This window comes from Dipteris shenzhenensis, chromosome 18, assembly GCF_047967505.1.
Source record: "Dipteris shenzhenensis isolate YYH24624 ecotype China chromosome 18, Dip_SZ_1.0, whole genome shotgun sequence".
NCBI lineage: Eukaryota > Viridiplantae > Streptophyta > Polypodiopsida > Gleicheniales > Dipteridaceae > Dipteris > Dipteris shenzhenensis.
This window is the reverse complement of record NC_141613.1, coordinates 52,947,361-53,019,449: the sequence shown is the minus strand read 5'-3', so window position 1 is coordinate 53,019,449 and position 72,089 is coordinate 52,947,361. Positions and strand designations below refer to the sequence as shown.

General features: G+C 43.1%; 1 protein-coding gene and 1 pseudogene across 5 annotated transcripts; both read right to left on the bottom strand.

Moving 5' to 3' along the window:
* Nucleotides 1-28,625: 28,625 nt before the first annotated feature.
* Nucleotides 28,626-60,388, bottom strand: LOC147891412 (Aldolase superfamily protein). 5 transcript variants are annotated; one of them, XM_087389366.1, is made up of 10 exons: nucleotides 60,278-60,388; nucleotides 58,573-58,661; nucleotides 57,910-58,342; nucleotides 48,229-48,424; nucleotides 47,952-48,131; nucleotides 38,370-38,450; nucleotides 38,009-38,172; nucleotides 33,415-33,551; nucleotides 30,116-30,231; nucleotides 28,626-29,093 (listed from the first exon to the last, which is right to left on the bottom strand). In XM_087389366.1, exons 3-10 carry the CDS (start codon nucleotides 58,266-58,268, stop codon nucleotides 28,842-28,844), a joined length of 1,485 nt encoding a protein of 494 aa, XP_087245492.1. In that variant the 5' UTR covers nucleotides 58,269-58,342; nucleotides 58,573-58,661; nucleotides 60,278-60,388; the 3' UTR covers nucleotides 28,626-28,841. The 5 variants fall into 5 exon arrangements, with proteins under 5 accessions (XP_087245492.1, XP_087245496.1, XP_087245495.1 ...); XM_087389370.1 differs by having other exon boundaries at nucleotides 58,573-58,622; nucleotides 60,278-60,317; XM_087389369.1 differs by lacking the exon at nucleotides 60,278-60,388 and adding an exon at nucleotides 60,150-60,234.
* Nucleotides 38,636-41,559, bottom strand: LOC147891413 (uncharacterized; annotated as a pseudogene).
* Nucleotides 60,389-72,089: the final 11,701 nt, after the last annotated feature.

Here is a 72,089-nt window from a genome sequence, read left to right as displayed (position 1 = left end):
ATTATATTAGGTGGAAAGTGCATGAAATCATGCAAGCCGCTCGGAATAAAAAAAAGGTGGATATCCATTTTCAAATAGATGAAGAGAATGCACCATTTTTAAAGAGGAATGAATCCTCCTTAGCAAGTGAAAGTGATTTAGAAGCTCTTCAAAATCAAAGAAAAGCACATATGGATTTGTGGTTAGAAGGGAAAATATATTCAATAGATCCACAAACTTGTCAGACTCCTCAATTCCATGGATTGACTAGCTTAATAAAGTTCCTATGTAAGGGTGAGAATGGTTTGTTAGGATATTGTTGAAGGTTGATTGGTCATGGAGTAAGTAGCCTTCATAGCCCATATCAATCTTTGCTTAATGAAAGAGACAAAAGGATCGCAATGTTGGAGGCTTTGAATCAACATTTGGTATCATCTATGCAAGCTACAAGTATTCAAATGTCTGCATATGATGGCATAGAGAAGAAAAATCAGGAATTACAAGTAAAGGTTCAAACATTAGATGCTCAATTGGGAGAGAGCACTATGAATGCAATTCACTTATAGATGCAAAACATAGCTCTGAAGGATGAGATCAAGAATTTAGAAAAAACATTATCATTCGTAAAGGATACTCCAATGCATCCAAGACTACGTAAGAGGAAATTGCATCCAATGGATGAAATATCCAAAAAAAGTGGTCACTGCAAGCGTCGAGTGAGAGCTTGTAGGAGTGTTTTGTTGAGAGTTGTGGTGCCATGAGCACATAATTAGAGGCTAAGGTATGGTATAGGAAAGAATCAAAGTAGCCACCCTAGGATGTGGACTACATGATGTGGAGATGTGGATTGAGGATATCCACAAGGAGAGATGTGGATGAGAGGATCCCACAAGTGTTGACTATTCAAAGGGCACTCTCTATAAGAGGCCTATTATGTATTGTTAAAAACACACATTGGAAGAGATATAGATTTGCTATCTCCCTCTCATGTCTTATTCAGTGTGCTTTGAGCCTCCTTAGTTCTTTTGCTAATCTTGTGTACACTAGGCTAGTATGATCCACACTTTGTCATGGTATCAGAGCTTAGGTCTAGTCTCCTAGATTAGTTGTAGGCTTGCCTTAGGAGCACATGTTTTCCTTCTAGATTAGTTTTAGGTTCTTCAAATTCTTTAGAGATTTCTGGTGAGAGAGTATTATATTCTAAGCCGATGGCCTTTTATGGATGGATGGCAATCCCTTAAAGTAAATAAGGATGTATTGCTAGTACTTTATAAGGTCTTCATCTGTAGCACCACCAATGATCCATCGATCATGTCCATCTCGTTAGTTGTTTGAGTCATTCCCAATAGTTTTCGGTGAAGGTGCCCCCTTAGAAGACCTCACAGCCACCGCATAAGCTGCCATTTGCAAAACCTCGTACTGAAGGTGCTATGGCGGAGGAATCGAGCTATGGCATAGGAGTCGAGTCTTTGAAGGAGGGTCAGGAGGATCACCTAAAGCTTGTGGTTGAGGATTACTTTAGAGCCACTGTTGATGCCAACATGGCCAAATACACCAAGCCAAGAGCATGACCAAAATAGCCAGTGATTCCACTGTCACCTGCTCCAACGAGTACATCAAGGTTGATAGAAGTGCTCCACCCTTATCTTCAGTTTCCTTAGTTTGTGATTCCAGAGAAACTCTATTACTGTCCAAGTATTCTACACACACACACACACACACACACACACACACACACACACATGATGATCATCTTGTTGCCATGTTGCCCTTAGCTATCTATGTCATGGACATGGACTTTACATATACAATTTTTGTATTTTGTTAGCGGCTCCACCCTTTGGATCAGTTGTATCTAGGTTTTTTTTCAATCTCATAGTCTCTCAAAGACCTTAATTAACTTTCTTATTTTTCTCTTTCTCAACTTAGAGGTGCAAATGAATAAATGCAGTCTTAACTCTCTCTCTTCCCATTCTCTACCTCTCTCTCTCTCTCTCTCTCTCTCTCTCTCTCTCTCTCTATCCCACTCTCCATCTCCCTCTCTCAGTCCCTATCTCCATTGTCATGGACATTGATTTTATATATACACTTTTTGTATTTTGTTAGTCGATCCACCCTTTGGATCAGTTGTATCTGGGTTTTTTTCAATCTCATAGTCTCTGAAAGACCTTAATTAACTTTCGTATTTTTCTCTTTCTCAACTTAGAGGTGCAAATGAATAAATACAATCTTAACTCTCTTTGTCTCCCTTTGTGTCCCTTTCCCTCTCTCTGTCTCTTTCCCTCCCTTTGTGTCCTTGACTGCTCTCTCTCTCTCTCTCTCTCATAGTATATCTCTCTCTCTATTCATACATCTAACAATGTCTCATTATTAGGTGCATTATTTGTGTCCCTGAGTGTGTGTCTCTCTCTCTCTCTCTCTCTCTTCATACATCTAACTTTGTCTCATGGCTAGGTGCATTATTTGTGTCGCTTATTGCACTCTCAACTTCTCTCTCTCTCTCTCTCTCTCGCATGCTCTAATTGCTATCTATTTTTCTCACACACTCTCTCTCTTGCACAATACAGATATATAAATACCCACACAAATTTAAAATTACAAATATTTATCACTTTATCATTCATAGATCATAGAGAGCCATCAATCTAGAGATGCAGACTAAATAAAAAAAATCTTGACAATAAATGAAACAACACTTTGTATTATATATGATTTCTATTTATACATGTAACAATGCCTCATTGCCAAGTGCATTGTTGAAGCACTAGGATCCAAGAAATTGGATATTATGAAATACCTACCATCATGTCTCTACTATCTCTAGAGTATGGAGGGGGCAACAATTCTTACAAAGGATACTTGTCTCATCCCTATATCTAACTTTGCGTGATTATCAAGTCCAAAATAATAGTTTTGGGAAGGGCTTGCTATTGCCAATTGCAATTCTTCCCCGATAAATTGCATGGTCCACTCTTCTTGTAATTTCAACATTATATCAGGATGTCCTTGCCGATAGATTGATACCTCAACAATAGGATTGTGAGTCCCAGTGATTTGTTGATCAATGATCTAGTCTGGCTCTAAGAGCTGGGTCTCTCCTTGAAGAGCAATGGTGCATCGTCTAAAATAGGTCGAACTGGTGGGTCTCCATGGAAAGTTTTAGGAGGTGCACATGAAAAGAATTATGAATTTCCCAATCGGGTGGTTATTCGAGCCGATAATAGTCCACCTTCATAGGCTCGAAAGGGTCTCCCTCGATGACTAAGATATTATTTATGCTAGGTCGACAGTTCAATGCATCGGCAACTATATTGTCTTTGCCTGGTTGATATTGGATCATCAGTTTAAAGCTGTCAATAAAGACAACACATTTAATGTGCCGATCCGAGATCACTAGCTAAGTAAGGAGATGTCTAAGACTCAGGTGATCAGTCTTAATGAGTAACTTAGAACCCATAAGATAGTGTTTCTAGAGTTCAAGGGCATGCACCATAGTAGCTAATTCTTTATCATATGTGGAATAATTTAGCTCTGCTGGTTTTACTTTATGTGCCTTGAATGCAATTAGATGGTTATCTTGCATGAGCACAGCCCCAAAACCCTATCCACTAGCATCAGTAACCATGACAAAGAAGCATCTTGTAAAGTTCGACATGGTCAAAATTGGTGTGTGCATCATTGCACGCTTAAGTCATTGAAAAGCTAAAGTGTGCTGCTCACCCTAAGAGAAAGCATGAGTCGTGTCCAAGATATTCAATTTCAAGCTGGAAAAAAGAACTTTTTTCCGGGTTGGCATACATTTGGTTCTCATGTAAGAGAGAGAAAACAAGATCCAAGTGTTTCTCATGTTCCTCTCGACTCTTGCTATAAATCATGATATCATCAAAGAAAACTACCACAAATTCATGATAGGGTAGGAATATACGATTCATCATCCGACTAAATGTGGCAGGTGCATTGGTTAATCCAAAAGGCATAACAAGAAATTCATAGTGACCAGTTTGGGTTCTAAAAGTAGTCTTGAAAATATTGGACTCGATCACTCTCACTTGATGATATCCTGACTTAAGATCGATCTTGCTAAAGATTGTGGATCCTTTCAACTTGTCAAGTAGATCATCAACTCTCGGAATGGGGTATCAAATTTTCACTGTGATTTTATTTAAGTAATGATAATCGATGCACATTCAGAAAGTTCCATTTTTCTTCTTAACAAGGAGAATGGGTGCCTCAAATGGTGAGCTACTAGGTCAAATTAGGCCTCTAGCCAAAAGATCTTCTATTTGGAATTGAATCTCTTGCTACTCAGTAGGATTGTGTCTATATGGTGATTTACACGGTGGTGCGCTACCTGAAATAAGGTCAATCTTATGATCCTCAGGTCTAGATTGAAGTAGGCTAGGGGGTAAGTCTTCCATAAAGCAGTCCTCATAGGTAGCTAGAAAAGGATCCAAAGGCTCTTGCTTAGTTTTCTTAGTGTCAGGACTAGCGTCAATCTTATTGATGATAACCAGATATGTCTTCTCACGTTTGCACAAAGCTCTTTTAGCTTGGGTACGTGACAATATAGGCCAAGAGGGAAGCTTCTTGTCACATTCTAGAGTCATAGTCTGAGTGCCTTGAGTCACAATAATGGTGCATTCAAGATAATCAAGTTTGGCATTATGATCGACGCGCCAAGGCATCCCTAGAATGAGATCTTGCTCACGCAAAGGAGTGACTAAAAAATCACGGCTCTCAACTAATGGCCCTAAAGTCACCTCAAGATCTTAACCATTTGCAAACAATTATAATTCGATCCTTAAAAAGCTGATTTGACTTTATATTTTGTTTTGATGGTTGCGAGCACTAACTTTTCAACTAAACATTGCGAAATGAAATCATGGGTGCTTCCATCATCAAATAAGATACTATGTTCTTTTTCGTGCAATAGTGCAGTCATATGTAACAAAGATGTACAAAAATAAGATGCACTTTTACCTGAATAACACTTACCTAAAGGAGTGTAGTCGGCATCTTCAGTGTCGTTGTCCTCATGCTTGCCCTCTTACTTGAAAGATTTATCATGGGATCCATCATCAATGTAGTTGATCCATGCCGAGTTGTTGCGCTGACTATTACCGTTGGTACATCCATTAGTTCTCCATCCATTGCCTCCGTTGTTGTTCGTAGCATTCTTTGCTTGGGTACTTGTCTTGTGTGTAGCAAGTGGATTCAGCAGACGAGCTAGAATAGTACCGAGATGGGGGACCTCCCGAGAAGTATTAAGAGCAATCTCCCAAGGCTTCCTCGCATGCAACCAATGGCACCAATGATGTCTTTGGTGCTAGGTGTGCCAAGGACTATGCCTTGGGTCATCGCCTTTGTCGTACGCTTGGAGGAGCTAGGGCGCGGGTGTGCGTTCATGAGCTTCAACCTGTCTACGTATGGCCAACTTCTTTTGCTACAATTTTTTTTTTCTTCGCCACACGTTTTCCTGCCTCTGATCTGTTCTGTGTGCTATTCGCTTCTGCTGCTTCGAACTTCGTTGCGCTCTTGTACATGGTGTCTGCAATCTGATACATGCTGTGATTTCTTGTTCGAGGATGTGGGGTGCGTGTGCTACCTGTGCTATGGATGACAAAACCTTGGCTTTGATACCATTGTGATGGAAAACACTCGCGGAACTTGCAAATCCTTGAAAAACGCAGCAACTCTTTGAAAATGTGCACAAACTCTCAAAACTCACAAATGAAAGAGACAGAACAAGCGTGTTAGGTACAATCTCTCCCAATAGGAGTGGTGCTCTCCTTCTACCTCCTACGTATTTATGTATATTCCTCCAAAAAGCTTGTGAGCAAAAATCATACAAAAGCCTCTGTGCTTTCCTCCATGCACCCTTTTACAAAAAGCCCATCCTCCTTCTAGAATAGCTGGCTTTTTCTAAAAATAAAGCTTTTTCTAACTTTAGTTTATTCACCTAGCCAGGCCACTAATATTCCAAAATTCAAATATGTATATAAGCTTTTGTAATATAAAAAATTAGGCATAAGCCTTATTCATCCCCGCATCACTGGAGTTGCACCTACGTGCCCAAAATATGGTGGATCATGCTTGTCAGATGCCATCGCTCGATCAAATACTCTTCCCCTAACTATCCCTTCAAAGTTACATCATTAACAAACAAATCTTGTCATAATCACTATGTTACATTGTTCTAAAGATTATCTCAGCTAAACCTCCATACAAGCTATCTGGATGGACCCCAAACCTTCACAAATGGTTTGAAATCATGCACCCTTAGAGATTGCAGCAATAGGGAAAGTAACTAGTATTGAGAGATGGGCAAAAGAAAGATTGATTTTCATCCACCATCAGCAACTGCAATGCCTAAAAGTCAATCTTCTTTTATCCTTTCTCAAAGAATCTTGTCCAGTAGCTTCTTCTAAGCTCCAAACACCTTGCATCATTCATGGCTTGCTCAAAACATTGATTGCCTTGTCTTCCTGAATGAAATGATTTCAGATCATGGGAGAATCTCAGATGAGAGAGGAAGTGGTGAAATTTGAAGGAGAACACCCAAAATAGAGAAAGAAGAAGGTACATTGAATCTCATTTAACAATCTTCAACATTTTGAAAGAATGAGAGTGAAGTGGGAGGGAAATGCAAGTAGAGAAGAGAAGTGACAAGATTTTGGTGTGAGAGTCCATCCCATGAGAGGCAGAATAGAGAAAGAAGCTTCCCGCTCAAGCAGCAGGAAATTTTAAAAGAGGGCTAGAGCAAAGAAAAATTTAAAATGGTGCTTAAAAATGAGGGGGAATCAAGAGGAATGAGAGAGAATGAAAGCCTATGTGGTAGTTGGATGGGAGGATTTGGTTTTAGGTCAAATGGTACAAGTTTAGTTGAGAAACTATGTTTCTCAATTTGGTTAAAAAACGTGATGGGAGAGTTGAGGTAGCAAGTGGGTGCTCCACCTCATTGTTTGGGCCATTGAATAAAGAAATAGAGAAGTCAAGCCACTTCCAATATTCTATTACCCTCCACTAGCCAATATTCTATTGGGTTTTATTCACCTTATTCTTCCATGTCACCAACCCAAGAGCTCCTTTATAGGGCCCTTTTTGAGTCCAGATTTTTTGTAATGTCAAATGTTTAATCCTAGCAATGTCATCTATTAAGGACTCAGTGTCCTTCTACCTCCACTTGGGACCACTGGGGGAAAACCCCACAATGAAAGATCTACGCAATGTGTCCCAATTTATTTTCTCCTCAAGGTTTAAAGCTCTAAACCATTGTCTAGCCTTGCCATCAAGACTCAAGCTAAAAGAATTGACCTTGTCTAGATCCCCGATATCACCAAAGGTCTCACACATTTGTTTAAATCTCTCAACATGGGAGATTGGGTCTCCTTCTCCTACAAACTTGGTGATTAGCTTGGAGATTGTGATAGGCTTGCTCCTTGAGGGGTTGGTATCCCTTCCTGGAAACACTGGTAGTGGAGCAGTGCCCCCCCTTCCCAGTGCTTACACTAGGATTTTCATAGCTTCATCTGTAAGGGCTGTTTGTGATATAGGAGGAGGTTGTGGAATGGTGGGCCCTATCCTGTACATTGGTGGTCCTGATAAAGGGTCCCATGTATTAGATTACACGAGGTTGGGATGGGAGGATCTAGGCCCACTAGGCATTTGCATTGTGACTTGGGTCAAGTTGGGCCTAACAGGTTGGACTAGAGGTCCTCTAGGGAGTCGTATATTCCCTGCAGGCATAGGCCTATAAGGGGCACTTGTTGGGTAGGGAATATCTCCCATGTTTTGTTGCCAAGGAGGCATCATAGGGGCTTCTGTTGTGGAGGGTCTTAATTGTGGGCCTTGAAGGTTATTCCTCTACCCCCTTTGCTCTAGCATTTGGGACCCTTATGAGAATGTGGGTCCAACTCCATCCCCATAGGATTGCCTATCATCAAAGAATTGGTATGATTGGGGTTGATTTCCATTAGGTATCATGGGACTTGGTTCCGTGAGTATTTCTTCTGACATCAGTGGTCAGACCAACACTTGAGGCTCTGACATTGGCCTAGTCTATCCAGCAAATGGGTTTAGCCACTCTACTGGGTCTATCAATCCAAACCTTCCCATGATATTGGAAAATGTTTCCCTTAATGTAGCTGCTGGCTGTAGATGGGGTAGGAGAGTGGAGATCAGTGGGGATGGAGTTCAGAGCCACTGAGATTCTAACATTAGAGAGTTCATGTCTCTTACCTGACTCATGGACTCTTTCGATCTAGATAATTCACTTGGTGGTGGTTCTTGCAATGAGTGAGAATCGACTTTTGAGCTTACTTACCCTAAGGATGCCAAGCTAGGTATGGAGGTTGACAATATGGTATTTGCGGCACTATCTTTAGCTCAAGGTGAGCTTTTAGGACTCTTCTTGATCTCAAGATCATGTGTTCATTGGCACAGTTGAGGGCGCAATTCTAAATTGAGACCGCCTTGACTTTTGGGTCCCAATTTTCATATGCTTTTTCTTGATTTTTGTGTTCCTAGAGCTATCGCTACTACAGCTGTGGGGATAGAGCTATGGCGATGACCCGTGGGGATAGAGCTAAGAAAATGACCCATGGGAATAGTAGGTCGACGAGATAGAGCTAAGGTGATGACCCATGGGGATAGAGCTATGGTGACGGCCCGTGGGGATAGAGCTAAGGAAACAAGCTGTGGGGATAGCAGGTTGGCGAGATAGAGCTAAGGTAATGACCTATGGGGATAGAGCTATGGCGATGACTCATGTGGGGATAGAGCTAAGGCAATGACCCGTGGGGATAGCAGGTCAATAGGATAGAGCTAAGATGATGACCCATGGAGATAGAGCTATGGCAATGAGTCAACACCTATTTGACCAGTGAGATAGGGCTAAAGCAATGACCCGTGGGGATAGAGCTAAGGCAAAGATCGACGGGATAGCCTTATGGCACCGGGTCAATGCATGTTTGATTGATGGGATAGATGACTGACAATAATTAATTAGGGCGGCGGGTCAGGTGTACTAGCATGTGTCAGGTCGTGGGGATAGGGCTAAACGATGGGTCAATGCAAATTTGACCGACGGGATAGCACTAACGGCTGTGGGGATAGCGCTAAGGCAACGACCGGTGGGGATAGGAATGCGTAGTGTTGTTGACTAGTTTTTTATTAGTTTAGACAATTTTGGAGTTTTTGTTCAAGGTTTTTTGTGATGGGGAAATGCTAAACTACCTAGTCTACCTACTCAATGCAAAATACAAGAAAGAAAAACAACATTTGAATGCAAAATGAGAGACTTCTTAAAGAGGTGCCTGCCAACACTCAAAACCACTTTGATTTTCAGCATGATTCATCATTCTTGGTTGTTTGCCTTCAGTAGGACTAGCAAAGAATAAAGCCATTGGGTCACATTAGCCTAAAAGAGTGTAAATAGAGGCTAGTGGAGAATTAGGTCAGAATTAGGTCTTGGACAAGGATCTTGTATAGAAGCCAACTTTTTGGCTTTGGAGCTCATTATTCTTTGTGGAGAATGCAAGCTATCTTGCTTCCAAGATTTATTATCTTGTCTCTACTCCCTCCTTATTGCTTCCATGCCTGTATTCCCTTCTATAGTGGGTCTTAACGGTGACTCATGTGTCATGGGGTAGTTGAAGATTTGCCAACAGAGTCTCCACTCCTGGCTTCTCCTTGTGGGAGCAATGCATAGCACGAGCCATGTCACTCAAGCGGCTTCTGGATTATTGCAATGTGGTTTCACATGAGGAAGAGGGAAGAGGAAGAGGGGAAGGGAGAGGGAGAAGGAGGGAGAAGGGAGGAGGAAGGAGAAGGGAGTGAAGGGGGATAGAGTGACAACCACAAAGGCACTACAATGGAAACAAGAGAACACCCAAAACACTCTCTTGGAAGAGAAGAGGGAGCTTGTATTCAAACTTGTGCAAACAACAATGAAGACCAAAGTCAACCATTTGGCCTTTTATACAAGTCACCTTTTGAAGGGAGGGCCAACCCTTTTTTTTTTATCACTCTCCCTTACTTTACAACCATGGGCTCTTGGGCCAAGGCATATTGCTATTCTTACTAACTCTCCCTACTAGTGGAAATAGCGCTTGTGTTAACCATATTAAAGTGCTCGGGACATTAGGAGGTGGTCCTAACCCCACGGTTCCCAAATAGCGCTTGTGTTAGCCTTGCCACTCCTAGGCTCGAGTGATTTGGGACTCAAACTCCCTGAACGCCCTCACACCTTCTCCTATTTGGGGTTCGAACCTCATAGACTAGGCCCAAAACCTAGAGTGAGGAGGCTTAAATTCCGTGAGACATCCCACAACAACCTTGAATGTTACCGGGAAGCCTTTTCTTCGAAATATTTGGGGAACAAACTCCCTGAGTTTGAGTTGTACTCCTTTCATGGCTATTTTTGTTGGCATCGCTATTTCCTATGGATGTGGAGCTGAAAAGTGCAAGGCGCATGCACTCCTCATGGCCCAGAAGTGTGCATCTCCTTGTTTCGATGGTGGTAGCTAGAACATACAGCCTATGCTTGGGATCCTTGAATCCTTGGACTTTGGAGAGGACTTTGGGTATTTGGGGTTCAAACTCCCTGAGTTTAATCTATACTCCTTCCGTGTGCATATTGCTTGTAATCACTGATCTTGGTGTATTTGGGTATTAAACTCCCTTGAGCTTGTCCGTTGAAGTAGATCATTCAGCTTGGTCACCTTTACTCACTGATTACCTTGCGTTTGGCGACTGTACTCTGTGGGTGTTAACATGCCCCCTTTCCTGTTGTTGCTGATCTATCCTCAGGTTAGCCACACTAGAGGAGGTTGGTGGCATAGCGGTCCAGCTACCTTGATGTGAGGCATATGAGTGATACTTCCAAAAATGGGTGGCATGCATATCCTCGTAAGTGTGGAGGTGATGCTCGTGGAGATTGCAAATGCGGAGGTAGAGGCGGAGGTCCTAGAACTGAGTTGGATCGACGTCAGGGTTGAAGACAATCTGGTTGGTCAGATTGTGAATGCAGTCGTTGATGGGGCGGCTGTGGGTGGGAAGGTCATGGAGGAGTAAAAGGATGAGGCAGTTGAAGTGGACGGCGATGACGATAGCTAGATCTGGCACTGAGCCGTAGGTATCATTGAATGATTGGAGGTGGAAGCAAAAACCCTCCTCTATCATTTCTTTGGGAAAGCTATACTTAGGAAAATTATACAACACATTGAGGTCCTATTGCTAGAGAACTCAAAAAGCAACCCAAGTCCAACGTCGTTTCATGAGCATGTAGAGTGGGTGGACTCGATGATCGATGGGCGTGCTATGGTAGTAGTGCCAAAATTTCTCCATCTTCAAAAATGGGAGCCACCAATTTGGCTGTAGACCGGCATCTGCATCGGTCGTCCGAGACGGAGGCATGGTTGTGTCCTCCTCTTGTGTGCTTGGGATGCATGCAGTGCCAGTCGTCGAATGACTATGCTATGAACTGTATGATAGGATGCACCTTAAGAATTTCATAGAGGTGGAGGTTGGAGCCCTCAAGCTAGCACTTCTAATGGTGCATTAGCACACTATCTGTTAGCTCTTAAAAGAACTGCAAGTCTGAATGCCAATGAACATCTTCAAGGGGGGATGGTAGAGCTTCATCATCTACAAGCGGCATGGGCACTAGCTCTGTGGGGCCTGCAAGAGTCGTGGCATCAGTGCTTTGTACAAAATGTGCTGCTTTGAGGAACATGTTGAAGGCTTTGTCAGGGAGGTCGACCGGAGCGTTGGAGGAGATGGATTGGGAGGTTTTGTGTTGTGCAATGGTGGTGTTGGAGGCATTAAATGAGTTCTCAGGCAGTGTTCTCCGAGGGAGAGAAGGTTGTGCAGCTTGTTGGGTGGGTTGGGCAGGATCTAGGGGAGGTGGTAATGGATTCATCTATAGGGGACGGTAGTATGGAAGAGGGTGACTACATTTTGTCCCTCATCCTTGGTTATTTCCTCAGGACATGCTACGTGAATTGTTTCAAAGTTGCTCACCAAGGACTCAAGTGAGTCTTGAACAGCTTGTAGCACCCTATTAAAGAGTATTATTCTTCCGAGGGGTTAGTAGGTGGTGGACTGGTAGGCCTGCTGAGGTTCGACCATAGGTCTCTATCCAATTTATGTCTACATGTAGACTTTTGGGAGTGCAAAACCATGGCATGAGTTCCTCGAGATTTGTGAGTTGCATCACTTCATTGTCCATAGGACAATTAAGGGACTCAGTAAGTGATGGCGCGGCACCAAGCTTGAAAATTAAGAAGAATGGAATGAGTGGATAGAGTTTGGAGATCGGAGGGGCAGAGAAGAGATAGGGAAGTGGGTTGAAGGTCAAGAGAGAAATAGGACATGGCTAAGATGGGGCGACAGTGGTCGGGGTTACGACGGAGAATGGTTTGGAGGGCGTTAGGCAGTAGTGGAGTAGTGAGGTCTAGGTGGTGGAAGATAAGGTTTTGTGCATGGAGTGCATCGAAGTGCATTTGCAGGGTTTGGGTGATGGTGCATAGTGCAAGTGTGTACGTGGCTAATTATGCCGACACCTCCCTATACATCATGAACTCCTGTTGCTCGCAGTCTTCTAACCCTGACTCCTCAGATTGGCCAGTGACACGCTGTCTTTCGATTTCTTCTTGGAGGGAGACCGTGAGGTTCCTCTCTTGTGCTAGGAGATCCTGTAAGGAGCAGATCTGTTGGTCGTGGGACTCTTGTATGCTAGTGTACCATTGCTCTGCCTGTGCTTGCAACTCCAATGTCATACATAGGATTGCTTCTGCCGTGTCCACCTGTTCCATGTGCGTCTAGACCAGGGATTCACTGGTGGTGGTGAGGTCATACTTGACTTTCGTCAGATTGAGCTCGAGCTCTTCCACCTTAGCCTGGTATTCTTCGGCTCAATTTAGTGCGGCATGGCCCGTTGCTTGAGCTACGACCATTGTCGACTAGCTTTCATGCACCGAGCTGGGCTTGGATGAGATTGGAGGAGATTTGTGAGGCTTGCTCCTGCCTCCTTTGTAAGATCGTGTAGGCAACTTGTGGCAATTGTGCCATGGCTTCAAAGAGATTCATCTCCATTACGTCTGTGCATGACAACTATTCTGCCATCATGTGGCTATAGCCTCCCATTTCCCTATACTGGGGCATGCTACAAAATTGTATGGCCTCTGCTAGGCATGCCCATGGCATGGAAGAGGTGCCAGTGGTGAAGGATGCTGTCTCCTAAGGGGTGGTGGAGACTGAGAAGAAGGGTGTAGCAAGGGTGGTCAGTGCAGTTTCGGCTCCTGTATGGAGGCTGATTTCGATGGTGTCATCACCTTGGAGGTCTTCAATGAGAATAGGCCCTACTTGCACCTGTTTGCCCTTATCCTAAGGACCTAACCGTTGCAGGCATAGTTGTCGTTGTGTGAATTCATGCAACTAGCTTTCCTCATATTGGTTGAGCAGTTGAGTTGTTTCCGGTTGCACCTGAGTTATCGGAGTGGCACTTGGCATTGTCCTCGCTCTCTTGGGCCTTGTTTTCATCTCTTCTGGCTTGGTTTGTATAGGACCGATGGCTTATTTCTCGGCGAGGCCGAAGCCTATTGGCGGATGCTAACTTTTCAAGTAATAGAGGACCAGCATGTACAACATGGGATTGTCGATGACGTCTTCGTGTGTGCTAAGATCATCTCTCATCTAGCTGTAGTAGTAGTTAGCCCAATTTGTCTCCTGGAAGTTCACCATTCTCAGCAAGATATTGGGCACAATCAATTGATGATGGTCCGTGTGCTTCACTTGGGTGAGCCATTGCATAGCTCTTGCTAGTCGCTCTACTTCGGGCTTGTGGATGGTGGTGAACTGGATGCAACCTCTGCACTTGTGGCGGTCATAGTGACAAACTGTCTTTAGAGAGTCAAGCTTCTTTTTCTGCTTCGAGTATTTCTCTGCCACCACTGGCAGGTTGAATGCTACCTGCACCGCGTTCTGATTGATCTGGTAGTGGTGGGGGTTGCCTATTGCATCTCGCAAGACACCAACATTGGTGTTGTTATCGTATATCTTGAGGAATTCCGCTAATAGTGTTATGTCTAGGTGGCACGAGAGATGGGTTTTGACTCTTCCCAAGCCTACAAAGTTGAGGGATTCCACGACTATCAGGTTGTGGAGAGCGGCATATGCTACTACAGTGTGGTAGTGGAGGGTGTACTCCCAACCCTCATAAACAAAGCGTGAGTGGATCATGCAAGCATCTAGCTCTTGGAGCCATGATTATCCCAATGGCGAGTGCGCTTGTGAATGCATGATCTTGTACTCGCCTGTCATGTTCTTATGGGGGCATGCCTGCTATAGCTAGCTCTTCTTGAGTAGCCTATTTGGTGGAGGTGTTTTCATCCTATAAGTCCTCCATGGGTATTTTGGTCGGCATTCAAATCATGGCAGGAGTGCTCTGAGAATCTGACGGGCTAGTGGCCTTTAGAATAGGGTGAGGGTGGAGACCCAGGTCAGCTTCGAATTTGAAAAAGTCATGTTCGAACTTCATCGCAAACAGGAGGGGAAGTTGAGTGACAAGGGAATCAGTGGATGAGGAGGAACAGGACATAAATTTGCTGTGGGGATGTAGAGGAAGTGGGCAAGAAATTGTCAGATTTCTGATAAATTTTGACAGAGTTTTGGTGTAACAACTATGGCGACGACCTAGAGGGGTAGGCCTGCTTTTATAAATTTATATCCCCCCAACTAGCGGGATATTTGTATGGCAACGGTCGGTGCTAAATTTGAGGGTGATGGTCAATGGCGAGCATCGATGGCGACGATCAGTGTGGAGTGTCTTAGGTCATGATTGGCGTGGTACTCGAATGGCGACGGGGCAGTGCTATTTTGGATGGTGACGACCCTGAGGGTTATCATGATCACGACGGTCAACAGGGTAGTGACTATGTAAAAATAGAAAAAAAAGAAGGAAGGAGGCATGGGGTGGGGGTAAATGTGGACTAAGCGGAGTGCACTCATGTGCTGCAACATGATAGTGAGGTCAGCATGGAAGAACATGAACACTTGTAAAAATGCAAGAGCGGACTCTAGTCACCTGGTGCTAATCGTGTGTGTGCGTGCGATGTGTTCGGCAAGGACTAGTGGGTTGCATGTGCGTCAGGTGAGATGCCTATCGTACTAACTCACTTAGACCTAGATGTGATGATTATGATGAATGTGGTGGAGGTGGGCACCATACTGCAACATAGTGAGTGAGGAGCCATGTAGAGTATGCATCTAGCTTGTTCCTTACCTTGGATGCCAAAGGCACCTTTGTGTCGAACTTTGTTGTTCTTGCAAGGTTCGACTTCCTTGGAGAAACGAGCTTTCATGAATCTATCTATGGTGCTGGCCCAGCTCGTGTGAGTAGGGCGGTGCCATTACCTTCAAGTGTTCATCCCTAGGGCGAGGTTCTTGTGTATCTCTTCATGTGGTGGAATTTGATTCTTGCAGAGTTTCTTGACTGGTGGTGGCGATGTTTGTGTTAAGTCGGACCCGCCCTTGGCACCAGTGCGTATTCAATACCTCAAGGCTGGCCTGCTAGGTCCAGTTCATTTTGGCAGGTTCTTCTGGTACTGTATCTCAGGAAGACACAGGTTCTTGTGGTGTTGCCTTTGATGCCATTGGGAGTTAACCTATCTTTTTTGGGATCTAGGTGACTTTCTTGCCTTGGCCACCCGAGTGGGTAGGGTTGCTTGAACTATTGGCGATGCATGGCGAATGAGGCGCGAGCTCACAGTGCAACTTTCTTCGAGTAGTGAATGCGTGTGGGTGAAGCGAACTTGAGCTGACCGGAGCTACTGTTGCAGTGTTACCGTTCTTTGGGTGTCGGCTTCGATCAAAGTGACATTGGGTGCAAAGGATAGCATCTTGTACTTGCAGCTCCCAAACTTCTTGAGTAGAGGATGGTAGCATAGCTTTGGCTGCAATGGCATTGGTTTACCACACGGCGGCGAGCTTTCTTCTCCTTTTGAGCTAGGCCATTAAGTGGTGTGCTAGTGGAGGCTGGGGCTTTCAATTGGCCTTGTTGCATCACTTCATTGTCTCGTGAATCAATGAGGTCAGGGCTAAAGGGGGGGGTTGGGTCTACATAGCAGGACTACTGCCGTTTGACCACCATTGGTAAGCGAAGCAGTTCGGGTGCGCCAGTCAATTTGGCAATTAATAGCATATCACCAGGTTCTTCCTAGAATAATCTACTCTTCGGTGGCTTCTATAGGGAGAACATAAAAGTGCATATCCACAGATTGGCGAACAACCATTAGACTTAGATTTACATAACCCAAGGTTTGCAGAAGTTGGCCGTTTATAGCTCTTATTGAGGCAATAGTGAGGGTTAGGGGTACGTGTTGCTTTTCCCATACCTCTTGGGAGATGAAGTTGTGGCTTGCTCCTGGGTCGACGAGTGCTTTGATGCGCATGCATAGTACTTGTAGCTAAACAAGCAACCTGGATGGATCTATTGTTAGCTCAATCGTTAGTTGCATCTATTCAATGGTTGCCTTCAGAAGGGTCATTTGTCTACGATGCTGGATCTTAGCATTCTAGATTCTGGCTTGTCGATGGCCTAGTGCCGCATTCTGGTCACCTCTACCTTGAGTTCCTTTTCTCTATGCATGGCTTGAAGGGTGGAGATAGTGAGTGGTCCATAGTATCTTTTCAATTTTCTTCCATTTAGGTAGCCATCCATTTCTATTCCATCAAGGGTAGCTATTCGACATGACCCTTGAGGAGTGATCTAAACTATGCAGTAAGGACCTATACCTCGGTACTTAAGCTTACATTTGGTGTTGTGAACACTGTACAGGAGTGCCAAGTCTCCTTCCGCTAGGTCTTTGTTCTTGAGGTTGCGGTCAAACCATTTTTTACGTCGGTCCTTTTCTATTCGGAGGGAGTAGGCTGCTTGCAACCTTGTCTCTTCTAGCCTTTCGAGGTCGACTAGCCTTTCGACTGGCGCATTTTTCGTCAGTCTTTCTCTTACAGCAAGATGAAGGCTAGGCACTACATAATCTATTGGCATTACTGCCTCTACCCTAAAGGCTAACTTGAAGGGGGTACAATATGTTGCTACCTTGTAGGAGGTCTTGTAGGCCCATAATGCTGCTATGAGCTTATGCGCCCAATCGATACGAATGGCTTCTATCGTACATGTGATAATCTTACAACCAGTCTTGTTGGAGCTTTTGTCCAAGCCATTTGCTCTGGGATAGTATGGTGTCGACTTCCTATAATGATCATGAATTCACTCGTCAGGATTGCTATAATTTCATTGAGGAAGTGAGTTCCTTGATCGCTGACTAACTCCAACGGGCATCCAAAGTGTGTGATGACTTGTTCATATAAGAACTTGGTAGTGGATCTTGCATCAGCCTTTACCGTGGCTCTTTCTTCTACCCATTTAGTGAAGTAGTCAGTGGTGGCAAGGATGATGTATCATGCCCCGGTCCCCTTAGCGGCTGGGCTTATGGGACCAATGAAATCGATGCCCCATTTCTCGAAGGGTTGGTCGGCTAGGATTTCAATCAGGGGCATCATGTCTGCCTTATGTGGGATTTGGACACGCTAGCGGGGGTCACATTGTTTGACAAATTCGGCCATGTCTTCAAAGAGCGTTGGCCACCAGAGACTAGCTTGAAGCACTTTACATGCTGTAACCTCAGTGGCAAAATGGCCTCCTGTGATTCCTGAGCGGGCTTCTTCAAGCATCTCAATGTATTCGTGTCTGCACATGCATCTTCTCAGTATGCCATCCTTACCCATGCAGTAGAGTTGGCCTGCTATCATAGCTGATATGGCGCTGCATCCTTAATGAGTTTACAAGCTCTATCCTTCTTGAGGTCCATGCCTAGGGGTAGTCCATTGGCCAAGTAGTTGCCGATTTCGGTAGCCCATTCTAGAATGACATCAAGGAAGAGGGAAGCGTCGAGAAGATCATCTTCTACTCCCATTGGAGCTTTGCTATTTAAGATCCTTGATAGGTGGTTGGCTAGAACGTGGGTTTTGCCCTTACACACAGCGATTGTGAAGTCGAATTCTAGCAGGATCAGCATCCACCTAGTGATGCATCCCATCATGCAGGGTTTGATGACCAAGTACAGCAATGCTTGATGGTCCACAAAGAAGACAAACTTGTTGGCTAACAAGTAGTGCTTGAACTTCTTGACTTCATAGACCATGGCGAGACCCTCTTTCTCGGTGGTGGTGTAGTTAACTTCGGCCTCATTTAGTTGACGGCTCGCAAAGTATACCAGGTAATCCAAATTATGCTCCTCGAATTGGGCTAACACATATCTAATGGCAAAGTTAGAGGCATCAATGTGGACGTAAAATATTAAATTCCAGTCGGGAGACCTTAATACTAGTGCGGTGACTAGAGCTAGCTTAAGGGTTTCAAAGGATGTTTGGCATTCTTCGGTCCACTCAAAGGATACTAGAAGTTTGTATAATAAGCGGGCTATGTTGGCATAGAACAAGATGAATCTTCGGTAATAGCCCGTATGGCCAGTGAATCATTGGACTCCCTTAGAGTTGGTGGGGGGTGGTAACTCCAAGATGAGCTTGATTTTGTTGTGGTCCATAGAGATTCCATTCTGGGACACTGTGACCCAGGATGACACCATGTTTGACACAAAACTGGCACTTAAGAAGGTTGACGGATATGCGGTATAAGCGGCACTTCTCGAGGATGAGCCTGAGATACTTCAAGTGGTCATCCCATTTTGAGTTCACATAGATATCATCCAAGAAGACTTCCACAAAGTCCCTCAGGTATTCCTTGAATACGATGATCATCATACGTTGGAAGGTAGCTCGGGCATTGGTTAATCCGAATATCATAACCCTAGCTGCATATACACCCCATTCGGTTGCGAAGGCGGTCTTGTGTTGATCTTGGGGGGCAATTGAGACTTGGTTGTAACCTGAAAATCCATCTAGCTTCACGCTTCCTTTCCAGCTACCCTTTCTAGAACATGTTCCGTGAATGGCAAGGGGTAGTGGTCACATCTCGTGGCTACATTAATCTTCTTCAAATCCATGCGTACTCTGATTTTTCCATTTTTCTTCAGGAATATCAGAATGGGTGATACCCAGTCTGTATGCTCAATCTCATTGATGAATCTTGCATCTATGAGTTTCTGGATCTCTTCCCTCACTATGAGTGCATATTTAGGATTCATAGGGTAGGGGCGTTGCCATACTGGCCTGACATCATCCATCATGATCTGCTCCTGTATCCTGATTTCTCTTCTTTTTTAACCCAATAATTGATGTTGAGCATTGAGGTCATTATTTCTAGCTCTTTGTTCAAGTTCTTCAATATCCTTCTTAAGCTTGTCCCTTCTTCTTGCTCTGATGGCAGCTCTGTTTTTTCTGGCTTCCTTTAAGATTATCTGGACCCTTTCAATAGCATCCTTCCAACCCTGGGACAATGAATCAGCTACTATAAAAGACAAGTTCCAATTTTCTATAATCTGTCTTTGGACTATCTATAGCTTGAACAAGGAGGGGTTAGCTTTGAAACATGACTTTCCTTTCTTCCCACTCCCCAAATCAATACAAGCTAACACTGGCTTGTGATCTGATAAGGTGAGAGAGGAAAAGGTGGATTGCTTGACTTCTAATGCTTGGTCAATCAAAGATTGAGCAATATACACTCTATGTGGCCTAGCTTCTCTCCTCAAATTACGTACCTATCTGTTGCTCCAAGTGTAGATGTTGGGAATCCTAATGTCCACAACTTACAAAATTTTCTTTGAGATCTTCCCATATTTATTGTTTAGGACACCTGAGTACTAATCCCTTCGGCATCCATGTGTCTTTAGCATTCTCCACTATATTGAAATCCCCCATAATAATACAGTCACTTCCTAAGTTCAGCATTGAATCCCAAGTGACTCTTCTTTCCATGGATCCTATTGGGGCATAAACTGAAACAGGTGTGAAAGAAAAGCTTTTCATTTTGCATTCTATAGCAAGCCATCTGTTATTTGAGTCATGCATGCATTTGATGACACAATCCTTGTAATGTGACAGTATCCCAATTGTAGTGCCACCTCTTCCTTCTTCATGATTTGTGAAGTACCATATTCTTCTACTGTCAACCTTTTTTAGTCTGTTTTCCAGGGTGTCATTGGTTATTTTCACCTCTTGTAACACAAAAAATATAGGAGACAGAGAGTTGTCTCTTAGCCACTTGGCTAGTTCCCGACTCCTCCAAGGGTTAGTTAATCCACAGACATTAAGTGTAAGAAAAGTGAATGGTTTATTTACCATTCTTACTCTTCCTCTTTTTAGCCTTGGGGGTTGGGCTTTTGGGTGGGGCACTCTGGCCCTTTACTTGGGAGATTCTTCTCTTATTCATAGTAATGGCTTGGGGTTTGGCAGGGGGTCCAGTAGGTGGGTCAGTGTGCATGGAGATGCTGCATCTGTGTGCTTGCCAATCAGGGCCCAATGGTCTAGAAAAATTGCTTCATCATCCTATCCCACTACTGTACCCATTGGGCCCAGGAAGAGTGGTAGGAGAACTCAGCCCACGGAATCTTCGTGTCCTAAAGCTCAAGGCAAGCGATCTTGAGCCTGTCACTAAGCCACTTAAAACCTGAGTCCTGCTCCCTGATCCTCCCTATGGAGGCAAGGTCTCTCCTCAAAGCCCACTCACGCTCCTAAAGAGTCCTCCTCCGCCTAAGGGAAAGAGCCTGTAGCTCCTCACTGCTCCTCTGGATCGCATCAGACACCCACAAGGCCCAGCCCTCGCACGGTGTCATTTCTGACTGCTCCCAAATCCTTGCCATGACCTGCTGGATCTCCTCGTCCTACAGGAGGTCCTCTGGAATGCAGACCTCTTTCTGGAGAAGACCTCGGCGAAGCTGATCTAAGTGAAGTACCAGTGGAGAGTGATCTAAAATCATGGTACCTGCCAAAATCTCGGTAGAGCTGCCTCTGTACAGTGCCCAGTTCCCAACATAGAAACAGTCTAGTCTCTTAAGCAGTCCATTGTGTCTCCTCTGTCCAAAAGAGAAGAGGAGGCTACCATGTATCTTGCTGAAATCTAGCTCTCGCCATGGGTCTCTGCCACCACTGATCATGAAAATGAACTGCTCCTAGGTGCTACGCTCTGCTGCTGGCATCTTAGAGAAGGAGGTGTCGCCCTGCTGGTCTTCCCCAAACTCCAGGTTGTTGAAGTCCCCTCCAACAATCCAAGAGTCTACATCCAAAAGACACTCTGACAGCCTCCTCCAAAAGGCCGAGAGATGCTGTCTGCACGTTGGGGCATACACGTTCAAGATCCCAATCATAGACTCTCCCGACCTAACTCCCATCCAAGCATAAGATCGCCTTGATTGTAGACCTCTAGAGCCAGAGTCTGTGAGACCGAGATGCAGACCCCTCCACTCCGTCCTATTGCAGGGGACCACTCCTTCGAACCTCTCCCTCGGAGAAGGTGGTGTCACCGTCTAATGTCTGTTGCTGAGAACATATGCTCCTGAATCAAAAGGATGTCCACTGTCCGCCCTACCACTGCCCTTTACAATTTCTTTCAGAGTATCAGGTACTATGGTTGACTACGAACACAATCGTGGAGCCCATTGCACATTCCAACTCACTATGGTCTAGCTCATGAGGACAGCGGTGCAGAGAACAAGGCTCTCTTGTCAGTGGGTGCCTGTTCCAGAAAGACTGCCTTATGTGACTTTGCCGAGGGTTTGGAGGGCGAATAGTCCGTGTTTTTGCGACAACATACTAGGGTGGATACCAGCTCAATACCGATCTTCCGTGCCCACTTCATCATGAAGGAGACTTCCACCACAAACCACTTCGCACACTTCTAGAGGGGCCAGTAGTATGCATGATCTACCTTTGCCTCAAGCGGCAATCTGATAACTCCTACTGCCAAACCACACGTCGGCTCCTCTTGCGTGAAGCTCCAGCTGAAAATTTACCTCCGCACCATGGGCGTACCAAAGATCCAGTCCCCGTGCTCCCATCCACTCGTCCATCATGTTTGAAATCTAATCTCCCATAATAGCATCAAACACCTCTGAGGTCCACTTCTCCAACCCTCTGGAGGCAAATTGGAAACTCCAAACGGTGTGTCAGAGAGCCCACTGCGCTAATCAAACTCCTCTTTCAAGGCTGTAGGACCATAAGCGTTACCTCCAGTGGCGGTAAAGGATAAGAGTCCGGGATCTCCAAATAATTCCAGAGTCCCAAACTCTAGAAGTCCCGTGGTAGGGGTGCCGAGGTTGTAGGTGGGGAGGTGCTGACCTGGAGGACGAGCCTCGTCCCTTTGGCTCCCTCCCCAAATGGGCCTGATGTTGCGATGAGGGAGCAGAAGGGGACATCGTCTTACCCTTGCCTACTGGCAAAGGTGTTGAGGTAGGGGAGGGGAGGGAGGTTGAGGAACCTACTACTATAAAGGTGGAGAGGGGGCGACGGGGGCGGGAGGAGGTGGGGGGGGGGCCGAGGGAGGGGGACGAGTGGTGAGGGTGATCATAGCAGGAGGGGCGAGGGGGGAGGAGGGGGTGGGGGGAACCCAGGGGGGGAGGGGTAAATGGATGGGAAGGGGGATAGGGATCTGGAGCTGGAGGGGGAGGGGGGGGAAAAAGGGCGATCACAAGCTCCCCCTACTGATCCAGCTCGTCAGGGCTCTAGATCCACTCCTCCTCAGCCATTGTCTGGCTAACATCCACCATCGCCTCATCAAGAACTCTTGGGCTCGCTGCTACTGATGCAAGGGTGGATGCGGATGTTGAGCCTCCATCACGCGAGGATCATCTAGCTGGACGGTGGCCCCTTCCACTGAGAGAGCTGGATCCCACGTAAGGGATCCTTTTGCTGCTACTACTCCTCCTCAGGTACCTTGCGGACAACCTTGTCTCTCTCTCTACGTCTGGCCCTCTACCTGCGGTGCTTGTGAGCCTGTTTGGTTGATTTCTTTTTCTTTTTGACCTGGTTCCAATCCCCTTCTAAGGGGGTCACCCAGGGGGTTTGAGACTCCTGTTGCTCCTGTCTGAGGGGGTGTGGGACTCTGGTCGGTTGGCTCTACCTACTCTGCAGGGGTGGGGGGGAGGCGCTCGGCCATGGCCACAGGGGCAATCTCTGGCTAGGTGACCCATTTGTCTGCACCAAAGACACTGGCCTGGTAACCCAAAAATCTCCACTCGCTGTGGCGAAGTGTGCCCCCTTCGAGCATCTCTAGGAGGATCAACTTTGGGAGGGACTCTGGACCAGTCTGATCTTGAGGACCCCATCATCTGCTACAACTGAGGTGGCCGACTCTGGTGGGGACGACTCGAGCACGGTGCCAAATGCTCGAGACCAATGGAGGGGAGGATGGATCCATACTCCTTGGGGAGCCCTGGGAAGCGAAGCGTAACCAAAAAACAGGGAACATGGTGTGTCATGTCCATGTCCTCTACTATAAAGCCATGGTACCAAAGAAAGAGGTACACTAGATTCGGGCCAAGGAGGATGGGGCTCTGCTCCACGAGTGTCGAGGCAATGTCAGGGGAGCTCAGGTGAATGAGGAATAAGCCTCTTCCATAGATGGTGACCTCCTGGATGTGGTCACCCTCTAATGCCAAGCTCGCCTGGATCCACTCTCGCACCTATCTCCTTGTAGGTGTGAGGCCCACAATTCTGCCCACAAGCGCCTTGTCGTGGAGGGACTAAACTTCGTGCTGTACCTGCTACTTGTCAACTGGGGAAAGAAGAACCTTAACGGATGTGGGATTCGAGGGTGCTGCCTTAGAGCCCCTCTGGCCAGACCAAGGGTCACCACCAAGGTTTTATTTTGCCTTAACAAGCACAAATGCTCCCGTTGCAAGGAGGAAGAGGAAAAGGGGGGGTGAGGAAGAACGTCAGAGGGGGAGGCAAAGACAAGGCGGGGTGAGGGAGGAAAAGGGCAAGGATGAAAGTGGAAGAAGAAGGAGGGCAAGGAGAAAAAGCAGAGGGGACGAGAAGGCGAGGAGGGTGAACAAGTGGCGGGGCAGCAGAAAAGGAGCGAGTGGGGGAAAGAAGGGGGGAGGAGAGAAGGAGGGAGGAAGGAACGAGAGGAGGGAAGGAGAAGGCGAGGGAGCAGAGAGGAGGCGGGGGAGGGGACCTGGTGGGGGAGAGGAGGAGGAAGCATGAGGTGAAAGAGGCAGAGGTGATGGGGGCGGAGTTGATGGGAGGCGAAGGTGACGGGGGACGGAGGTAACGGGGGCGAAGCGGGTGGGGCTGGCGAAGGCGCAACGAGCGGAGGGGGGAGGCAGTAGAGGCAGAGTGCGATGGGGAGGGCGCGGGGGGCTACATAGGGGGAGGAAGAGGCGGACGGGATGGGGCAGCGGGGCAGCCAGGGGGGGTGTGGCAACTGAGCCAAATTGCTCACTTAGATTGGTGTAAGTCACTCAATCGTGGTTCCAATATAAGACAATGCTATGGGTTACTCTAGCTCTAAACAACACTTAAGACGAAGCCCGCTGGGTTGAATGGCTTGCTACATGATTTGGAGAGAGCAACACGATGTATGGCATCAGAGTGTGAATAGAAAATTACCTTATACTTCTATATACAAGATAATGTTGCCCCAATAAACCATGTACCTTATTGCATGATTAAGAACGAATATAACTATTATTGAATGGTGTGAGAGGGATGTTCTTCATCTTTGATTCCGCTTCTGGATAGGGGCATAATGGGCACTTTACAACTCAACTAGTTATTGGATGGGCGCTTTACAACTAGTTATTGGACTACATATTATAATCATTATTTCCTCATACTCGCCCAAGCTAAAAAAAGGGAAGAATAAAAGAGGCTTAGCTTGGAAGCTAATAAGCAGCCCAAGAAAACTACAAGAATAAACAATTCCTCTTAATAAAGTCACAAAAGTGGTAGTTCCCCTCAATGTTCCCCTCAATGCTAGAGCTGGGTGTCTAACTCTGCATTTTGAGGATTATGAAAGTAAAGTCACAATATCAAACCTCCAAATGTTGCATTTTCATGCAAGTAATGCAATTTTAGGCGTGGTTTCAAACCTCTTATCTTGCACACATGAAAGTTGATGGTCCATAATTTCTAATGATGGTCACATGGGTTTGCCATAAACTGACTAACCAAGCTACAACATCATGAATCTCCTCACCATTTCCCCATGATGCCCACATGGGTTTCCCATAAATTGACTAATTTTGTCTACCACCTAATTGATGTCTAGCTAGGTTGATTTGATCATATAAATCAATTTTCCAACTACTTGCTAATATATTATATCATAATTGAACTCGCCACTCTCAATGATACAAGTATGGTGACCTATTTCAATTGGATTGTTGATAGGCTTGCATTCTACTAAATCAAACTATTTGAACATTTCATCAATGTATCTTCTTTGATTGAAAAGGAACCCATTTTCTATGTTGTCAACCTCAATGCCCAAAATATGACTTCAATTACCCTAAACTCTCATGGAAAACTACTAAACATGTATTCCTTGACCTAATCTATCATCTCCAAGCTATTTGTTGCTATTATTATATCCACTTAAATTGCAATGAATGGCAGATTTCCATCTTGCTTTAGTTTTGTATAACATTACTTCTCTTCCAACAAATTCTGTTGACTTCAAAAATACACCAATCTTGTTGGACCAAGCTCTTAGGGCTTGCTTTACAGCATAAAGTGCTTCTTCAATTTACACCATAAGCTCTTTGCTTTTGCTTCAAACCTAATGGCTCTTACATGTGGACCTCTTTCTGCAGATCTCCATCGAGAAAAGCTGACTTGACATCCATCTGATGAACATACGAGTCCAAAGATGCATATGATTCATAATGATGAGTTGATTGTCTTTATTCTAATCACTAGTACAACAATTCATCAAAATGTACTTCTTTCTATTTATTCTAATCTTTTGCGGGAAACCTTGATTTGCATCATTTCAATGTGCCATCTGTCTTGAGTTAACTTTGTAGGCCCATCTGCAACCAACAATGTTTCCATATGGAGGCGTTTCCGTAATTTTCCATGAGATGTTCTAGATTATGCCTTCGTATTCGTCCTCGAGGGCTTGAACCTAATATGACCTACTGGGCTTGAACCTAATATGACCTTCTGGGCTTGAACTTGTGACCTACTTGCTTCAAAGGATGATGGTTCATTAATATTCAGCAAGAGAGATCATAGACTTCAATATCTAGGCTGTTTCTCCGTCACAAATTTCTTTGTTACTATCAGTAACTTTCTCACCCATCTTGATGGATGTTTTTAAGTCGATGCATCTCGATCAACTTATCTCCGTTGAGAATAACTTGATGTTCCCTCATTTGTGTTGATGCTCAAGCTCTTGATGACCAAACGATACATTTAAGGTTGAGCAACTCATACATCTCTTTAATTGCCTCTCCTATTTGTTCAACCAAACCATCCAAATGAACTCTCAGTTGGGACTATCTCTCAAATGCATTTCATTCATGAAAGGTTTTGTCCTTTGGCATGTCTTCAAATATGGCATTCAGTAGTAAAACATCTTCCTAGTTCCAAGATTGTGCAACTATCTATGTATCCGACAAAATGCATTTGTCATTATGTGATCCAATCGTGCGCTTTTATCCTCGTGGATATGGACATATGTTGTTGAATCAAGCTCGAAAAAATACTCAAAGATCTCTCACCGTTGGTTTGACTCCTCGAGCCAAGTATTCTAAGACGTCTTACCGCTAGTTTGATATGGTCATATATTGTTGAGGTAAGTACTTTAAGATGTCTCATCATTGGTTTTACTCCTCTCCTTGCCTCTTTTGGCGTAAGTTGGTGAGTGGCTAGCCAAAGATGCTGTAATGTTTGTCGCTACTGCCCAAAATGACTTTGCCTATACTAAGCACTGTCACAGATAATGGTTAACCTTGTTCTTTCTCTTTGCAACGCTGTTATACTCTGAAGCATCTGCATTAGTAGTCTACCTCAAGATGCCATTATTCTTGCAAAAAACGAACTCCGTGGCAAGTATTCTCTACCATTGCCACTTCTCAAGCATTTTAGCTTTCTTCTAGTTGAGCTTTCTACAATTCCTTTTAAGTCTTCGAATATTTCAAAAGTTTCTAAGTTTTTCTGCACAATGTAAATAAATACTTTCATCGTATAGCCATCAATGAAAGTAAAATGATTGTGTATCTAGCATATATCCTACAATATCTATGTGAACCAAATCCACTAGATCCCAAATTGTTCCTCTACATGGCTATGTTGATTGGAAATTCCGATGTCTCAGCCTTTAATCCCACAAATTCTCTTCACTATGAGAAATTGTTCTAATCTACCATGATGCTTCATTGCTAGCCTAAACAATGTATCATTTCTTATTGCATGTAAAGTGTGCGTTTATTCCTATCAAAGAGAACTGTGATATCATGATACACAAATATATATCTGTCCTCGCCAATCCCATAGCAATCACAATAGCCCTCTATCACCAACCAATGAAAGTCATTGAGATATCTCCAATGCCATTAGTTAATCAATTACTATTTTCATTACAATAGACGTTATGAGGTCATCCAATCGCATGATTGATTTGAGCCAATCCTCTTATAAGTTCAAATGCTCTCCCTAAACACTATATCATATGTATCATATGTCTCAATCAAGCTGGGTGGTGAGCCAAACATACTCAATCCGATTTTGAATTGCGTGTTACTTTCTTCTCAGAGGGTGGATCTTCATATGCAATAATTGTTAAAACACTCTAGGACCTCACTGTGATGTGACTAATATATCAAGGAACCAATGCAAAGATACATAAGCTAAGATATGCTCTCACAAGTATGTACATGCTAATTCATCGAGTGTGGAAGCAACAAAATTAATTGAAATAGAGAGACAATCCCCATGTTGTTCTACATAATTTGTGCATACATGTGGGAGGGGCAACTAGCCCCCTCCTTCAAGACTCTGTAAAGCATGAAACAAGTACCACGGATAAAGGCCTGACTGCTCCTTCTGGACTGAAGGAAGGCTGGGCCTTCCTGAAGATGGTGGGAGTGGAGAAGGGCAGACTGCTCCCCCTCTCCTAATCCTTGCAGAACCCCTCTTAAGGGGCTGCTTGCTGATTAAGACTACAGGCTGAAGAGCTAATGAGATAATGAAATGAATGAGGTAGCAGGAGGCAGAACGCCTTTATAGGCTCATCCGTCTCCCAAGAGACCAACTGACAAGGGCAGCCAACTGCTCATATAGGCCCAACCCTGCTACCTGGCCTAACGGGTGGTGGTTGTCAGGCAACTGCAGCCGTACATAGCACATATGCTGCTTCCTATAAATAGACCTGCGTGTCTAAGCATATGTCAGTCCCACCTGGGGCTGCATCCCATGGACGGATCGCTGACTGTCCTGCTCTTTTGCAGTGGCACCCCTAGGTAGATGCTCTCAGGCTGTAAAGCCTGTGATAGCATTTTGAACTTCTCAAGTACAGCAACAACATAAATTTGATCATTTGAATAAGCTTACTGTTGTCCACAACATTCCTAAATCAGGCATGGCCATGGAATGCTTTCAATGCAAATCCTGTAAAACACTAGCATGTAATAAAAATGCTTCAACGCGGACAGCATAAATTGCATTAAAGATAATCATGGATATATATAAGCATTGAATCCATGCTGCTCATGATATACACAAATTATGTGTGTAAATAAGGGGCTTGTAAATAAACACAATGCCAACCAGCCTTGATGAAAAGCAATATCCAATGCTGGAACTTGAAAGAATAGTAATCGTGAGGAAACAGAGGATGCTTATTGTAACAGAATGACGGTTGCAATTCACGTTGCAACATAGAATATTTTTTTGATGAGTCACATTTTTGACTTGTCGCCTGGTAGTTTACTCTGCAAAGCAATAGCTGTCTTAGAATTGTTCTGGCGGCCCAATTGTTGACAGATAAAGTGCCCTGTTGTGATCACTTTGTTGAGATCTACATTGGTCTGTACACCAAGGCCATTCAGCATATACAAAACATCCTCTGTGGCCACATTCCCACTGGCACCTTTCGCATAGGGGCAACCACCAAGTCCAGCCACAGATGAGTCCACAACTTTGATGCCCATCTACACATCATAATCCATACGTCAGTGAGAAGGCAAATAGTGCGCCCATCAGACTGTGGACACTACACTCGAGAGACACAGCACACATGTAAGTACAAGTCCTGAGGTCTGACATCCCTAAACTTTTCCAGGTTCGCTCATCCATGCATGGTAGCTTAAAGTGTAGATGATTGAGACAGTGGGCAGGTGTTAGGTACATGAATTTGCATATTAACTAAGCACTTCAGGGTTAAAATATTAATGGGACCATGCCATAACAGGAAAACCAAATTAGGCAGATATATATCTGCAGAAAGCCCAATTATTTCACACCTAAATGATGAGCTGAAACAAAAGGTCTGTGGTTTTCAGTATACACGAGTGCATGTCACTGGCATAAAGATATGTCCACTCTGATGTGTTCAGGTATTTTACAGACCACAACGCTGAATTTACATCACTCTTCCAAAGTGAAAAGCAAACTCAGCCTGGAGCCATGGCCACTGTGATAAGCTAGCAGATTGAAGTGGAGATAACTACATGCGGTGTTTATAATATCATGCAGCAACCACCTAAGGAATCTTATTACCCCTTTAGCATGCCCACAGACAAGCATTGTCACAACCATGACGAGCTCGTCTTATCACAGGAAAACCAAATTAGGCAGATATATATCTGCAGAAAGCCCAATTATTTCACACCTAAATGATAAGCTGAAACAAAAGGTCTGTGGTTTTCAGTATACACGAGTGCATGTCACTGGCATAAAGATATGTCCACTCTGATGTGTTCAACATCACTCTTCCAAAGTGAAAAGCACACTCAGCCTGGAGCCATGGCCACTGTAATAAGCTAGCAGATTGAAGTGGAGATAACTACATGTGGTGTTTATAATATCATGCAGCAACCACCTAAGGAATCTTATTACCCCTTTAGCATGCCCACAGACAAGCATTGTCACAACCATGACGAGCTCATCTTATCTCGTCCTTTTTTCCCTTGCCAAAGAAAAATTGATTAGTTGGGCTGGTACAATTTCATACCTGAAGAGCCATAAGAATGTTTGCTAATGCTTGCCCATATGTGTCATGGAAATGCACAGCTAATTTCTCTACTGGCACAACTTTCATCACAGCTTCCAGCATCTGCGACACACTCCCTGTAATACAATATTATCAAATGAGAAAACCTTTCTCAAGCAAATACTTCAAACTTTGGATCCAAGTTTAAGATGTCAAAGCTGCCTATCAAAATCTGTAATCGCATACATAATACCTTTCAAGAGAGCTCTATTTATCAAACTCTTACATGTTAAAAGGCAGCGTAACCTGACAAGGAATGCCTGGTCTGAACAGATTTTTACACTACTGAAGGAAACCAAAAAGGAAAGCCAACCATTAGCTACAACACACAAAAGCCTAATGCATTCATCGTGCTCCCACTGATATACAGGTAGGAGTTCACTACATAAAACCCTTCTTGGGTATCCGGAAGCCCAACACGCAGATTCTGGAATCCAAATTTGATTTACGCTCACTCAAAATTCTGGCTTTATCATTCTCACATGACATGCTTCCTCCACTTTCACGATTGTTTGTCCTTCATGCATTACTATCCTGGGTGATAAATATCTGTCAGCAACCCTCCTCAAACCACCCCACACTTTTCCTGATTCATATAACAGGGTGAATGGTCATGGTAATGAATTACTCAGCCATCAAACATCATATAGTTACAAAGGCAGTCTTGACCAAGGTCTCACTAAGAAAAAACAAAGTAACTAACCATATGTGCTCGTTAGCTATCCCAACTTCATAGAGCACAACAGCTGGGAAAATCTAAGTTGGTGCCATTTTGGGAAGCCTAATCTCTTCTCATTATAGGGGTTATTTACTCTTGAACTAGGCACAGAACTTTATAAGGACGTAATTGTTCAAAACGGTCCTAAAATAGTGCAGTCCATCCTTGTGGCATATATTCAAATAACTGCCATTGATCATGTACAAAAGGCAGATCTTACATCTTTCATGTCTGTCTTTATGGAAATCTTTTGGCAATCCAATGGCAATCCAAACATGGCAGAAAAAGTCTAGGCTTCTTTCGATGCATCACATTTGTTCTCCCAAGATGCATGGTGGATTGAACATCACGGATATTCACGTGCATATCCTTGCCCACAGGGGGGAAATGTTGCTGCAATTCCTGCAAGGTGATCAGCCTTGGGTTGTTATGATTAGACCTCTGGTCACTCATATCAGTATTTGTGCGTTTGATCATTGGCAACTCGATCAATGGGATTTCTTTTTTGGCTGCACTAATGGCACTTTGCCTAGCTGCCCTTTTGTCTCCCGCCTGCTTCTTGACTGGAAGCATGTTCTTTCTCATCTGGAATGGAATGGACGGAAATCCTTGCTTGGGAATTCTTTAAGAGCTGAGAGCATTCACTGGTCGAAAGTCTTTCAGCCTCCCTTGGCTTTACACGAACCTCGACGTTCCTACTTTGTCTCGTTTAAGGGCATCACCTTGGTTGTTGATGTTATAGATGATGCTAGTACTGTGCTCCCCTTTTCTCTGGCAACCACCAGATATGATTTGGGCTCTCATTATCATCCTTTGTGGCAACAAATTACTTCTATGCTTTCGGCTTTTGTTCCGATTCCTCCTTTGGAACTCCAGGACCGGCTAGAAGATTGGACTTTGACTTCCTCCTTAATATTCCTAAAACCCATGTAGTAACAATGTCAAAATGTACAAGATATACTATCAATCACCAAACATATATAAATTTGAAGCTTTGCAGAAAGCCTTAAACTTTGGACGAGGTAATGCTTTCGTGAAAAGATCCACCACATTTTGATGTGTAGTGTGTGTAGTGCAAAAGAGCAAGTTGATCTACCCATGCATGTTGCCGCTCCCTAACATTGTGATAATGTATCTCAATGTGTATTGTATGCCCATGAAACATAGGACTCCACACTACGACGATGGCACTCTGACTGTGAGTGAGAATTGGAGTGGGATCTTCTAACAAGCATCTCAACCAAACACATTCCACTGTGGTTGTGAAAGCTGCCCTGCGCTCAACTGACAAGATGAGGTAGCAACTGTTGATCGTTTCTTACTCAGTAAAAAAATGCATGAATGTCCTCCTAGGTGGCTGCCTAGTGTCAAACCAACCCAATCTGAATCCCTCTAAGCAGCAAGCCCAAAGTCTGGCCCACCTATGAAGCAATCCACCTCATGGTTCCTTCACTTTGTGTCAAGGCTCACTTGCAGGGCCATATTGCATTTCTTAATTATTCTCCAATTGAGCCTATAAATACATGAGGAGAATCTTATTTTTGTAACATATTTTCCTCATTCATCAAGCCTTATCCCAAAACACTAAGGGATTGACATATTATTACTATTATTGTTTTAAAGAAAAAGGAAGCTTCTATTAATGCTTGAAAAAAATTGCCATATTATTAAAAGGCACGACTTGGTAATCCTTATCCACATGCACTACACTTGCATGACTACACTCCACATAACATTCCCAAACCTTGCAAGTCATGGACACTCATACACCATTTAAATTTACAAGACTTTCAAAATCAATGTTTTCAATTCAACAAGGACTATATCCAATCGTTCATGAAATCAAGGATAACCGAAAAACCATTTTGCAATACTACAATTCATCCTTCATTTATAGATATATTATAAAATGTAAGTTGAACTAAAGCAACCTCAACTTTATAAAGAGGATAAATCAGTTCATGCAAAGCCTTCTTAAAGTGAAGGTCCAGTCGGATATAGAATATCTTTACGTTGTCTAACAATGCCAATGAGCCCATGTAAAAATACCATTTAGAAATACGGAAAAAGCAGAGAAAATAAGAAAACGTTAAGGTTAGGCCTTCTTTCGTTTCTATATACAGTAATTTCACTAGACTATTGAATTGTTCTGCATGCTTAGGAGCAGTGAAGTGAATCTTGTCCTTGCTCAGAGTTGAATGTGCTTAGAATGCAAGATGAAGAGGTGCCCTATTTGTAATCACACAAAGGCTAAAGCTATCAGTAGGTTCAGCTATGAACACAGTTTGGAAGCATGCTTCAGTTGTACAATAATCACAACTATCCACTCACTTAAAAACTCTACAGTTGCAATCTCCTTCTTGCACTGTCCAGTGAGCTTCAATATATAGAAAATACTTACTGTCTACAGGATCTGTCGTGCTACATCTTGCAGTCTCAGCTGACCTGTTATGCTATGCTACTTCTCTTATCAAAAAGGTTCACAACTTTTGTGGTGCTTGAGGATTATATCACTAAATGGTCCATATGAGCAGACAATTACCAGGAGTCCCGGTACCGATAGTGTCACCAAGAGAGATCTCGTAGCAACCCATGTCTAACAGCCTGTTTGCAACAAAGGCTACCTTGGATGGAGAAATTGGCCCTTCATCTGGGCAAGCCACAACACAAGAAACATACCTGTTTCACGACAGTGGAAAGTATAAATTTATGCATAGATGTGCATATATATTAATCTAACAAAACAATGTATGCACAAATGGAATTTGGAGACTTGTTATCTCATTACAAAGTAAAATGATCTAGTTAAGGACATTTTACAGTCACACTGCAGATCTTAACCTTCAGCGTAACAATAATAAGGTCAAACTATTACTTTTTTATGTACACTTGAATTACCTTAAACAAAGCTGTGAGTATCACCACAAAGAATGATTATTTTTGTCCTTGGAGAGTTTGTTCAGTGCCGTGGCATTCTTGTAGGGCCTGAAGGTCTCTCTTCTACCTTAATCTCATTTAAGTCGTACTTCTTTATTCAGTCCGGATTCAAAATTCGCATTTGGGCCTCGGAGACACTGCCAGCATTTGGCTCGATATCATTCACACTCTCAAAGGTAGATGGGATAGACTCCTGGAGATTCGGATCGCACTAGGCAAATGAGAAAGGCTTTCAGTAGTCTATGGGAGTCAGGTCCTTTCCTTCATTTCACAGATGGTGGTATATAATGGCATTATTTGTTCATCACTTTATACGAGGTAATCCCCCATAGAGCGGCGAACAAGGGGATATCCTTGTGTTTTTAATATTGTACCCCTCATTGAGGAGTTGTATTTTCCTTGGTATACGTGTCACTAAGGAGTTAGGTTCTTTCCTCTGGATTTTCATTTGGATTTCCACAAGTTTCTATCAAGCATTTCAAGCAATAATGGCAGTGCTAAGACAGGTGGGATATTAGTTTGTTCTTAATGTGACAGGCACGATTTGCTTCCCAACAGAGTAACTTCAGTGTATACACCAAAAATGCGTAAATTTTATAGAAGCTTCTATAAAGCATCTTTAAAGAATTCACATAGTCATCTTTGGTGAGGTAACCAAGACCAACAAAATTATATTCACCTTCTCAAGTTATGCATAGGGCAGCAACATTTGAATGATTGTTTGGTCACTAAGGATGAAGTATGTAACTTAAGCCATGTCAAATGCCATCTACTGTAATGTGGACGTCCACCACTTGGCAAGAAGGGTTCACTATGAAGGTGATTTCAAGATGTGGATATAGCTGCATGGAACCACAGAAACCCATTTACTCTAAATAGAAGTGATATTGTAAACATACAGCATCATATCTGGCGAAATGACACATTTGAAATTTGGAGTACACTGATTCTCCTTCATCAATAGGAGAGCAAAATCTAATCTGGACGATCTTATCTTGAACTCAAGGTATCTTCACTTGGTTTTAAATGTGCATATATTTATTCTTTCTCCTCCACTTGTATTTCTTATCAGACAGATTACAATTGATCAATTGGAAAATGTTTACACTTTTTCAATCAACTCGAAACAGCATTAGTACCCAAAACAAGGAATAGAAGGCAAGGAGACTTGGCCTAAAATCACTGCGAGTTATTCTCTCCTTTCATTGTATGCTTATTGCTACAGGATTGTCTTGGTCGCGTTTTTAAGCTCTCTCACATGTTCAATTCGCCTTGTAGACCTAGGGCCTTGGGCCATAGGAGGATAATGTTAACTGCTCCTCGAATAGAGTTTTGATCTTGGCATTGTGAAGTGAACAATAGTTTGTTGCCACCCAATTGTAATTTGTTGTTGAATGTGGTATTTATACATAAGACAAGAAAACAGCATAATCATTTCAAGAAGGTCAAAAACAGCTTCTAATAATTATTAGTGGGCCTACTTTACCATGGAAATGAGTTTTTCGAGCAAAGGATTTCTAGATTCAATGTATGGTCTATTTTTGGGTGCAGAAACAGCTGTCCTCATTACTAATGTAGATTATGGATTTATACTTGGCTGTACGCATTGAGACAGTTGATTCTTGTGGTCTTCAAGGATCTTTCAGATGCCCTATCATCTACCTTTTCAATCACATTTACTTAGGAGAGATAAAAGTGAAATAATCCATCTTCAAACAATTTAATCTGCTGAAGAGAATTCGGGTTAAGTACTAATTACCCTTCATCATTGATGTATCTGGCTTTTACCTTCAATGTTTTTATAGATGTATGTGAGTATGTGGGTTTGTGCTTGTGTGGGAGCACTTTCACCCCCCCCCCCTTAAAAAGAGCTTGTGTAGGTCCCTTCTATGCATGAGCGTGAGCTGCTGTCTAAACGAGTATCATAAGGTCAAAAATCCAAGCTTTGATTTCTCTTTTTCGTGGTGAGTTTGAAGATGACACTAGGCTGCAATGGGCTGATGGAAGTTAGTCCTTTGTTATAGAAGGCGGAATGAAAAGAAACATGAAAAACCAAGGGGTATAAATTCACTAATTTGGCAGTCTAGGGACTTGGGGCAAGGTGGTCTTTGCTTCATACAGGAAGAGAATGTGATACACAACATTGCAAATACCGAAATAAGCTTAAAAGACTGCACGACATAAGTCTATGTTGGGCTGATGGAAAAAAGTAATCACTTTCCAAGTGTTGCTAGAAAATCCTTCCCAAGTGCTACATTTGGTGGACTCTGATAGCATTTCCAAGTGCTACATTTGTTGTGCCTCAAGTTGGCATACCTGGACATCTATTCAGTATAATGTGTTCTTCCTATATGCAAAGCATGAAGTAATTCTAGTGTGTCTAGACAGATTCATGACGAGTTGTTTATTTTTTATGTTTCAAATTGAATTTCCTTTTTCAGTCGAGTTTTCTTCCCCCACTTGGAGTCAAACGTAAAGAAACATGACTATATAATTTTATTGAAGCAATATGACCATAATAGTAGCTCCAAAATGTGGTGCCAATTATTCTTACAATACTTTTGTTGAACACAGATTTACTTCTGAGTGCTAGAATCAAAATTTCCTAGAAAGTAAGAAACTCCCAGATTCAGAAGATCTACATTTTGTCCCAATGATGAACTACTGTGGTATTAGAAGTTGTACGACGTGACAAAATAGAATTCAGTAGCCTGTTGCAAAGGTATAAGCAGCTTACTATTTTCAAAATTGTATTGTCAAAATGAAAGGGTTGATTTCTATATAGTTGCATATATATTCAAGAATCTGAATAGTTGTTATAATATGCATGTAATGAGAATCATACTTCCATTCACGATTATTCTAGATTCTAGCTATTAAATTCCTGAAGGTTTAGTTTTCTCTCTCTATTGCCATAGCTAGAGAATGCAATTTGTGGAGCCCTCTCTTTATGCTAGATATGCAACATTTGTCCAAGAGATGAAGATCTATGAGAAAAAATTCAAATGAAAGTCATGCATCATTGGCTTTCACAGGTAACTTATCCATCCCACCATTGTATGGTGAATACTAAAAGAGTTGTCCCATTATGTCCACTTTAACTTCTATCCAGGTGTCCCAGGAAGACATCTGGAATGCAATGATTGTCCTCACTGATAAGAATATCCCAAAGATCGAAAATGTGACTACATACCAGAATATCCACGTAAGGAAGCACTTGTAAATGATCGGTCAACTGGTAGGAAGGTTCACAAGTCAGCTGTACAGAGGGGTTTTATACAATCAGTAAGAACTTTTATTGTTTAATGGAAAGAATTATACTTGGCTACAATTAGGTAATACTGATCTAGTCCAAGTCAAAAGCCATCTTTTGTAATGGATTGACAGGAATAAAGAATTGTCTTATGAATATCCTGAGGCTTTTGTATCTAGCAAGTTGAATGAAGATTCCCAGAAATTTGTTTGAATCCTACACCTGGTCAATTTGATAAAAAGTTTTAACTCATGCTATGCTATTGGATATAGGTATTTTTATCTTGTCCTGTGGATCTATTAATTCTGCGGCAAAGTTCACTTTCAAGAACCTGCATGTTCTACAATTATATGTATTCCAGGACCTATTATAATGATTTAGACATAGTCCTTGATTCCAACCAAACTATGGTGGGAGAATCCAAAGTGAGATTTCAAAGAAAAGCCCCACTAAATCTACCAAGGGATTGAAACCCCAGCTTATTCTTCATTCAAAACTGTATTGATTTCTTGAAATATATACTTCTCATGCAATCACATGGTAAAAGTCTCAAATGCCTTCTACTGTGGAGTAAACTATCGGTCCTATATACTAGCTGATCATATGCCAAACTTGGACATATTACTTTCAGGTTACCTCTAATTTTCAAATCTCAAATAGAGCCAATAATCACACGAGAAAACCACAAATCATTAACTTATCTGCACAATACTTGGCACATAATTAAAGCACAACATAGGATGCAAAATCATATAACAAAGCAAGGCCCATTTTGTTCACTCAACAAGACAGATGTCTGCTATGATACTACTTCTGTAAATACTCAGCTCCGGGCTTTCCTATATCTACCAAATTGAGAGGCACTCGCGCTCCTTTTCATTTATTATATGCACTTCTGACCACTGCTGTCACAATGCAGGAAAAGCATCTTTTTAAGAAAAAATACCCTCTAACAGGAAGTGAATGTCTTTTTGCAGCACCCATGACATCCTCGTACCGCCTCAAGCTGTCCTGGATGCTGCAATTTATATTCAATCTTGAGAAAGATTCAGAGGCAGAAGCAAATATCGCAACTTCCTTAGCTCCAGCAGCAATGGCTGCTTCAAAACCCTGCAAGGGAATTAGCAATTATCCATTTAGTATGCACCAAGACTCGACAAAGTGGACATAGACAGCAGAACAATCCATTTTTATACTGGCTATGGGATTGTATGCAACATGCCTTCCATACTTCGGTAAAGTAATTATGACAAATTGCAAGGCCGTCTCTCATATGAAAAAAAACAAAAACAGCTAGGTCAAATTACCCTTAGATTTGGAGTGAGCACGGGAAATCGGGCACCCTTGAATAAACTGACATGCGCCATCACCTCCTTGGCATCTGCAAGCTGAAAATAAGAGCAACAAGTGAAAAAAAATTATTGCTGGATGCCATATATTGAATTTTGCCTATGACAGATGACATCATTTCCTCCAACTGTTTAAGATTACAGATACTCCTTGTTGAAATTCATATAATTATCATACATAATTCCCCTAAGAAATGCACTGACCATCTAATGAGAATGCATCACTAATTGAACATGGGAAATAATACTGGCATTGCATGCCGCGGCGGATAGCCCATTGTGTTTAGATGGCCCAAATTCATTTCGCAAGAGCCAAGATAACCTTTCTGAATCTCTTCTTTTCGGTTTGCACTTCCACCTGTTGAATATACATTCTACATTATGCGTGGTCGTGAAAATGACCTGTAGACAATCCGCAGAAAGATTGCTCCAAGATTGAATGGGACTTGAATTAGTCGGTGAATCGGGGTGGGGTGCAAGATCTGAAAGATGGAGTGGGAAAAGAGGAAATGAAACCACTTGTTCTACATGTACAAATAATGATCGGAATTATATCTCCCCAAAGTAGAAAATGAACCTAAAGAATCTTCTGAGAGGGAAAACCCTGTTGTTGGAGTAAACCCCCATCTCGAGGGAAAACCCTATTCAAGCGAGCAAGGTAAAACCCTATATATACCTAGATGAATCCAGAAACATTCCCAAACTCATCCTCTAAAAACACAACACAGTGCAATTTCAATCTCACGATAGTCACTCATAAGATTGAAAACCATAAACTCCATCACGCATAGCAGGGAGTAGCTACTATGACATCCCCATTGACGTCATCAGCGCCCAACAATGGGTGTAGACCATAGTATAAAAATATGCTCTCACACATACAAATCCACACACCCACACATACATGAGCATCCTTTTATACAAAGTCTTCGAACTGAGTTTCTGTCGGCACTCCGGAGGTGAAGGGCAAACTCAGCCATGACGAAGGCTAGCACTAAAGGAGAAGGCTAATCAAAAAGTAGTCCAAAATCTCTTCATTTAAGCTACAACTGCTTGTGAAGTCTAAACGATTTCATTTTAGTCTCTCCCAAACAAGCATCTAAATCTAGTTGATAGGGAGAATGCACCATTTAAGATAGAAAGAAACTGCTTCTAAACCTCAAAATACAAAAGATGTCGAATAAAGGCGCGGAGGTCCCCTCGGGAAGGGGTAAAGCAGCCCTCGCACGTATAGTTACGAGGGGGTTCGCGTCTATATGTAGAGCCAAGGTGCTACAAAGGGCTGGTTTGCTGCGTGCAAGGCTGGTTCACAACGAGCTAACGCACAGCTTCTTGGAGCTTTGGAGCGGTTTGTCCAGGCCGACCTGAGGCTACAGTTCCAAGCACAACGGCTGGTCAGTGACTCCTGCGTTTGGTTCAAGGCGTGCTGCAGTAGAGAAGCAAGGAACAGTTCGGAGGTGTCTGCCCAGAGTGTGGACACATTGTGCTGATCGGATTCCTGTTCGCAACAGCCTTTTCCAAGTTGTGGCCTTCCCCTAGTGGTCAGCATCTGTTTGATGGATTACCTACAGGCAGGGACAAATCAAGGTGACTTGTAAAAGAGGCCCTTGAAGGGCTGGTTCTAGGCGATTGCTGAGGCGGCAGGAGCGGCCTGCCCACTGGCGACCTGAGGCAGCAGGATCAGTCTACCCATGGCAATCTGATGCAGCAGTTCTCAGTAGACTGTTTGTGGAGATCTGGGCTAGTGGGCCAAGGCTGAGGAATTCGGAGGTCTGAACAGCCTGCCCACGATGACATGTCACAGCAGTTACGGGCTGTCTGACCACAGTGATTTGAGGCAACAATTCGGAGCAGAAGCATGGGACGGCTGTTGGAGTAAGCAGCAAGTGCTGAGTCCATTGTTTTTTCCATACGTTACCATATGCATATGTCATACGAGTACAGAAGCATAATTGGAGTATGGTTCAGCCCCTGGGGCTGAAACATACGTGACCCTAATTTTACACCCAAAAAATCAGAAAAATATAGATTGTAAACATTAAATTGACATAGAGGTATTAAACTTTCAGCTTGATACTTGAAACTTGTATTAATTTTAAAGTCATCACTCATGAGTCGTGATTCATCATTCATGAAAGACTCCAGCCTCTAAAGACCGTAGTCATCTGGATTCCTCCAAAGACCGTAGTCATCTGGATTCTAGATTTTGATACATAGTGTCAAATGATGGAATCATAGATTATAGATCAATCATCAATACTACACCAAAACATCATGATCAAAGGAAGTAGGTACTAGTAACTACACCAAAGAAAGGCAAAGCATCATAAAGAAAAGGCTGCCACAGCCCGGAAATAAAGCCTGAAATGCATGACAATTCACAACTGATGAGGCTCAAGCCTCAAGCTGCATCTTCATCCTCATCCTCTTGCTCATCCTCATCCTCATCATCATCTGCATCAATGCCCACACCCTCCTTCCTCCTCATCATCATCACTATCATCCTCATCTGCCTCGCCATGGGACTCCAAATGACTAGTGCTTCTTGAAGCTGCAGCAACATCCATCCTTCCTGTAAGTGTAACAATAGGGCTGCAATCTCTTCTCCCTCTGTATCCGCTTGCAAATCGGGCAGTCTATCATCATCCTTCTCCTTGTTGATCATTTCCAGGGTCACTTCTATCTTCTCAAATCCCCTTTCCTTGATTTTGGAGATGAGACGCAAATTAGTATGGATGTATACTAATTTCTCGATATTCTTTGGAAGCAGCCTATTCCTTCTTTTAGTATGGATAAGAGAGAATGGGCTCCAATTCCTCTCACAAGGAGAAGCATATGTGCCTTGTGAGAGCACTCAAAGAGCTAACCCCTGCAAATTTGGTGTGTTAGCCCCAAATGTCTCCCACCATTTCACCCCTTGGTGCATTCTCTTTTCATCCTTCGCAATCGCATGAGCAAATGTGCCTGACATGGACTTGTAAATATCCAACTCATCACATAAGGTGCCATGGCTGTCAACAATATACTTCGTGTACCGCTCTATGACATCCATCCACGCATCATGCACCTCCTTGTCACCATCTAGATTTTTCTCTCTCCAAATAGGATGGAGAACAAAAGCTGCCACATGCAATGGAGAGTGCATCATATCCCACCTATCAACACACAAGGCTCTAACATTAGCCAGCTAATCCCATCAATAGTTGCTATCTTCTCGACCATCCGATCAGTGAGCTCATATACAAGTCCCATGGTAGCCCCTTCCCTATCAGCCACGCGAAGGATCTTCAAAATAGGTGCACAAAGCTTCACAATGAGTCTTGCATCCTGCCAAAATAAAGCACCCAATATAACAGAAGACACCTGTTGTGCTATCACAATGCGTGACACCTTCTTCTTGCAATACTCATCACTGACAACCATGTGGCGCAATCCATTGTATACCCTCTCATCCAACAAGTTTGCTAACATGATAAGCATGTAAGCAAACTGTGTTTGTACTGGTTTCACCAATTCCTTCTTGCTAACACGGTGTGTTTCTAAGTAACAAATGTCACAATCATGTTAGCATGTACCAACACTGATTTCACCCATGCAAGCTTTCCAATGTCCTCAAACAGGAGGTCAAGGCAATGCATGTGCATCTAGTATAGAAAATGTGAGGCCACTCTTCCTCCACCAATTCTCATGCCCGCACACAATTAGATGCATTGTCCATACACACCTGCACCACATTTTCAGCCCCAACATCAAGAATGGCATCTTTCAGTATCCCAAAAATGTACTACCCTGACTTATACTGCCCACTTGTGTCCACGAACTTCAAGAAGGCTCAGCCAAATATGCATGAGACCATGATATTGCTTCTAGGCCGGCGTCGAGTGTCACATCAGCCATTACAAGTGATGCTACGACCATATTTTTTTCACTTATCCCCGAACTGTAGCATCTCTTGATGTATGCATACTGCTTCATTAGTTAGCTCCTTTGTGCGCAAAACATTGTAGGATGGAGGCTTGAAGGTAGGCCCAACTTGGCCAATGGCACGAACCATCTCCAAAAAATAAGGGCTCCTCACCTTCCAATGAGGAATATCCTCTGCAAAGAAAAAATGACGGAGAGCAATGTATGCATTGTTTTGTGCCTGTGACTCCCATGCCTTGGCCAAGGCTCCCTTTGACATTTTTTGTTTCTTTTGTTTTGGCTCATATGCACTGGAAGATGCATTTCCACTTGCAGTACCACTCACTGAGGCATCCCTCAATTCAGCCACATCTTCATCAAGTTGTTTTGCAGCCGTTTTCAGAGCTGCCTTTGCCTGCAATCTTCGACAAGTACCTTTCACATTTTCGGGAGGAGCGGTACACTTCTCAACCCCCAAGCCCAAGAAAATGTGCCCTTATACGGGTCGGTCCTCCATCCCATGAATGAGGGCAGTATTTACATTTACCAGTGTATTGGTCCTTCCCCAAAGGCTTTAAGGCCTCTACAAATTGCCCTTTTGGCCCTTTATGTCTTCCCATTTGCAAATCTGCAAGCTGCAAATTTGCAAAAGAGGGAAAATAAGGCAAAGAAACAATTTCGATGAGAGGCAAAGAGATCGTACACGGCACGACAGGCGACCAGAGCACACACGATCGAGGTCCGACCTATTTCAGCTCTCCTTAGGGGAGATCGACCGAGGCGAGGTATCACCCATAGCTCATCGTATCCAGTTGTCTTCACATCGCCATAAGCCTTTTTACCTTGCAGCTATCACTAGTTGTGCTCGACAAAAGTCTAGGGTTATACTACTTCGCAATGTGGCATTTGCTGTTTTTTCTGAGAAATGTTTGCACAGAGCATAGTTTGAGTGCATTTTGGGGATGTGCATAAGAAAAATGATGCAATTGAGAGTTTGGAGATAATATGGGGGAAGTATTGAGGGTCTTAGCTTCCAAAAGTCCCACTTTTACATGGTTATTTAAGGGCAAATGAGTTTTGGGTACATGCACGTTAAGGTGGTACACTTGTAACCGGCTTTGTGAAGCCTTGAGCAAGTGGTATTGAATATGAATGTGTTTGAAATTTAAAACTTGTTAACAGCTTGCCATCACCCATACAACAACAGTTTTCGATGCACGTCTTTCCCTCCACACTTTGCGTCGACACACTTTCATGCCTGCCTTGCCCTGTGCTTGCCAGGAGAACCAAAACCTCCACGCTTGCCCCGCCTACACAAGTCAATGCGCATTTCTGAGCTCTTTTCCGGGTATGTTGTGTGGGGAGTGCTCAGTTTCAGCAATGCCTCCTGTTCAGCCCGTCAGTAAGGGAAAGAACAAGGCAGATGAAGGTGCACCCTCTCCAAAGGTGAGTTTTTGGCACTGGGTCTCGTTTTTAGTTGTCTCCATTAGTTGCTTGGTCTTCAGTATTCAGTCGAATCTTCATATGGCAAAGGCGGCTTTTTTATGAACTGAAAGGGCTTCAATCTTTTTGAGCATTTGTAGTGATTCGTGGAATAAATTACACAATATCATCTACAAAATGACAGCAAAAATCTTTTACTACTCGAGGAGAAGTTTTGATGGACGCCTCAATATTCAGCTCACATGACGCAAAGTATAATACGCTCGATAAATTGCAGGTGTCTCTCTCTGCACTATACTCTCTAGGTCACAATATACTCTCCATTTCTTTACAACCTTCATTGTTGATGACAAGTGCAAGCTCTTTGACGATCCTCAGATCTAATAGATATTTACAAGGACGGCTTTCATTGAGCTTGGTATCAGACTTGATCCCGAGTGAAATATTTCATCACCTTTTTATATCGACGGTTGTTGGTTCTAGTATTCGTCAAGGTTTTCAATCTGAGCAATACAAGAGCCACATGATGTGAGTTAGTGCGCTGCCTTGTGCATCGATTCTAGCTTGTTGTGAATGCACAAGTACATACATGCTTAGACGAGCGTGATTCGTAGGTTTAATTCGAGGAAACTTTCATATCCTTTCTATAAGACGTTGTTTGATGAAGTTGTGAATGTCATCTGGAATTGGTATATATATATATATATATATATATATATATACACGCACACACACACACACACATATATATATATGAATCCAGGAACATGCCCAAACTCATCCTCCAAAAGCACAACACATCGTGCAGTTTCAACCTCATGATGGTCACTCACAAGGTTAAAAACCATAAACCTCATCACACATAGTAGGGACTAGATACTATGACATCCATGCTGATGTCATCACCGCCCAATGGTAGGTATACAACATAGTATAAACATAAGCTCTTTCGTTTGCAAATCCACAAACCCACACATATTCAAGCATCCATTTATGCAAAGGTCTTCGTACTAAGTTTCTGTCAGTACTCCAAAGGTAAAGGGCAAACTCAGCCGTGACAAGGGCTAGCACTACATCCCAAAAATCCCTTGTTGTAGGCATTGGTTGATAGGACTTTGTCACCTTGACAAAATAATTTGGACAAAAGCTATGTTATAAAATTCAAATAGCTTCAATTTTTAGCTTCTAATAGTTCTTAATTTTCTTCATCTTTTTCAATCATGTAATCCTCTCATGCACTTAGAGGTAGTATTGGAGCGACAGAGAGCCAAAATGTGTCTATGGCCTCTCCTCAAGCTCATAAAACTGACCTCTGAATTAATTACAATATGTATGGTATCCCTTATCATGATTTCCAACAGCTTAAGCTTAAAATTGAATCATTGCACAAGAAAACTTATAATCTTATGATGCCACATGGTGAGAGCACTTCCGTGTTGAGTAATCACACTAGTGCTTATAGTTTGTTAAACCACTATTGTTTAATAGGGAGGAGAAATACAAAAATAAAGATACTCTTTACATAAGTACCCCTGTTGAGCTGCAAGTAACTAAAGCTAGTTTATTTTTGGGCAGCAAAAACAATGCTACCCACCCTAACACCTAGAAAGGCTTTGGGAATATCAAAAGAGCAGCAAATGGTTCACTGGTAATGAGCTGAAGCAAAGGTCACAAGGGCACAAGAATACTACACCACCCTATTGAGTGTGTCCTTGAGTGACAGGCACATAAGCAGCGAGCTAATCGCCTTCCCTGGATCCAAAAAAGCGTATGGCGGCAAATCAGTGTGCTGCTCTTGGGCACACTTCTTTGTAGCACTGTTTGCAAAGAGCTAGAGCTTGCTGCAAAATTGATGTAGTCAGCTACAAACAAGGAGCTGGCAGCTCCTCTCTCGGTCCAAGTCCTCTTCCTTGCACTGGACGAGCACTACTTGAGGTGGGGATGCAAGAAGGAGGCTGACACTAACTGAAGAGATAAGAGAGCAAGAAGAAGCAGAACACAAGAGTGTCCATGCCAACGAGCCTCCAGCATCCAAAAGCATAGGACTTGGGTTGTGTAGAAAACTCTGATCCTAACCTTAGGAAGTCCAGACCTAGTGGACAAACATACATTACCATACCATTGGCATTGTAACCTTCAATGCCTAATGCAACAAGTTAATAGCATATCTATGCTGAAACTATTGATCTTGTAGAGGTAACCCTCACAATGAGTGATAAATGGAGACCAGCTATTTCTCCATAAGTTGAAGTTGATGCAATAGTAATTTTTTGCATCGTACATGCAACACTATGCCATGAGTTCCTCTAGGACTTACCCTACTTTAGGTTAAGGGTTTCCTACAAAACCCACAGTTACTTTGACTTCACATAGTGTACAATCCATTCTATCAATTTTTAGCCTTCTCCAATGTTGTGTCTTCTCTCCACTCTCAGAACTTCACTAATCTGTTGTAGACTAGCCTCTTTCAATCAACAACAACACAGGTGAGTTTGCTTTCCTATTGTTAGTCATTGCTTTTGCTTCGTCTATAGATACTTAGTTTTTTTGCTTCTATTCAGGACTTTCTTATGTCTAGCAACTATTGCTTTAAGTATGCAACTCATGTTCTCACGTTGCAGCTCACGATCATGGCTCCCACAACTCTGTATACGACGTTGCTTCAGGGCGAACGGCATTATCGCTTCCTAGAGTCACCATGCTGGTTTACTACCAGTCAATATTGCTTCGTCCCTGGACAATGGTACTGAAGGATGAAGTCGAGGCACTACCTTCGATTTACTCCATTTCTTCAAGTTGATGTGCAGCTGTTGCCACCTGGCAATTGTGCATATGTATTCTCAAAGGATCTTCATTTGAGCTATAGCTCCAAATCACCCGCCTCAGGTTCTTCTCTAGGTCTTGCAGGGAAGTTATAATATCTTGACTGAGCTGCACAATATTTTCCTAAACAATTTATCTCCTTTAAAGACCTTCTCCTGTCACCTCTGATAATATTTAAACCTTTAACCTATACCTAGATGAATCCAGGAACATTCCCAAACTCATCCTCTAAAAACACAACATAGTGCAGTTTCAATCTCACGAGAGTCACTCATAGGATTGAAAAATATAAACTCCATCACGCATAGCAGGGACTAGCTACTATGACATCCCCACTGACGTCATCAGCGCCCAACAGTGGGTGTAGACCATAGTATAAAAGTATGCTCTCACACATACAAATCCACACACCCACACATACTTGAGCATCCATTTATACAAAGTCTTCGTACTGAGTTTCTGTCGGCACTCCGGAGGTGAAGGGCAAACTCAGCCATGACGAAGGCTAGCACTAAAGGAGAAGGCTAATCAAAAAGTAGTCCAAATCTCTTCATTCAAGCTACAACCGCTTGTGAAGTCTAAACGATTTCATTTTAGTCTCTCCCAAACGAGCATCTAAATCTAAATCTAGCTGATAGGGCAACGCACTTAACCTTTAACCTAGTTCTTCCTTAATAAAGTCAGCAATAAAAGGTTCTGCATATAATTTGGCACGCTTAGCTGGCATCAAACCATTCGTTTTCAACAAACAATCTGCATTTTGTAAAACCTATGCTCAACATTGCCAAGGGATTGCTCCAGAGATTAAATGAAAGAAACAAACAATCAACATTTTGAAACACCTGTGTACCAAGGGAAAACACCTGTGTCCGTCTATATTCTGCACACCACTCCACGTTAAGAGCAAAGGAATCACGCCACTAAAGGGAACTAAACACCTAGGAGCACCCACTGGAGGCGCACACCTTACACCTGAGCTCCCATCTGATGCTCAATTTAAGAACTTGAGAAGCAAGGAGTGTTCTCAGAACTGATTCTAGGCACCAAACAAGGTCGTTCAAACCTAAAGCTACTTGTAACTAGATCCACACAGTTAATTTAACGAATTTGAATTGTTCATCTAAGCTCTCAACCTAAGGAGGCAGCTTAAAGTCATTGGGAGACACGTATCTCTCTAGCTGCTTCTGTTTTCAAAGTTCATGCATGTTGACAAAAAACCTTTAATGCAAGTACATGTCTTTGCAAGCCTAAATGTGAGAGCCAAAACACACGAAAGTCAGGCTCAGTTAGATCGGTTTGGAGGCAGCTTTGGTGAAAAAGTTGTTCAGACATTCCACAAACTGGAAACTCCTGAAAGATACGACAAAGTACCTGGGGAACCCATTTTGGTGAGACAAAACTTGTGGCTTCTACAACTGCTAAACCTGCATCAGCTAACCTTCTAATAAGGTCTACCTTCACATGAGTAGGAACTGTGGCCTTTTCATTCTGTAAACCATCTCTTGGCCCAACCTCCACAATTTTAACAAATCTTGGAATACCTCTGAATATCTGCAAAGAAAACACAATTTCAAGTGTCATAAGAGATGACACTCCTATATCTCTTATTCACCAAAAATATATTAAACACTAAATTCCAACAGAATACCTTTTGAGCCATAGTTTTCACCCCTAGATCACTAACTGCCATGTCAGGAGAGCACTCTGATTTGTGCCAAAGATGTTCAGAGCTCAGTTCCAAACTGTGTCTTCTTTCTCGGTAGATCCTCCTGAGGCTTGAGGTACAAATGGCAGAATCTTTCCAATGTGGTTGTCTCCCATTCTCCATTTTCAAAAACAGATCCCTGTAAAACAACATTGCATTGACAAGGAGAGAATTTTGAACTGAGAATGCATAATGCCTCAACTACATCATAACAATCAAGATCGCCCTTTTTTACACCAACAAATCTTGGTGTCTTTTTTCAAGGACACTTAATTTGCAGAGTAATTCGAGTCTTAGCATACTACTACTAAAGAGTCTTCGTGTGACTTTTCTGCTGAATTAACCATACAAGAAACTGGTGACTGTCCTGCCTGCCAGCTACGCATCATTATTGTAACCACAAACTTGTGCAGAATAAAAGCACATATACACTTCATCATAAACACGATTCCAGCATCTACAAGACTTGGAAAACAATAAATTCTTTATTTGAACCAAACAAACTCAACAGTAGGTCCATTCAATTCAAAAATTTTCAAAAATACCTAAATTAGTTTGGATGGAGTGGGAGATTCGTGAGAGGGCTGAAAAGGAAACCACTGACATAACCTCCTATCAAATAGGACCTACTTTTCCCCTCATGCAGCCCCCAACCTACTTTGAATCACCTTTGCCCTCATGTAGCCCCCAGCCTACTTGAACCAACTCTCTCTCTCTCTCTCTCTCTCTCTCTCTCTCTCTCTCTCTCTCTCTCTCTCTCATGATTGGCCACACACAAGCCAAGATCTATGGATCTATGGATCGGTACTAGAGAGAGCTATCATTGAGGCGAGGTTCAAACATCAGAGAGTCTACACATGCTTCGTAGACTTTCCAAAGGCCTTCGACACTATTCCATGATCCTGCATGATCAGGAGACTACAAGAGATGCTGATTTGGGGTGTGATGGGCTTATATGAGTTAGTCAGAGGCAAGGTCCGTGCTACAGGCGGTCTATCGAATTGGGTCGAGAGCACCGTCAGATCTCTCTCTCACCGACTCTCTTTGGACTCTACATTGATGAGATCACATCTTTCATAGATCGCTTAGGTGGCAAGGGCTCATTACTAGGGGATCTCCTCATACAGATATTGTTATATGCTGATGATATAGTCCTTGTATCCTCTTCGGCGGAGGGGCTGCAGAGAGATGTGGAGGAATTAAAGGTGTTTTGCAAAGAGAGAGATCTAACGGTCAACCTTGGGAAAACTAAGGTTATGATCTTCAACACCTCACGAGCAGTGACCCACCGACTTAGTTTCACCTATCGTGGTGAGCCAGTGGAGATAGAGCAGTCATACACGTATTTGGGGATAGTCTTCACACGACCCATCTTCACGATGAAACATGCAACCTAGGCATGGCTCACACGAGGGCGTAGTGCTTTGGCTAGACTAGAGCGATAGTGTTTCCAGGCGCACTTCCAAGATCCACCGACGAAGAGCTAGCTTTTCGACACACTAGTGCAACCGAATGTCATGTATGCCGCACCTTTATGGAAGTGTGTTCTTCCAAGGACAGACTGGAGGAGCTTCGGGCGGCTACAGGTGACGATGGGATCCAAGATGATCCGATGTAAGCCCTCAGTTCCACATGAGATAGTACAGGCAGAGTTCGCCATGACACCTCTCCAGGTTGATGCCATCTTTCAAACAGTGACTTTCATCCACTGAGACTTCCGAGGTTGGCCCTAGAGTCATTCAAATGACTCGCAGAGAGCGGGACAGACATATGATATGCACGCATATCTATATGGCTTGCCAGGCACGGTATCCAAATGGACAAGCTTCCCCCCTTTCAGTACAGCATGGATGCACCTCCTGAGTCAATCCCGCGAGATGAGATCAACCGTATCATACGGTTCGACTTCCTCCAACTTCACACATCCCAGGCTGGGGAGAGGACCAGGAGCTCCCCACCAAGACCCAGTTTTATCGCGACCACTTCCTGAGATTATCAGAGGAGGGATTCATTATCAGACCCCGGTATCTCGAGGATTGAGGAGTCTCCCATGCACTGAGGATTGCCATTGGTCAGATGCGGGTTTCATTCCATCAGCTGAGGGTTGAGGCAGGGAAAGCAACGGGCATACCCAGAGAGTAACGGGTCTACATGCTATGTCTGCTGGCAACGGTTGAGACAGAGGAGCATTTTCTTTGTGTTTGCCTAGCCTACTACGAGATTCGGGGACGCTACCACTGTCTCTACCTAGAGGGGAGTGGCTTCGATCCTTTGTCACAACGACTAATCCATTTCCATGACTAGGTCTGTATCGAGCTTTATTTGATGGAGATGCAACGACACAGGGAGACACTTCTACAACTAATCAGAGAGCAGCAGGGGATGGTCAAACCACTACAGGACATAAAGGGTGATCGGGCACATCGACACGTCACAGACTTCTATACATTTGAGTCATCCCTCGGACACACTGGAGTGGAGGAGGAGGAGCTAGCCGATATGAGAGCAGTCTGGATGTGCAGCCGGCACAATACCACCAAGAGAGGGGCGTAGAGGCCACATGTGCGACAAAGAGCCCCCCCCAGAGTACACTCCATTGAGGTCCAACCTATCACAACTTTCCTTAGGGGAGACCGACAGAGACGAGGGGTCAATCTAGACATAGCCCAAAGAGTCCAGAGAGCAAGGAGACCGCGTCCCCCACCGCAGTGCCAGACAGCTCGACAGACGCAGATACGAGACATCTTCGCAGAAAGCGATCACTATACCAGGCTTTGGTTTCGTCCCAGCACCTGGATAGATTAATTGATATGCCCCACTATGCAATTGTAGTTGACTTTTTCTATGATTATGATTCTGTTAGCATAGATTGTACTCAGCAAGGGTCCTAGCGTACCCTTTGCTTCAGCCCACTGAGGCTTGTATGAGTTCATTTTTCTGTGTACTTTGTCCCATGGGCCCGTGAGGCCTCCCGTGGACTTTAATATATCTTTCTTTCTCTCTTTCTCCTCTTTTTAGAGAAGCAGGAGGCTACACATGCAAAAGCCCTCAAGGTTCAAGCGTCATTGACTGTATGATCCTAATTCCAGATGCAAGTCGCTTGGTGAGATATTTCAGGATCGATGGAGATACTCTAGAGTCTGACCAAGAGCAATCTCCTGGGTCCCTGGGGATCCTTGGAATAAGGTTCGCCGCAGAAAAACAGCAAACAGGACTCCCTCGTTTGAAAATGAATCATAAAAAGGTACACATCTATGAGAAGGAACTAGAAAAGGCAGTCGTACATTGGCAGATGCTTCAAACCTGTCAGGCATGGACAAATGCATGACACAAATAATGCAGAAAACAACACGTAAATGCTTCGCAAACAGTAAGGGGAGAAGCATAGGCATACCTTGTAACAGCTTGTACAACCAGGAATGCAAAAACAGCATATGGAAAAAGGCAGACACAGTAGGAAAAGACACAAACACAATGGAGTACAGACAGATAATCGGGGGGGGGGGGGGGGGGGGGAGAGTACCAAAGCATGCTATTGAGAGGCCGTGCCGTGTCGGATGGGACTTGCCAGATAAAGGGTCAGTGCTTTCATTCTCATTTCCAAAACTCCACGTCTCTTCCTTTTTACTCACTTGTCCGATCAACCGTGATGTACGGCAGTCCCTAGTGGGGATAGATCCATCACAAACAAACTGGTCCTGCATAGAGAGACTATAGATTCTACTCCTTGCTCGGATGATCCATAGCAAGCCATCAATTCCACATCGTATTCTGCTAGCAAGAGTTTGGGGCTACCCCTCTACAGATTGATGCAGCCTTCTGGTGGCCACATATCTTCCTAGAGTTAGAGACGTCGGCACCATGACATCCGGACGACACAGACTACCATGGCTGCCCCAGAGGTAAGAGGGGGATCAGAGGCATTGGTATGCTCAGACACACAGATGGTTTGCAGACCTGGACACCTTGAGGCTCCATCCACTCCACTCACACTGAACCAGGTCATCAGAGAGGATCGATTACAGATCTACTCGTACCAGACTTGGATAGAAATCCATGAGCTCACGGTAAAACTCAACTTCTGCAAACATCACTGACTGTGGAACGTGGAGGAGGGGTTTACCGAACCACCGGGCTAAACTACGCTGAGAATCTCGATTGGCAGTTCTCAGTATCATCTCATAGGTTACGGATTGAGACAGGACAGGTTGAGGGCATCCACGGGAGAGACTGATCTACAGTTTATGTGATTGAGACATAGGAGCACTTTACATTTGCCTTGTGTACTGTGAGACTTGTGTACTGTGAGATCCAGGGAAAACACCATTGTCTATTTAGGAGGGGTTTCGACACACTCAAAGATTTCCTGGCCCATCCTAATCACCAATGCATGGTGATTTTCTCCCTCAAGACCCAACGACATAGAGATTGGCTCATACGAGCGCATAGGAGGGTCTGTCAAAGCCCAACCAGAGAATGATCCTCCGATAACCCATGTCACGAGGGCGTGAAAAGAGGACATGAAAAGTGATGTAAAGTATCTTCGTAACTCAACCTACTCTTAACTCGAGGTTAACCATGGTTAAGTGTTGTAATGGTTTGGCCATGAGGGACTAGCTAGAGAAAGTGCACCACTAGGTCCTAGGGGCAAGGCAAAGGCTTTAAAAGAGGGGTCTAAAAGTTGGGCCCAAGGACAACCAACGTTGTCCTTGGTATGGGGGTTAGGACTTTAATGAAGGAGCAAATAGCAAGGAGGAGGTGCCATTTGTCAAGCATGTGTATGCATGCCCTTCCCCCACCTTCCATCTCTCTCCCCTCACTCTCCCAGAGGTGCAGGACGTTTTCAGTTGTTCTTGTGCAGTTTTTCAGCTGTTTGAGCTGTTTCAAGCCTGTTTTCAGTCGTTTTAACACTATTTTGACTATTCCAAGGCTAGTACACACTTCTAGTAAGTGCCAGGACTCATTTTTGAACTTTTGGAAAATTTTCGTACGGACTGTACGGACGTCCATACGGCTGTACGGAATCCGTACGGACGTGTTCAGCTGCCTCCAACAGTTGCCTGGGGTTGTCTTTTGCTGTGCTGGACCTTTGTGCACATGTTTTTGGCTGCGTAGTGGCTTCTGGAGCTGTTTTGGCCTAGTGCAGGCTGCAAGAGGAACTTTCCCTCTTGCTTTTGGCACCTTCTCTTAGGAGGACTCAGACACAGATCCCGAGGCAATCATTTCAAGGCAGATCTGTGAACCATCTTTCCTCTACACAGCTTTCTTGTTCACCCTCCGCTCTCTACCTTCATTTCTCTCTTCTCCTGATTGCTAGAAGACACCTGCACCCTGCGGGGAGCTTGGATAGAGGATAGGTGCGAGGAAGGAGCTCACCCCTCTGCCACAGTCAGCAGGAGTTGGTTCCAGGTTCGGTTTTTCCTTGTTCTTTCTTGCTTTGCAGCTTTTTGCAGTGCATGTGTGTTGTGTGCAGTCCTTTCACGACTCCAACAGGTTCTCAGAAGCACCCAAAGGCAAGGGTGATCCTGTGGAAGGCCTAAGGACAGTGTGGATGCATGTGATAGCCTTGAGGCTGCCTTGAGCTCAGTTTGCCAGTGGTTTGGATGCCTGAATGCCTCTAAGTTGTGTCAGATCAGAAGTGAATGCCTGAGTATGCCTTGCCAGTGGGAATTCTAGTGGTGCACTGGGATTAGATGCCTTGAAGACAAGTAGAGGATTTGCAGAGAGGAACAGTGCAAGGTTGAACCCTTGTTGTTAGAAAATACCCAACAGAGGGTACACGTAGCGGAAGACTTATGGTGTGGGTGTGGAATCACAGACTTCTTTACTTATGTGCATTCAATAGGTGTGCAGACTCATTAATAGACAATGAACCAATCAGATAGAGAAACCACCAAATAATATATTTCCGTCCACAACTATGGACACAATAAAAGAGACAGATCCAGAGTCCCACCAATGGTGTGGTCCTCTAATCTTACCACAAAAGTCCTCCTATCTCCTGGCTATCTCTAGACTAGAGTCCGCGTGCTCCACCTTGAGCGTGAGTAGACTTTCCGTCTAGAATGATCTTCTCCACCTTGCTGTCTGGAAACCAGTCTAGGTGGGCAGCTTCCTGCAAGCTAAGTCTGCAGCACAAGGTACTACTTTCTCCTCCTGACTGTAGGCCCAAAGATAGCCCTGCTGCTGCTCCTGCTGCTGGTGGAATTGCTGCTCCAGATGATGTTGAAATGAGGCTGAATGGCCTCTTTATATAGGCCCCAAGGCCTGCACCAAAAAACCGACCAGTCTGTAAAACCGACTCAGTCTGTAAAAACCGACCAGACTGCTTGGGAAAAACCGCCCTTAAAGGGCTCACAATTCAGGCCTTTTATGGCCCAAACTTCCAGGGCTTTTGGCCCTCCATTCAAGGAAAATATGCAGCCTATAAAAGGCCTGCCACCTCAACACTGCCAGTCACATTCCTTGCTGCAGATCTGAGCCTGCACTCCCTGCCATGTCTGCGCCTCTGCAAACAGTGCGCCTCCATGTCCTAGATCCTCCGCAATCTGTCCCAGACTGTCTTGCTTCTGCTCCGTACTTTCCTGGCCCTGTGTCCTGCTCTTAACAGTCCTAGATGTGCTGCCCACATGCCAGCCATGATGCTGTCTATGTGGCAGCCCCTTTCTCTCATTTCCTGTTGGGTACTGCCCTAGGTCTCCCTCCCCCATGCTCTCCTCATATGGGGGCTTACAGATGGGGAGGTGACCTTTCCAACACTTGTTGTATGTACCAATTTCATTCCTAAAGAAATAAATAAATACCGGAAGGGGCGCCAAGTATTTGGGGCCAATGTGGTGTCTTGTACTTGGTTTCATTGAGCAGGGGCACTCTAGCCTCCATCCAGTTATTTCTCCAGTTGTTTCTAAGTGGTATTGTTTAACGTTAAGTGGTTGGAAATGATGCAATGTGGCTGTGAGTAATGAAAATGCAATGCAAGTTCTAGTCTACTGCCCTTTAGGAAACTGAAGGCCGGTTTCAACCCAAGCCATGGACAGTAGGGGAAGAGACGTAGTAGAGACCCATGGTGCGCAACTGGACAACTTCAACCTCTGGTGGACTCTCACAAGAGGGCTGCAAACATCTCCCCTCTACTTTTTGACGTGGAGTGATAGTAGCACTTGTTAGACAACGAGCTACCTCCCGAGACCCACAGATTACAAGGAGAAGATATGCACCCAGACAGACTGATGAAGCTAAGCATCAGCAACCTATCATCACCTATTTTCTTCCTCAATGATGCCAATCCTCACCAGATCTCTTCGATAGAAATTAATAAACAGAGCCTATACAGACTAATCATAGAGTTTTTCTCCGATAACCCGAGTCACGGACAGTAGGGGAAGAGACGTAGTAGAGACCCATAGTGCACAACTGGGCAAACTTGACCTCTGGTGCTATTACAAGGAGAAGAGGTGGACCCATAACCATCACCAATTTTCTTCCTCGATGATGCCAGTTCTCACCAGATCTCTCCGATAGAAATTAACTCGCTCACTCACTCTCTCTCTCTCTCTCTCTCTCTCTGATGCTTGAATGGACAGAAGTGGTCAAAAAAGGATCAACAGCTCCTAAAAAAGAGCTCATATCTGAGACATTAGAGGAAGAGAAAAGGAGGGCCAGCAAAGCCATGAATGTCCTAGTTAGAGGCTTCACAGTGGGAGACACCCCAATGGCAGATGCTCAAGCCCTATTCACCAAGATGGGAGTCCACCTTACGTGTGAGGTAGCTTGGGGGGTAGAGAAGATGGAGATACCAACAAGACCCTTAGTGCTGAAACTCCAGACTGTGGTAGATAGGTCCACCCTCATGAGCATGAGAGCATCTCTGAAGGGGACCAAGATCTACTTGGATGATGACCTCACGCTTCTACAGCAAGAACACAGAAGGGAAGGTATGACATGTGTAATGGCAGCAAGGAAAGCAGGGAAATGGGCTGCCTACACGGATGGCAAATTGATTATCCGGGAAAGAGTTGACAAGGGGGAGAAGGGAGAAGGGGAATTATGACGGTGTTGGGTCCAGGAGGGGAGTGCACAGAGCAAACTGAGTATGGCTGTATGGAGTGCTTCTGAGAGCCCAGAGAGAGGGCTGCCCACAGTGACAGTATACACTTGGTAGTCAACTCATAGGAGAGAACTGAGGAGAGATAGTGGAGTACGAGGTTCTGTAGGCGTAGCTGTCCTTTCCAAGACACACTTGAGACCACTCATATTTGTGATACAAAGAGAGGAACATGCACGTCATGTGTGGATACGAGTCCAATTGCTAGATGCCCGACCGATCTTCATTGCAGTATGCTACTTCCCCCCAAACACGTCATCATATGCTCATGAGGTCACTATAGAGGGACACAGCACTTATGAGACAATACATCATGATATCATAGAGCTCTCAAGACAAGGAGACACCCTCATTCTCACTTATCGAGACGAGCCAGTGGAGATAGTGCAGTCCTACACCTATTTAGGAGCAGTCTTCACAGGACCCCTTTTCACTATGACACATGCAGCCCATGCACAACTCACATTTGACAAGGGACTTTTTGGGCAGCCTTTGCAGGTTGCCTTTCCTGCTTGCCCTAGGTCTTCCTGGTCAGCCTTTGGGGTCCCCTCTGGGGACCCTAACCTAGGCTATGACCTAGACCTTACTAAACCTTAAGATGGAAACACTAACCTATGGTTCTCCAGTGGGTGCCAGTGAACAACTGACCATCTGACTTGACCTAAGCTGACTTACGTAGCTTGTGCCTGACTATCCCTGGACAAGGGCTCACAAAGGGGTCGCAGCATACGACAAAATCTCCTATAAGGGAACTATTATGCACTTGTTGATGTAGCCAGTGTGTCACATGCACCCCTGCACTAGCTGCATTTCCAGCCTATAAATAGTCCCCCCTTGCCTCATTTGCCAAGGGACTTTTTGGGCAGCCTTAGCAGGTTGCCTTTCCTGCTTGCCTTGGGTCTTCCTAGTCAGCCTTTGGGTCCCCTCTGGGGCTCCTAACCTAGGCTATGACCTAGATCTAACTAAACCTTACGATGGAAACACTAACCTACTGTTCTCCAGTGGGTGCCAGTGAACAAGACTGACTATCTGGCTTGACCTAAGCTGACTTACGTAGCTTGTGCCTGACTATCCCTGGACAAGAGCTCACAAAGGGGTCACAACATACGACAAAATCTCCTATTAGGGAACTATTATGCACTTGTTGATGTAGCCAATGTGTTACATTGCACCCGAGTAAAGTGGTGCATGTGACGTTGGCCTTCCGGTGGGGATCTTGATCCTCGCTCTTTTGTGATAAGCCACTTTTGGAGGACAATCCTCCAAAAGTTGGAAACGAGTTTAAGTATGAGCACATTTGATTATGTTGGATCGGATGGTCAATAAGAAAGAGTCGAACTTTAGAAGATATGCTACATGCATATGTAAGTAAAAGGAAGACAACTTAGGAAGAAAGAGTATCTTCAAATTCAGGAGTCTGCTTCTCTCTCTCTCTCTCTCTCTCTCCACACACACACCAAAAAAAGACCAAAAAAAACAAGCCCTGCATACTTGAAAACAAAAGGAAACAAACTGCTAACCTGTCTTCACACCCCTCACACGAGCTGCGGTCCCTTTCATCTATGGCATCAGCATTGCAATCCCTATCGTCATGTCTTGGAGTGCACTTGTCGAAATATGAAAATGCAATTCTATCTTTATCCACCTTTCTTTGAGCTGTTTCTAGTGTACTGCTATCACAAAAAGCTGCTTTATCAAAATTAGACAGCAGTGAAAATGACTTCCCCACGTCCATCTTCTTAGGCATGTGCTCAAATCTCATTGGTTCTTCCAGACTAGACATTTTCAACGTTTGTAATAGGTTCAGGGCCTTGAATGCCTTTTTCGAAAATTGAAATTCTGGCCACAGCAACCTGCGTCCTGCCTTTCTGACCAGCATTCGCTTCACGAGGTCTTTCTAAAGTTTGGCTGCTCACAGTGCCTCAAGTCGCAAAAAATGTATCCTATCACCCTCTGTTACAGTAGAAAAGGAGATAAGCTCAAAGGAAAAAGCTGCAATTGAGCACAGGACTCAAGGATGTGTTTCAGTCTCAAGATAAATCCATTGGTGAACAAAGGCGAAGACAACAATATATAATTGATGATTCCTGTATGCATGTGGGTGTGCACACACTGCTTTTCACACAAATGCAAAAAATCTTTAGATGGACATACACAATGACAACCGGCAAGAAACAGCTTACCAAGTAAAGGCATGCTTTTGATTATCATCGGCATTGAAGTAAGATCCAGCCTTCAAGAATTTAAAAGATCTCAAATCTATAGGTGAGACCTGTACTCAATATTGTAATTGTACAAGAATTAACGCAACATCAAACACACATCCACAATCTATCTCTATATCTCTCTCACACACACATTCTTTAGAAGCGACAACCAAGCCAAGAAAGGAAAGTGTCTGAGTAATTACTAAGATAGAAACAACTTAGGAAATTATAACAAATGCAAAGCACAGAAAAGAGATTGAATACGAGAATTCAAATCCCCCCCGTCCCCCCCCCCCAAAAAAAGAGAGTGAAAGAGAGAGAGGTAGCGAGCGAGCAAGAGAGAGAGAGAGCGGGGGGGGGGGGGGCAGGGAGAAGAAATTGAAAAGTTCACCCCTGCCGTCCCCTTTGAAAAAACGATAGAAGTTTGTGATAGACATAAGCGTTGACCAATAAAAAATGTTCTAAGAAAAGCCAATGGAAGATTCCAGAATGCAAAGCGGGGTAAACTTATTCAGCATTTTACTTGAATATAGCCTTTACAAAAAAAAAATACGACGGAGAGATGCTCAACATAGACAACGTGCAAATCCTGAAGAGAACATTGCGAGGCATCGTAATCGTCCAAAATCAGACCGTTGTAGGCATAGGTACACCGAGCATAACATTCTCCATTGCCATACAGCGCAGTCCAAAACTAAGTTTTATTCAATTCTGGTGTTCCTACTTACCTTCAAATGGCATTTTTGGGAAGCGGAAGAGAGAGTTCCCTAGAAAGACAGCGGTTCACTACTAACGTACCTCACATAGCAAACACTGTTCAAATTAATTTAGAAGTCTCGCTTAATATCTTAAAATTTTCATATGTGATCCTTACATAAAATGGCAGCTTTGACATCCGAATTGCCTACCACATCATTAGGTATTATGCTAGTTCGGTAAAACGTCTGAAGACAGAACGCCGAGTGGGTTTGCCCGAATCTGGCAGTGTCCTTTGAGGCACTAAAGACTACTTCCGCAGGCTATCTCATTAAGGCAAGCTCGAAACCACAGCAAAACAAAATGAGAGGTTTACACGCGAGTAAGTTTTTAAAAAGCTCACAAGAGCAGCACGTACTGACCACAGAGCACCGGGCGGTAATGGGTTCGTCGTGCGTTTCTTCCGCGTTTTTCTTTTCAATTAGGTGCCTCAATGCACGATAATCGTCCCCGTCAAGAAAATCCCTTCCTCCCCGGCCTCATCTCCCTCCACTTTCTCTTCGACGGTGGCTCCTCCCTCCCTATCCCGCCCGCAATAGTTGTACTGGAAACTAAAAGAGGGCAGTTTGGACAGCGATACGACAGGCGCAACGACAATGACGGCTTACGAACCTTCCGACTCCCGACTCCTGTTGTCAGACAATATGTTCAGCAGCAGCCACAGTGAAAGACACACACTGCTGAAATTCCCGGAGACGAATCAACAAATCTCCCATTCTCATTGAGGAGTAGAATTTAGTGCTTTTTCTGCGCCTGATCGTGCTAAATTCTAGTCGAGTCATCGCACAAAAAATTACATGGAAAGTCGAAATCGAACGATTAGAGTGTCCGCTAATCGATAGGAAGACCAATCGCTCCACAAGGCAAAAAGAATTGAAGCAATATGATTAGGAGCTGAATTTGTGAAAGGGATCGATGGACATACAGGTGATGAAGAAGCGAATTGGATTGCAACGCCGAAGGCCAGTGGGAGAAACCAAGCGCAGCTGTGATGGACGACGATGGAGTGCGGACTGCGGAGCCGGTGAGGTCATTGAATGAATCATTCAATTCAGTTCAATGTACTAGTGGACAACGGCGTCCCCTTTGTCCCAGTCAAACGCTTTGTTCACCTAACCCCAGTTCCCAGTTTACAAACTAACCACAATCGGTTCTTTCTCCATAGCACTTGTAACTCGAGTAGCCCTACCCTAGCTTCGCCTATGACATTTTGGTATGATTTCTTGACAATGCCTATAAATACTTTGACATCTTGGGTATGCAATTTAAACGTGACCACACTTGCATCTAATCTATGTGCCTTTTTTATAAATTAGTCTCATCAAGAAATGGGTGGAAAATCACATCCCTACAGTAATCTTCTAGCAAGGATGCCAAACTCATGAAAGAAGATATGGTACTACATTTTTCCCCTTTCTTGTTTCTTTAATGAAAATATAAAGGCGTAAAAAGAAAGTTGACAATGAGTTGCACTGTCAAAGTACATAAGACATTTACATGATTCATTTTTACGAAGGTCAAAGTACATGCATACAAAAACTACTATGGATATAAATATGTAGAGTCAAAAGAATTTGTCCACATAGTTTGTTCTTTCCATTCACCTTTTATGTCTTTGAATACAATTATTTGCCTATTATTTGAATTGAGGTTTCTACAAATCTAGTGTAAGATGCTTCAAACCTTTTTTTTGCAAAATTTATTGACCCAAAAAAAAATATAGAAGGGATGGCCATCTTAACAACATAAACTGCCCATGGTCTATGCCAAGAAAGGCACACTAAGTCTATTAGCATATCAAACTAGACACACATTCAGCTCACCCAAATGATCATTCACCTTATATGTCTTTGAATACAATTATTTGCCTATTATTTGAATTGAGGTTTCTACAAATCTATTGTAAGATGCTTCAAACCTCTTTTTTGCAAAAAGTGATGGCTTTTATTGACCCAAAAAAATATATAGAAGGGATGGCCATCTTAACAACGCAAACTGCCCATAGTCTATGCCAAGAAAGGCACACTGAGTCTATTAGCATATCAAACTAGACATAGATTCAGCTCACCCAATTGATCCCCTAGCAAGGAGTCCCTTCTCCGAATAGTCACCTCGAAAATTAGACACGAAACTCTTAAGGAGTCCAAGCATAGCTTGCTCTCTAAAGCCCACCCTCACCCCTTGGTAGAACACTTGGCTATTCCAAACACCCCACATAGCTAGTATAATAAATTGCCAATAGGCAGCCAAGGGACAAGGCAACCAATTGGTATCCCCTAAAACCATCATCTTCCAATTCGAGTGCAAAGAGAACAAAGCCATCAAATCATTCCTTCTGATAGCTCCGGCCACGATCATCCAGACTCGCCTAGACATAGGGGAAGACCATACCAAGTGCATAACATCCTCAAAGACTTTCCCACACAAAGGACACATAAAGATAACACTAAACCACTTGGCCATTTGTCTTCTAAGAGGGAGCCATTTGCGCATCACTTTCCACATAAGAAACCTTGCTTTCCACACTTGACCACCCAAATCTCACAATCCTATGCTTCCATCAGCGTGCGCATCTCCTCAACCTCCACTTCTCATCTAGTCCAGCAAACAAATAGTTGCCTCCCATACGATTCCAGTAAACAACTCTAGCTCTTATCTTCCTCAAGCTAGTGGCACTCGAGCTCCATTGGTTAACCCTTCACACACTTGAACAAACACAATTAGAGGTCAATCATATTGGCTAGCACCCCTTCCACCAAAGTAAGCAGACAAATGAAATGATTCTTGATAAGATAGACATGCCTCTAGCTGGCTCTTCTTTATCCCATTGCTGCATCCAGGTCCTCACTCCTCTTTTGAACATAGATATAGCTGACCTCATATCAATCCAAGCTAAGGCTTTGTCCTGCGGGGTTATTTCCCAACTCCAACACAAGCATTCTAGAGGGCTAGCATCCCCTCTTAACCCCATCCTAACCTTCCAATACATCAAATTAGTGCAAGTCTTATGGGCATCAATAAGACCAAAAACCAACTCTGATCCCTTGGCCTTAAGAGAGAACAAGGAGTAGAGCCTACCATACCAATCCATTTCCTTCTAGGAGCCCACACCTTTACCAACCCCATTCTCAACAAACCACTTAACACATTCCACACAAGGAGCATGGCACTCAAATAATCTAAGCAAACACTTACATATTAGAGCAACATCCCTTTTCTCAATGTCAGGCACACCCAAACCCCTATTGCTTTTGAACAACTTCATGGCATCCCAAGGAATATAATGCGATTTCCTCTTTTCCTTGTCTTCTACCCAACCCTCTCAATATTTTCTTTATCTTCAAGCCAATGTGTCTTCTTGAACCTCCAAATTTTTGATAACTAGTACTAGAGTAGACAACACATGCTTTACCACAAGAACTCTAACATTCCAACCCAAGGTAACACCATCCCAAACCTTGAACTTCTACCAAATTTTCTCCTTAAACCAACCAAATCTTTGCCTTAAGGAAACCCCAACCCCGAAAGGAGCCCCAAGATATTGTATCACTGTACCCTTCTCAATATACTTCAGAGATAGGCCTGCCAGCTAGTGTAGTATGTCCCTAGGGACCACTCTTAGCCCCAATGTTTTCTCCCAAGTGCACCCTGATCCGGATGCCACAAAACTTACTTAACACTTCGCATAGTTTTTCAATCATGAGGTCCACCATATCATCAACAAAGAATTATTGGTATAATTACTTACCCGAAGGGAGCACAATCCCTTTAATGCCTTCTACACTGAACCCTTCTTTAATCATGTGCACTAATAGTATTGTACAAATTGCAAACAATAATAGTGCCAAAGGGCAACCTTGCCAAATGGACCAGAGCAAATCAAATGTCCCCACAGCCCCCCATTTAGGCAAAGAACTGCACAGGCATTACCAACAAACAAAGTACCAACCATTTACCAAATCCCATGCCAAACCCTAGCTTTTCAAATATTGTCTATATGTAAACTCCACCGGATCCTATCTCATAAGCTTGGTCAAAACCAAACCCAAGTAACAGACATTCCTAACATGTCTCAATAGCAAGGTCCACCATAGAGGAGACATCCAAAACGTTCTAAAATATATATATAGATCTCACAGACCCTGTTTGCTCCTTGTCAACCAACAGACGTACACACTTCTTTAATCCTAGTAGCAAAATCCTTAGCCACTATTTTATAAGACGTATTCAGCATAGAAATGGGTCTCCAATCTATTTTGCCTTTTAGGGAACATCTTAATCAACCCAACATTACAATCTTCAGATAGTTCACCCACTAACATTGCCTGACACACCATATCCACAAAATATTGCTTCATTACATGCCAAAAGGCCCTATATAACTCAGTAGTTAGTCCATCAAGCCCAGGGGATTTGTCATTTTTCAATTTTTGTAAGGCATCCCATAACTCATCCTCCAAAAGCTCTCTTTCAAACCCAACCCTTTGAGCAAAGGAGACCCTAGGCATGATCCTTGCCACCACGACTTGTGAAAATGCCCTACTTTCTTTAGCATCCCTCTTGCCCTTAACTCGCACAATGCTAGCCAAATCTTTACAAAAAAGACCTACAATATGCCAGAATTCAAAGCAAGATTACCTTGTTTATCCATGACCTTGTCAATAGCTTCGAGAGAGTGTTTCTTCCTTATAGCCTAAAAGGAAAACTTAGAGGGACAATCTCCCAACGAAAGCCACAATTGCATGCTTAGCATATGGGTTCTCTTTGCACTCTTTAGCTTTGAAACTTTCAATGCATCCTACAACTCCACAAAGAGCATGGCTAAAGAAGGATCACATGGGGAAATCTCCAAGGCTTTGAGCAACTTACTCCTACATTCCACAAACCACTTTATTAGCACACCTTTTTTTGCAACCTAATTCAAGCCTCCCAAGTTTTGGCCACTTGTTGGGTGGGATACTTCATATGGATGGTTGTTATTAGAATGATTTTGATTTATTATTTAAACAATAATACTTAAAAATAGAAGATTAATTGGCCATAAGAAATAGCCTTGAGAAATGGATGCTTGATCTTTTGTGGCAAGATCTTACTTAAATCTAAGGATTTGGCAAGGATTGTACTACTTCTGAGTGAAAGGAAGTTTCCATATTTTATACCTTTCCATCCCATGACAACATTATCGAGCTTCCAAATTGTTACCTTTCCATCCCATGAGAACATTATCAAGCTTCCAAATTGCTACCTTTCCATCCCATGACAGTATTGTCGAGCATCCAAATTGTCTACCTTTCCATCCCATGATAGTATTATTGAGCTTCCATGTTGTTGCCTTTCCACATGAGAATATTGTCAATCTAATAAATGGTTATTACTAATTATGATAAAAAAGACAAAAGATTTGATCAACTCATTACAAGAAAAAAGGTGTAAGATTTGTTCCCATTAATTAATGTGAAAGGAGGAAGAAGCATGGCTACCTGTGATATATAAAGAATTAGGAAACATATTTTGATACAATTTAATATTGAATCAGAATGCGAGTATACAATTAGCAACTTCCTTCAAGGCACTGGGAGAGAGAACTCAACTTGGTAGTGAGCTCCTTGAATTGAGCAGAACCTTTGACAGTGGGCAAGGATCTAAATCTTGCGGTGAGCTCATGCACATGGATGCTCTCAGTGTGTTAGAGCTCATCACCAAGTTGAGTTCTCCTTCCAAAGTGCCAAAGGTTGTGCTCAATTATGAGAGGCTCATCACTAAGTTGAGTTCTCTCCCATTGCTTAACGAAACAACGACGATGGAAATTTATAGTAGCTGAGAACGGGATCAAATGCGATGGACTTGAAATCCATTTTGCAATCCCCCCCTTAAGACTTGTTTCCCTTGGATCCCCATCCTGCAACTCCCTTGGTCATGGCTATGGCTGATGGAGTGTTGCAGGATAGAGAGCCAAGGCAAACAATGGATCCCATGACTTGGGTAGCATTATGAAGGGGCATCGAGGTTGCAGCTAAAGATTCATCATAGGGGTGGAAGAGGGCTTGGAGGGCGTGGAAGGGGGTCAGAGAGGGATTTTCATGGGTGTAGTGAATTGTTTCTTTGCCCTTAAGGACTTTATATAGCTAGATAGGAGCTAGACTTGCCGCCCTCCCACTCTTTTCCCCTTCATTTCTTATGTTAGTTTGTGTGACTCTAGGTGCCTATTGCTATTAAGAGCACATAATCCACTCGATCGATTTTGCTGGTAGCCCAACCTAGCGTAAGCAGTCATATACATCATTGTCTAGCCCCATGACATGTGATTAGATGGTTGCCATGGGAGAATTTCTTGGTCATTGGAGCCAAGATCATAATAATTCAATGGGATGAGGGAGGAGGAGCGATGGCACATACACCCAGCTTGTTGGTAGCCCAACCTAGCGTAGGTGATCATATACATCATCGTCTAGCCAATGACGTGTGATTAGATGGTTGCCATGGGAGAATTTCTCGGTCATCAGGAAATTCTAATAGTTTGATATGTTCTTACAATCTAAGTCCAGCTTAATGCTGATTTGAGCATGCTAATTAGATGGTCCCTCATGCAAAGTCATTGTTATTACATTTTGATTTCGAATCTAAGCCTGTGAACTAGATGGCCCCTCATGCAAAGTCATTGTTATTACAGTCAACTTCCTTGAAGAAAGGCAAGATCAAAATAGAAAATCAGATTAGCATTGAGTTTGTTCATCAAACTATAATAACAATAGTTCTTGGTCATAAGAATGAGAATTATTGTTATTATAGTCTGATGAATCGACTGAATGCTAATCTAAGTTTATGAACTAGATGGTCCCCCATGCAAAGTCATTGTTAATATAGTCTGATTCTGGCTCAATGCTAATCTGAGCCTAGGAATTAGAAGGTTTCTCATGCACAATCATTGTTATTATAGTCTGATTCTAATTGAATGCTAATCTGAACCTATGAATCAGATGGTCCCTCATGCATAGTCATTATATCACTAAAACAAGCGCGACGATTGTTTGGGATTTAATGATTAGGATTTACTGAAACAAGAGCGGTGGTTGTTTGGGATTTACTAAAGGTTATATTTTGTGGGGTTGCAATTAATCCTAAACCAACAAAAATGCATTTCCTTGCCAATGCCTACCTCTTCTAGCCTTAACTATCATACAACTAACCTGTCATATTCATCACTGTAATGTGTGGGAAATCTATCAGTACACGGGTCTTCAAAGATGGCAAAGATCTCATTGGATTACATCGTTGAGCATGTCAAGACGGCTCGATTTGATAGATTAGAATATGTGAACAATTACAGCTTGGATAGCAAGAGAGCAAGTTAGTTTTAAAACCCGACACGTCTCAAGTGAAGGAACAGAGATGGAAAGCCACAACAGCAATGACATTTTTTCTGTTGTTTGTCCTAAGCTTGATGAAGCCATTTCGCAATGGGCCTTGGCAACCCAAGATTGTTATAGATGAGATTGATCGCTTGGAGGAGGAACATAGAGTTCCCAAGAGTGTCATTCACAAGATGGTCATAATGTAGGAGGAACTATGGGAAAGGCCTTCAATATTATAAGAACCCACAGTTTGCAAAGTACATTACTGAAGGCTCCCATTGTGCAAAGTGTCGAGCCCTGTGCTGGAATCCTTGTGTAAATATAAAGTCCTTCAAAGATCTCAAAATTAATCTCTTAGAATCTTGGATATATATTACCCGGGACTTTTTTTGGGGCTGACCACCCCTCTAATACAATCGGCTTTTCAAAAGAACTTAAATTGTCTTCTTTGGAAAAGAATAAAAAAGTAGTAAATTGTCTTTGTATTTATCCATCCTTAGATACGATGGTGGTCTCTTTTCAAAATGTAGAAGAATAAAACTTGGTTGTATACTACCAAGGTGTATAACTTTAGGGGCTGACTATACATTTGGCTTTTCTATATAACTTTAGTTTCAAAGTAATAATTCGCCATTTATCCGTCCTTGGATATGAGTGCTTCACTCAGCTGGACTTTATAATTTGAAAATATTGCATTTAATTGGAATTGAAAGTTCTATTTTCTTATGATTGCTTCACTCAGTTTGACTTTATAATTTTAAAAAGTTTCCCTGATTTGGACTTTTTAATCTGATGGACATTTTCCAATAATACAATGCGATTCTATAGCTTGCAATTCATTTAGGATATATGGTCACAAGCCCGATGGCTAAATTTTGATAATAGATAAAGAGAACCAGCCTAAAGGGGATTGTTTTAGTATAGCACTTTGCAACAATACGATCCATTTTAGGATAGCATGCCAGCAGCATGGTGGTTTGCTTCTATTATTACAAGATGAATGGCATGCAATTTATTCGTTTAGGATTTGTGGTCACCCATGGATTTGTGGTCATAGCGTGGTGGTTGAAATTTGACAATAGTTAAAGAGAACTAGCCTAAAGGGGGCGCCATAAACAAATGCATTTTCTAGTATTTCACCAATCTGGTGGTTGAAATCTGACAATAGTTAAAGAGAACCAGCCTGTTTGTGGGAGCTATTTTCCTTGTGTGCAACCAAGGAAAATGTAATTGGATCCCATGATGTGCGATTAGATGACTAACAACAATCATGGTGGTTGTTTGGTATATACTAAAAACAAGTGTGGGGTGAATCTATCATTTGGGATTTAAAAAAACAAGCCCAATGGTTGTTTGGGACACATGATGAGGATCCAAGTGGCCTACAGACTGCACATTCATCAGCGAGACATGGGCATCGATCCCCATGGAGCAATGCTCCAATATCTCAACTCATTCACAGCTTGCATGCACAGGTCAAAGCCTATGTGTGTTTGGCAAATTAGCAACAACAAACATTCCTATCTTTGAGTTTCTTGACGTACCAAGGCTTCCAATGCTCAAATCTCCTCTCCTCAATTGAACTGTCAGGATTCTGATCCATAAAATTGAGATACAATTCGTCTGATGACCCAACATGCGGGCCTCCTTTTTGAACTACTATGAGGAAAATAAAACAAAATACAGTATGTGCAAAAGCATGGTCTAATTAAACTAATCAACCTACAGGAAAATAAAACAATTTCAATCCCTGGGCTGGTTTAATATAGTCATATATAATAAGGTACTAGCAAAACAAAATAATTTCAACCATCGTGTTGGTTTAGGACAGTCACAATTTCAACCACTGGGCTGGTTTAGGACACGGTCACAATTTTAACCATCGGGTTGGATTAGGATGGCACTATTTCAACTACTAGGATGGTTTAGCCTGACTGTCACAATAACAAGTATATTGCTTTTCATTTCTGAATTTCACAATTAGAAAATAATAATATAATGCTTTTCATTTCTTTATTAATAGCTCTTACTAGGTGAGAGCACACAAATGTTTGTGGACTCTTTTGTAGCTGTTTGTAATTGTGGCCTCTCTTGGATGTTTTTTGGTATCAAAAAGCTCCGACTCCCACTTCTCATAGGTTGTTCCCCAATTGTCCTGAAATGCTAGCTCAAACTTGTGCTTAGGTTTTGTGCATTGTAACTTAAAGTATTGGTCATCTTTCTCATTCTCCCTAGAGGCAGCAACAACCGCAAAGTTATACCCCTCTTTCGGACAGTCAGTGAGGTCATCAAAACTCTCCCTAAATTGTGTCGAGTCGTTATTTGTCACTCCATCTGAACGTAGAGGAAAAACTTGAACTCGCTCCCACGTCTTCACAGTTGCAATGCTCTCACAATCATGATGATTGCCTATGATGCACACATTGTAGAAACAAGAAAGTTTTCTTGTTTTAATCACTTGGTTGTTTGAAAAGCCCCACATGCTGTGCAGACCACAAACTCCTTTAATTTTCTTGTAATTTTGCTGGCTTCTCCTTTGCACTAAGTCCACTTTCACTTCATGGAACACTGTGTGTACTATACTATTCTTAAGGCTTTGTTTACTGTATGAATGCACACCTATGGAGAGGTTGGTAGGAAGCCATGTTACAGCATCATGGGCATCATTGAGTTTTTCTTGAGGGCATGTTAATTGGTGTTTAAGCAGAGCTTGCTTAATAATAGCACCACGTCCATCATGTTCACCCTTGCCATGGCTAAACCCAAAGAAATTCCACATCATGTTTAGACTGATAAGGGATTTCAACCTTGAGACAAAGTAGAATCCACAGGCTGATTTAAACTGACAGGCAGCACCATCTGACCACACCCATTGTTATTTTATATTTTTTGCATGGGGATTTTTCTTTTTCAGCCATTCCCAAATGCAGTAGAAAAGCATGCTACACAAATAAGTTGTCATGTTCCCTATCATCTGAAATGTAGAAATGGTATGTGCGTTGCACTGACCTGGAATCCTGTGAGTCAGCAAGCATATTGACATCAATCACATAGAAGAATCAAGCAAATGACTGTATGTGATATGCATAAGCATTGTTATCTACTTGTTGTACTAGTGAGCACTTTGTGTCTCATCTTGTTCTTGAAATGAATAATTTTTAGTAAAATCTATAACAGAGACAGTAGTGTCATGGGGAAAATTGGCAAGCCATATCCTAAACTACTTATCTTGCCAGCTGGTCGTGAAATTGTGAAGCACATACTTTGGGATGGATTGAACCATGTGACCTATAAGCTTCCTTAGATGAATGCTCTTATATGATAATAGCCTTGACATTTTCAAGTCTCCTTCATTTTAGAGCAACATGGTTGTCTTCCCTCATTTCATTTGGACAGACATGAAATGTTTTCTTCTTCAGCTTCAAACTGTAATGCTTGCATGTGCCATGAATACATTCAATGCGATGCCACTCATGGTCTCCCTTTGGGCAAACCATTGGCTCCCATAGAGTCCTTAGGCTACAAAACTTGCTCTCCCTTGCGACACATGATAAGGATCCATGTGGCCTGTAGACTGCGCATTCATTGGGGAAACATGGGCATCGATCCCCATGGAGCAATGCTCCAACACGACCAAATCTCAAGTCATTCATAGCTTGCCGGGCTAGGTCAAAGTCTATGTGTGTTTTGCAACAACAAACATTCCAATCTTTGAGTTTCCTGACATACTAGGGCTTAGAATGCTCAAAGCTTCTCTTCCCAATTGAAATGTCAGGATTCTGATCCATAAACTGAAGATACAACTCCATATGCTGACCCAACATGTGGGAACAACAGAACAATGAGCCCTCTTTTAAACAGAATAACAATACAGTGAACCGCCTTATTATAGTACTAAAACAAGAGAAAACACAGTCTAATTAAAGTATATAATGAAACAAAATAATTTTCAACCACCGTGCTGGTTTAGGACAGTCACAATTTCAACTACTAGGCTGGTTTAGGATAGTCACAATCATAATTTCAATCACTGGGCTAGTTTAGGACATGTTTAGGAGAGTCAACCAGCAGGCTAGTTTAGGACACATTTAGGACAGTCATAATTTCAACCTCCAGGATAGTTTAGGACACCGTTACAATTTCAACCACTGGGTTAGTTTAGCTTAACGGTTTCAACTTCACATATTAGACAATAACAAGTATATTGCTTTTCATTTTTAAATTTCACAAAAATAACATTTCACAATTAGAAAATAACAATATAATTCTTTTCATTTCTGAATTTCACAATTTCAGTCAATAATAACTATTGTTTGTCTTGAACTAGCACTGGGCTGGTTTAGGACAATCACATTAAGTCCAAGCAATCCCGATCTAGAAATATTGGTATATGACCCGAATAGCAGGAAATTAAATTAAATGAATTTAAGTACTAAGAAACACAATAATTTCAACCACTGGGTTGGTCAACAACTAATGTATCTTCAACCACGTTGGTTCAGGACAATCACATAACCAGTGATTGAGCTGAAGCAGCCACGATTGCATGATGTTCCAACCACCGGGCTGGTTTAGAAAAATAACAATATATTGTTATTCTGATGCAAAATAGATTGTTGTTAAGTTTTGCTCAACCACGCCACCGTGGTGGTCAACAACTAATGTCTATTCAACCATGCTGGTTTAGGACAATCACATAACTGGTGATTGAGCTGAAGTAGCCACAGTTGCATGATGTTCCAACCACTAGGCTGGTTTAGAAAAATAACAATATATTGTTATTTTGATGCAAAATAAATTGTTGTTAAGTTCTTCTCGACCACACCACCGAGGTGGACAACAACTAATGTCTGTTCAACCACACTAGTTCAGGACAATCACATAACTGGCAATTGAGCTGAACCAAACTACAATTGCATGATGTTCCAACCACTGGGCTAGTTTAGGATAATCACATTTAGTCCAAGCTTGGTTTAAGAAATAAAACAAGTAAACTATCCTAAAGCTCAATCACAAACAATCACCGGGTTGGTTTAGGCACCATTGACATGTGTTGTATCAAGCATGTGTATGATGTGCTCCTCAAACACCTTGCATCTCGTCCGCTTTTTATACATGTTCTTTCTATTTGGACAGACTCGTATTTTTGTGCCAAAACGTTGTCACTGTAGCAATGAATTCTACACTTAGGCTGTCTCTCCTTTTCTTTAGTTCTATTGAAACCCACAGACTTCTCGGATCAAGATGATCGTTGAACCGCTGGAGCCACGTTGGTGCTTCTGATTAACATCATCTTGACATTGTGCACCCAAGCCATTTATCCTTTTTTTCAGGAGACACCAACATAGCTAATGCCGCCCTCTTTGCAGCTAGTTGATTTAAGCT

Coding starts and splice junctions, on each gene's coding strand:
- LOC147891412 (XM_087389366.1), bottom strand. CDS start 58,268: ATGCTGGTCAGAAAGGCAGGACGCAGGTTGCTGTGGCCAGAATTTCAA. Junction 38,173..38,369: donor TGCTCACTCCAAATCTAAGG/GTAATTTGACCT, acceptor ATTCCCTTGCAG/GGTTTTGAAGCAGCCATTGC. Junction 30,232..33,414: donor TATCGGTACCGGGACTCCTG/GTAATTGTCTGC, acceptor ATTGTATTACAG/GGAGTGTGTCGCAGATGCTG.